A 72,089-nucleotide genomic window follows, 5' to 3' on the forward strand; every position below is an offset into this window, starting at 1 on the left:
AATTATAGAAAAAGATTGTGAAAAATAACTAACCCCCACGATAATCAAAACCCAGGCTTTAATTATCCGAGTGGACTGCCCTACGCTTTTTTGGCACGGTCGTACTGTTGTGAACTTCAGTATTTTAATCATACCTTCATAATTAGTTGCTATTCAGTATAACTGGTACTTATTTTATGACCTTGATACGTTCATTCTCTCCGTCGGAGAGAATGCCCTCTAAATTTTAATGTTTTAACTTTGAGATTTATCTACTTTTGACCAAGATTTCATCTGTACATTAAGTAGAATTAGCTGTAAGAGAGAAAAATTTTATCATGAAGCAGTCAAACGGTAACCAATCCAACGTGAGAGGTAAACCTTCATTTTGGCAAAATCATACGGTGGACCCACCAATTACCTGGGAGGAGTGGAGCGATATGTTCCAACTAGCAGTAATTGCAAAGGAGAAAATTGACATTGATTCCCTTTGGAACCCGATAGAAAGATATCATCCACAACCTCCACTTTTGGAAAATCCATCCGACGGCGAAACGGAAACTCAAAAAACGTCTCGTCTGGACAGAAACATCCGAGAACAAAAGAGATTTGACGACGAAGAGACAGCTTCGATAAAGACGGATTTAAAACGATTCAACGGCATGAGATTCGAAGAAGCGGACAAAAAACTCCGATCAATCATTTACTTAGCTCTCGGAAACGAAGGATAATAGATTTTCTGCCAAAAATCCACGCTAGTAAAAATCCTCCAAGCTCCCTTCAAACAATTCTGGGAAAATTTTCCGGAATTGTTCGTGAGGAAGACAAACGTTACGTTCGCAAGACATTAACTCTTGAACAGGAAACAGAAAGATAGAGAATCGTTAGAGCAATTCTGGGGAGCCTTCGCCGAAATGGCAAAGAAGTTCGACATATCCGCAGGAGAAGACGAATGCATACGAGATATTTTCATCAACAATATGAAACTCTCATTTATCCAACGGAAGCTCCTTACAGAAACTCTTCCACCTCTAGAAGCACTAAACATGGCTTTAATCAACGAAAAAGGAATAACGAACATTTTCGAACCTTTAACGAACCTTAACGAAACTTTAATTGACGAAAATGACGAACAATGTTGAATCCAACGGATCTTCTTTAAACAAAGCTTTTAATCACTTTAATGTATAAAGGGAACCAACTCTAAACAGCGAACGGAGTAACACTTGTATGAAATGCGGTGGAACTTTTTCAAAAGGACGCCTAGTGGTGTGCCCAGCGAAGGACATAACCTGTACATCTTGTAAAAATTGTGGACACTTCACCAAACTATGTAAACACCGCCGTAAAAAGGTAAACACAGTAGATAGTCGAAGTGTACATAATACAGATTGTAATTGTCCTTCGGAACAACCGGATGTAAATAGCGACCGTGCAAATAGAGAACGTTGTAGAGTAATCAACGCATGGTCAGAATCCGGACACAGTGACAACGATGATTACTATATGACAGTTTTTTAGACCAACCAAGGAAAAAAAATCGAGAAATTATTAAACATCAGACTAGGAAACGAAAACCAAGTAATTGTCAAGGTTCAAGTTGACTCAGCCAGTCCCGAGAATTTCCTCAAGCAAAATGTCCTCCAGGAAATAAAATTGCAAAACCCGTACTTGGAAATTTATCCGGTGGACCAATCGACGAAAGATTTTTACTGTGGATTCTCCGACAACGCAATTAACATCACTGGAAAGTTAATTCTACCTATATTCTCGAACGGATGGTCTCACAGTGACTGCCATTTTTTTTCTGACAGAGGGCTACGAGAGGAATATCCTTGGAAACTATAATTTGCCAAAACTGGGAATCGAAGTATCTCAGAAGCACTTCCCACACTACATAAAAAAGAGAGCTTTTAAGTCCGTTAATCTAGTTTTCCATCCGACAAAGAAAAAGAAATAGTTATTATAACCAAGACTTTTAAGCAATTATTCCTTCAGATTGGAAAAATTAAAAATCAGACAAAAATCACCCATTTCCACGAACCTCTAAAACCAATACAACTAAGAGGTAGACGTGTTTCCCTGCATTTACTCAAGACTGTAGAAACAGAACTAAAGTGACTCAAATCTGAAGGATACATCAAAAAACTAGAAAATTGCGACAAGGATAGATTTATTAGTCCAATCGTTGTCACCTGCAAAAAGGGCAAATCGATCAAACTAGCCGTCGATTCGAAATTCATTAATAAACAGATTTACAAGAACAAATACCAAAGCCTAATATACACAAATGATTCCACCGGAGAAGTATTGTTTACCAATTTAGACTTAGAGAACGCCTATAGTCAACTTTCTTTAGATAATTTTACCAGTAGTCAGTGCAATTTTAGCTTGGTAGGCGGAAACATAACCGGCTTAAATCAGTTTTTAACAGGCTTTTACAATTTTGGTGATATGCTAAACGAATTTTTCATAGTCATGGACTCAAAAATCGGAAATCTTATTTTTACAAATTGTTACCTGGGCGACATTTTGGTTGCTTCCAAAGGAGGTTTTACAAAACACAAAAATATCGTTCACAAAATTTTATCGATTTTAGACAATTTATTTTTGCCGTCAAATAATCAAAATGTAAATTCTTCCGAAAAAATAGGCTGTCTCGGATTTAATATATCTAAATCAGGAATCGCCCCTCTAATCGACAAAACCAAGGCCCTTAAAGACATTTCAATTCCAAAAAACTTAAAGGAAATATGTTCATTCTTTGGTTCAACAAACCAATATATTAATTTTGTCCCAAAGTTAGCATCCCTCGGAAGTCCCTTAAGACTTTTAATAAACAAGAAATCAACCTTCTTATGGAACAAGGAACGTACAAAGACCTTCGAGAAGATAAAATGAGAAATAGTAAATCTTACTGAAAACACACATTTCGTTGTTAAGCGAAATACAAAAGTAAAAACAGATGCATCCCATATTGGAGTTGATGCTTCCCTAGAACAACTCCAAGGGAACAACTGGAAAACAGTCTCTTTCGCTTCGAGATTTTTAAGCCAGCACAAATCCAAATTCCACAAATGAATTGGAACTTTTGGGAGCCGTCTGGGCTGTCGAACACTATAAGAATTACCTTTACGGCTCGGATTTTTAAATTATTACGGATCTTAAAGCCCTCTTTCCGGCACTCTCATCTAATCATGGAAATAAAACATATCATAGTCGCCTAACAAGATGGGTTGATTGTCTTTTACTGTTTAACTTTACAAAAAAACACTTAGCAGGGAAATACATAGGTCTTGCTGACTTGGTTTCAAGATCTCCCTCAAGAAAACAAATTCCTTATCGCTTTACCGCGAAGAGTTTGTAGTTGCTGCAATCAAGAAAACTAACAAAACTTTCAACCGATAACGGAAATTTGATATGTAACGCTTTTGGTTCAAATTTGGAAAATACCAATTACCTAAGATTACATATTCATGTTATCACTTCAGTCCTTAAATTCATTAGATCAACTCGTTCAATATGCAATCTAAAGTATTAGAGAACTGAACTTTGTAACTCTAGATGTATTCCTTCGGATTTCTTGAACATTTCTTATCAATTTCTGCATTTTTATACTTTTTAATTGTTAGTCGTAGTTCAATTTTTATTCCACAGCATCTTACAGTGGTAAATATTGTAAATATGTCCAATGATCAAATTGTATTTAATCCATCTACTTCCCGTATTCAAGTCACAGTCGAATTTCCCATCTTATCTGAACACGAAAAACTAGTGACTAAATATCTTGAAAATTTGAAGCCGCCGGAACGCCCTATGGACTTAAACACGTTATTCAATGCTAAATTGGTAGCCTTATTGACAGAAGAAGGCCCAAGGTTAAATTCCATCGTTAAAACGCTTTAAATCAAAGTAGATAAGATTTATGCTAGTTTCCACTACTGGAACCAATTCATTAAAGACCTTTATGAATCCGTCGGATTATTATACATGAATCGAAAATTCGTAATTCCCTTTACCTTAAGAAACTCGGTTATGAAGACCTTACATAAAGCTCATCCAGAAAAATTTGGCATGAGTTATCTCGCACAGTATATATGGTGGCCTCACATAAATAGCCAGATTAACATCCACGGGATAAATTGTTGCCAATGCACACAAACTGGTGAGAATACAAAAAGCATTACCCCTAGTACTTAAATCAGCAAATTACAGCCATTTTTTGAATCTAATGAGGAAATAAATCTCGATTTTGCTGGTCCATTGGATTTCAGTTGGGAAAGAATAAATACCTTTAACTATGCATCGTAAGATTCTCGAAATTTCCATCGGCTAAGAAAACTTCCTCCACCTCTTCAAAGACAGTAATTGAGTTTTTTTCGGGATTACTTTTACCTTCACGGTATTCCAATTACAATCCGCTATGATCATGATTGCTGTTTTACTAGTCAGGATTTTAAATTATTTTGCGATTCCAATAATATTAGATTAATATTTTGTACAGTTGGCGACCATTGCTCTAACGGTCTGGTAGAAAAAAAGTTGTACATACTGTAAAATTTAAGTTATTAGCAATGGCCCTCGAACACTTAAGACCTACTTTAATACAAAATGTCTCAAAACTTATATGGAATCTTCGCTCTTCCTTTCAATCAAAATTCAAATGCTCACCCTTCGAAATACGCTTCAGTAGAAAACCTAATACGATCTGGAACCAACTAGCTTCTAATAGTTTATCGGATGGAATTTTAGACAAAAGGAAATCCATCTTAAGCAAAGGACGGGCACTGGAATGGGAATCAGACGACCAGGTCGAGGAAGGATTTATGGACACCATGATCCAAAAAAAACAGTCTCTATTGGAGAAAGTGTACGAGTCGGACTATCCCTCAAAGCCGTCTTCCTTCCTGTTGCCCCTGCAAAATCCTTTCAAAAAAAACTTCGGAAAACTAAGGGAAGCATAAATGGAAACCCTTTCTACAAAGAACTCAACCATAAAATTATAAACGCATCAAAAACCACGGCAGAACTTTCCGACGTAAAAATCATCAGAAAATCTGGCATCACACTTCCGAAATCAATATTATCCACAAAAACCGTCTTTTAGAGGAATTATCTTTTTCTCATTACTTCGTAACCCTGACTTTGAAGCAGGTTCAAAGCAGACTACCAAAGCGAAACTCCAACCTACGAGGAAAACCGGTCCGAAGACTAGATTATAGACGGAGCTAGCTACATCAGACAACAACACAAGGACGAGAGTGTCTAACCCCTCAACCAAGCCAGCCAAAAGCAGACCAACACGCAACAAAGTATAAAGATCAAACGCAGGTTACTTAGACTGTGATGAATCAATGATTAATCCATCGGACACATCAGATGTTAGCGATTGGGAGTGGATCGCGGGAGGTTTCCTTTGCAGAGATGTGATTAGAGAGCATATTATTTCGGATAATATGAGACAACAATATGAGACAACCTCTATCCCTTCTCTTGTCTCTCAAATAACTCAGAGCAACATAAAAAACGAGCTTTTTAAGGGGCCAAGATTCGTCTTCTGATCCACTGGATTGTTCGATCAGTATTTCCGGAGGACGGAGTCCGAACCAACCCCACACAACCACACAACTCCCACCAGACTCGAAAACCAAACATCCGGAACATCCTTCGGATTTACGGGAGAAAACAGAGAGGGACACATCGATCGACTTCCCCATCTACGAGATTGTTGGTTCCTCGGATGATAAAGCAGCTGCTCAAGAACCTTGTTTGGAAAAAAACACTAATAAAGGTAATGATTTTGTACTCCGACGCTCGAGCCGAAATGTAAGACCTCCCCAATTTTATGGTAAAAGGGTGTAAATAGATATTATAGATAGCAAAGACGACAAAACTGGATCAGCGTTAAACCCAATTCCGCTTGATAGTAACGAACAAACAGGTTCTGAAAAAACAATCCCCACTCCACTTCCTTTGGATAACAAAACCACCATTTTCACAATTGAATCTCCGGAAAACTCAACTAATGCCTCAGACTCCTCATCAACGAACACAATTACTCTTTCCTCAACGGATTAGTCACTAAGGGAGGCCCTGAACAGCTTTAATGAATTAAAGGACTTGGACAGCGAACTTTTCAACGCCGAACTAGAAAAGTTTGTCTCGAAGATAAAAAAAACTAACATGAATAACTTTCCTAAAACTTCATTATTTTCATAGTACTTGTCATTTTCCCACGTTGTATAAAAAATTCTAGTGCATATTCAGTGTTAATTAATTTCATCACTCATTTGCTATTAAATTATGTTTTTGATGGTATATTTCGTCAAATTTAAACGGTTTGAAACTAGTTTTACTGCTTACTTTTACTGAACATTAATCTTGCGTGTAAGAAAAACGTACTGGAGTATCTTGTTACTTAGTATTAAAGTTCTCTTCAGCTTCTTTCAGTGAGAGAAAAGGGCCAGTTACCTTTCCTTTAGTTAAATTTTTTTTCTAATAAAGGGAATGTTGTGAATTGCAGTATTTTAATCATATCTTTATAATTAACTGCTATTTATTATAACTGGTACTTATTTTATGACCTTGGTACATTCATTCTCTCCGTCGGAGAGAATGCTCTCTCCTTTTTTAGTGTTTTAACTTTGAGGTTAATTCACTTTCAACCAACATTTTATCTGTACATTAAGTAGAATTAGTTGTAACAAAGGAACATTTTAACAAGTACAAAAAAGACAAGTTACATTAAACTTATTTTTTTATGCAGCAGTAAGTTTTCTGAAATGAAAACGATTATATGCAAGTTGGATCGAAAGAAAAAACACTAGTAACATAACACAATGCTTGCAAGCTTGTTCGTATAAGTATCCCACGACATTATCAACGGTAGCCAAATAGCCAGTTACTTTGCAATTAGCACAAAATCGTCTGACTTAAATTATGAAAACTTTCAAAAGAGCGTTAGTGAATTAAGCAAAGTCCAGATCAGATTACTTGTCTCCGAACATTGAGAAAAAAAACACAAATTATATTAAGCCTCTTTTTTTATTTCTGTTGAAAACACTAGTTTATTTGATATGTTGAAGAAAATTTTTCTTTCAAAGAAGATCTTCTCGCATACTTAATTTGCTCAAAATTAGACTGAAAAAAAAATGAAAACGTTTCTTTTTGTCGACCCTCGGATTTTTTTTGGAAAATGTTTAAGCCGAATTCACGACTAAAAGTGCTTCAGCGTAATTGATCACTCGATGGTTTGAATCAACTTTCAAATTTTTGAGTTAATTCAAAACGTCTGAATCAATCTTACTGTTTTCCAGTTTCCTGATATTTTCCTTGTAAAGTAAAATCCATTTAGAATTTTTTCAATTCCAACATGCTGATATCATTGAAAATATTTGGCAAAAAAACTTCTGGCCAAAACGTACAATTACATCTTCCCGACTTTCCGATGAAATCATCAGAAAACAACTAGTTTTGAAATATAAGTAGCTTTTTCTACACTGGAGAGACCTTCACGATAAATTTTGAGTCAAATAACATCAGCGTGAAGATCTTGAAAGTTAAGTTGCTTGCATCTGCATATCAACGTTTACTGAATAAATTTCCATTTTTTGCACTATTTTATATCTCAAATGAGTTTTCCTTTGAATATCGCATAATGTGTGGAAAAAACATGGATTGCCACTTTTTTGTTTGTAACAAACCAAAACGTTTGACATCAAATCATACGTAATTTTTTATTAGGCTAGGAATTTTTTAAACCCTTCTTGAAAACTTATTGGAAAAGTATAAGCGAACGCAAGAAAAATTAAAAATTGAACCATTTCAATAAATCGAAAAAATATCCAACCCCAATTGAGAAATTCGAATCAAGGTTTAAAAAATCCGCAGGCAAACTACAAATTAGAATTCACTTTGGGAACTAAAAATCACTCACAATTTTTTTCTTCCGTTAAATCAAAAAACAACGTCCATTCAGATCTATCAACAAGGATAGTTGATTGTTGTCCCCTTAGCACAGAAGGCTATGACAAGATTTATAAAAACAAAAAAATTCTTGAAATTGGTGTCGTGTTTTGCGCATAGTGCGATGAGAAACCTATACGAACACGTAAAACGTTAACCAATTAGACATAAGCGACAATGGTGTTATTCGAAGATTTAAATATGTACACTTTTTGTTTCAGAACTCTCGGAGAAAATGTTCTACATTTTTAAAAAAGATATTTGCAGAACAAATTTAACATATTTTTTATGTTCAATTTTTTTCCGCCAGGAGGGCGCTCAATGCAGTCTCCAAAACTACTTTTGCCGTAGTAAAAACTGCGCTACCAGATTTTCACCACCAAAATAAAAACTTCAGTCTAATTTCGAGCAAGAAAGTTTTTTTTTAATGACAGAACTTCCACTAAAACTCAAAAATTTGAAAGCATTTTTCTCAATAATAAGACTCATTTTCGAAAAAGTAAACAATTGAAATTGCATTAAAATTACATTACTTGACTATTTATTTGTTGTACGTGATCTTGCGTGGCGTACAAAAGAAAACTAAAACACACTCGAATACAAAATTCTTCCCCGTTTTTAACAGTCGGGTTTATTGCAACTTTTTTACGAATGAAAAAGACTGCCTGGACGATTGAAAACGTATTTTGTCAACTACAATTTGAAAAACAGAAGCGAAGACAAAATAAGAAAAAAATAGAAATTAGCCTCGAACTAGTAAAGATTTTCTAAGTATTGGCTTCAAACCTGCATTCTCGAGATTTAGAGTCTCACGCCGTTACCTGTCATCCACGAACGCTACAGAATCGACAAACGCTAGTCACAAAAAAGCAGTTACATATGCTAATAGATTGCCAATTCGATGCAGCGAAAAAGGTACGAAATAAAAATAGGCACAACTTTGCAAGTAGCAATTGGGATTATAAAAAACTGAAGGCATCCACACTAACTTTGCAAGTAATAAATTTAAGAACATTAAAACACATTATGTATAATTACGCATTTCGAAAAACTGCGAGATGTATTGATTAATAATTTTTCTGAAATCAAGTTTTCATGTTCGTTATTTTGTTTGAAAACAAATAGCTTTTTTCGGCTCATTCAATTATTTAAAAATGCATCAACTGAGTTAAATTATTACTATTCGAATTTCAAACCACATTCTATCAAAAATCCGTAAAGTGCCACCAAGAGTGGCAGCATTTTTTGCGACTTAGGTAAAGAAAAAATAGTCACATGTCACTAAAGTTCACATGTTTTAGAACAACGTTAGAGAAGTGAAGTACAGATAAGCAGCATAAAATATAAGCTGCCAAAGCAAAATTTGAAAGATTTACGAGTTTGTCGACAGCCATTGTTTAATTTTTCTTTACCTCTAATGGTGACTTGACTTGTCATATTGTCATTAAAAGTTAGATTTTACCGATTAATGAGGGACAATTTATTAGAAACTGGTTTATGTAAGCAAAACCCGCAGGTATCTTCAAACTTCAATCTACGTGTAGTGCACATTTTGACGCAGAGGCGAAGCGGTGCTTCGCACCACTTGCGATACAACACAAACATTAAGAAACAGTCAGTCGAAAAAAAACTGAGATGTTGAAAAAAAACAAGGTGATTCAAAATTTTCTGACGTTTCGATAAAAAAAACAGCTAGGGACTTTGATGTAGGTACGTAATTGATATTGAATGAATTTTTTATACTGCTGCAGCACGAAAAATGTGATTAAAAAAATTGGACTTTGACCAAATCTTTACTTGTTTCTCTAAAAAACTGAAAGATTATAAATTTTCCTGAAAAGATAATTTTTTATAGGAAAGTTAAGGAGGAGACGCCGCTTCTGCAAGATTAATTATCTCAACCGGTTCAAATGAAATTTCTGTCTCAGATTTGATTGTGTAAATTTTAAGAGAACTCAAAAAGTTTCTAAAAACGGCCAAAAACTCTAGAAAATGGTCAAAACAGTTGCAAAAGTCTATAATGCTTTTCTGAAAAAGACAGGTTATGGGCACATAAGCAGACGAAAATTGTAGTTCTCGCGATTGAACAGAACCTGAGACTTGGCCCAGGAGTTTTCGCCTAAGGCAATAAGTACTGTCAAAGTTTCGAAACTTCGACTTATTTGAACCATTACTTTTTCTTAAATCAACTTGGCATGGCCAATTATGAAGTTGGAATTTCAACAACTTGTGCATTTGAATTTATTCATGAGATCAGAATTGAGAGGATGTTTAGCGAGAAAAGTCCAAAGCAATCAGCAAACTAAAATTTGACATTTCCGAGAATCTTAACTTTTTGTATGAACTCACGGAACCTGCAATTTTTATTGAACCCAAAATTTCAGATTTTTGAAAGAATTCACGGAACCTGCAATTTTTATTGAACCCAAAATTTCAGATTTTTGAGGTATTTTTTGAGAAAAGACAAAAACAAACTCTAAAAAACTTGCAAAACAACAATTTTTCTTACTTTTCCGACTAACGAGCTTCTCATAACCCGTTCTGAGAATTGAACCCAAAATCTCAGGTATGGCAGGATAGTTTTCAAGAACATTTAAAAGTTAAAAAAACTATCAAAAAATTAAAAATTTGACTATTCCGAGTGCAAACTTTTAAGAGTAAAAAAATTTGGGCTGAGCCATTCATGCAGGTTTTTCAAATTAGTTATTCTCGACAAAACCAAAAACTGACAGGGCCAGGGGTGGATCCAGATTTTTCTCGAGGGGGGGGCGGATTACCAAAGCTCTACCAGATACCAGAGCTCTACCAAACCACTATACAGGCCATTTTTTTACCACAATTTATGTGCCGCCGGCAGATTTTTCAAAAATCAGGCCAAAACGTGCCTTTTGAGGCACGTTAGGCGCGCTCCCCCTTCAAAAAATTAGTATATATTGACGTCCAAAAACTGCAACTTTGCGGAATTCGCTACAAATTTTGTGGAATCATCATGAAAACTTGCGGAGTCCGGAACAGATTGTGGAATCCATAAACTATTATAAAATATGTGTTTAGTAAATTTAAGCTGTCATGGAACCCGCGGCTGTAAGTGGAATCCGCAAAATATTTGCGAAATCCGCAAATTGTTAGCGGAGTCCGCATAAATTTGCGAAATCCAATTACTTTTGCGGATTCCGCTTGATTTGCGGAATCCAGAACTACTACCTTTATTTGTTTGTTGCGGAATCCGCAACAAAACTAATGTGTGACAAAACTTACGTTAAAGCTATTTGTACGCAGAATCCACGTAAATTTTGTAAGTGGAATCCTCTTACCTTTTGAAAAATTCTTAAAGATTTGTCACTGGAATCCAGGCAAATACAGACACAAAATTGTGCGCCTATCGAGTGCATAGTTTGGCCTCGTAAGGTTTTTGTTAAAAAAAACTATCTGAACAAGTCATTGTTCCTCAATCAATACTCCACCCCCTATTCTGTTCATTCTCAGCCCCTAAATATCATTATATGCAGAAAATCATTTTCCTCTTACTAAATGCAACACTGTGCGTGCAATTTGTTGCTTTTTAATATTCTGCCTTGTGGTCACTTAGACGACATGCTAGACAATATTCACCCTTTTTGAAACTGTGGTTGAGATTGTCAAATAAACCTGAAAAAATTAAACAAAGAAGATCCCGCTGCAAGAAAATAGGTGACGAATAAGGTGACTAATGATAATAGATCGGTACAAGGATGATAGTTGGTGCCAAAAGTAAAGCCGAAGAATGTTCTAATGTTCTTCAACTTCATTAGCACTTCGTTGGTCGCTTTACTCGCTTTTTGTCGAGATATTGCTATAAACCATTTTTCAACCTTGTTTTTGCAGGCACCCAATTATTATTTTTGAAGGATTAGATCAGCTATCACAGACATTTGACGGGAGTTGAAATAGTTTGCTTAAAATATCATGTTCTGTATACCAGGAGCAAAACTGCGTTGACAAGGTTTATTTTTATTCTTACGTCAATTTTGCTTTAAGCTAGGTCGAGCACCAATTTGTCTTCATGGCAGTAAGCCAACGGCAAATAATGAACTAAAAGTGCTTTGGCTCACGAAACGTCGCATAGCAGTTCTAATATATCAACAACTCTCTTACAGAGCTTGATCTGAATTCAATGTCAAGTAAATTGATTCCCTCTTCCCAAATTACGCTCCACGTGAAAATAAAGAATTGTGAAAACATCACGAACAGAAAGTTCAGTTGGTTGAAAATATATGCCTACCTAGTTCTTTTTTTAAGGTTAATTTCCGGGCAGCGAATCAGTTAAATTCCCGCGAAAAGAATTTAATTTTTCTTATCGCTTTAGCCTATTTTAATTGTACGGTGTTGCATAAGGCGGAGTTGTTAATTACAGTCCGGATTTTCCAAGATAGATTTACACGCAAGGGGAATTTGTGACAAATGACAAGCAAAAAGTTTCGTGCTATTAACGCGTAAGCGGAAATTTAATCCCCGCTAATTGTTCTCAGGCATGCGATTTGGTCTTCTTAATTATTTGCTACAGGCATAAATACCATTTTGTTCCTTACTAGTTTGTGTGGGGATAATTTTTAATATTTAGATTTTTTTGTTCCGACTTTTGGTACGAAAGTAACCGAATATTTATGCTCGGGGTGGGTTTTTTTTCTTCAGACAAATTTCGACTTTTTAACTAGCCATTTTTGACGGAATCTTTTTTATATCATTCAAAAAGTATTGTTGTTTTGAGCTCAAATTTGAAAAGATATTTCACTTGTGATCATTTTTTGTAAAGTTATGACGGTTAAAGATTGCCATTTTGACCAATTTGGGATAATTAATGCGCGATACATTTCGCGCTATTAACGCGTAAGCGGAGAGTAAATCTGTCTGAAAAATTGTTCCAAGTTGGTTGAAAGAAGCATATTTGCCTTAATGGATTTGTTACAGGGAGTGAAATCTGTCCTTTTGTACTTTATATGACAGGTGGGGGGATGATTTTTATTTAAAATTTTTCAAATTTGAAAAAAAAAATAATTTTATTTTATTACATTTAATTTTTTTTAAAGGTTATTACTGCTCCATAAACCTTAAAAGACAGTCGGAACATTCAGGGCTTTGCCTTGATACAATTAGTCTGTTTTGAATTTTAATGTTACAATCACTATCATTTTTAAAGCAAACACTAATGCATTAACTTTAAAAGGCAGTCAGAACATTCAGGGATCTGCACTGATACGTGCATTCTTGTTTTCTGTTTAGATGTCAAAGATCTGTAGAGCATTCTGAACAAATTGTAGCAAATCATACGACAAAAAATAAAACAGTAAATTAATTTTTGACTCCGAAGCGAGGCTACAAATTGCAACAAAGATGCGTAGCTGCACGTCGTAAGCAGAAAAGGAAAAAAACAGAATTAGCGTTTGAAAAGTTTTAAAATAGAAAACAAAAATATATGCAAAATCTTGTGAATTTTGAAATGTTAATACTCTCTGCAGGAAGTAAACCACAGTCCTCGGAAATTTAAATTTTCAATTTGACTGCTCTAAGCAATGGTATCACTGACGCATTCAGAAACCGGCTAAAAGGAGCTGCCAAGAAGACAAAAAACACACATTTTGGATGCAATAATTTGGAATGTAAAAAAAAGAATGCTCGCATCAAGGCAAAAACTTGAATGTTACAACTGTCTTTTAAGGTTTATGGAGCAGTAAAAACCTTAAAAAAATTAAACGTACTAAAATGAAATTAAATTTTTTTTCTAAAGCTTGAATTTTTTAATGAAAATCATCGCCCACACGCCATATAAAGTATAAAAGGATCGATTTTGCTCCTTGTAACACATCAGTTATGGCAAATAAGCTTCTTTCAATCAATTTGGAACAATTTTTAAGACGGATTAAATCTCCGCTTACACGTCAATAGCGCGTAACATATCGCGCGTTAGTTGTCCCAAATTGGCCAAAATGGCAATGTTTAAGACCCTATAACATTACAAAAAATGATAACAGGAGAAATATTTTTCAAATTTAAGCTTAGGACAACAACAGTTTATGAAAGATGTAAAAAAAAGCTCCGTCAAAAATTGCTAGTTAAAAGGTCGAAATTTGTCTGAAGAAAAAAACCGATCCCGAGCACAAATATTCCGTTACTTTCGTATCGAAAGTCGGAACAATAATACAAGTCTGCTCCTATCAGGGCAAAACCCTAATTGTTCCGACTGCCTTTTTAAGGTCTATGGAGCAGTAATAACATGGAAACTTTTAATGTAAAAAAAAAAAAAAATTAAATTTTTTTTTCTAAACAATTTGAGATTTTTTTTAATGAAAACATCCTCCCACACGCCATTTTACGTGCAAAGTGAAAAATTTTGCTTTATTAACAAATCATTTATGGCATATTATCTTCCTTGAACCAATTTTGAACGATTTAAAAGACAGATTAAATCTCCGATTACACGTTAATAGCGCGTAACATATCGCGCGTTAGTTGTCACAAATTGGCCGAAATGGCAATGTTGAAGCCCCCATTACTTTACGAAAAATGATCACAGGAGAAAAATCTTTTAAAATTTAAGCTTAGGGCAACAACGGTTTTTGAATGATGTAAAAAAGTTCCGTCAAAAATTGCTAGTTAAAAGGTCGAAATTTGTCTGAAGAAAAAAACCCACCACGAGCACAAATATTCCGTTACTTTCGTTACAAAAGTCGGAACAAAAAGCAACCAGAATAACCGGAATAGGTAAACTGCCAAGTGTTAAGCCAAATTGTGTGTAAATAATCACCTCAAAATGTTCGCAAAAAAGTTTCTGAAAATAAGTTTTTTATTGTACTGTTGTATGAAACAATTAGCTTTCCCGATATTTGCGACTTAGGCCGGAAAACATATTAGCCTTGTAGTATCACACCTAGCTGTGCATGTGTAAACAAGCGACAAACAGCATAAAAAATTAAGTGATATAGGGAAAAAAGGGGTAAAAATCAGGAAAAATGGAACTTTGACCCAGAAATTAGGATCTAGTCGAAAATCCTTCCTATGCGTTCCTGTAATGGTGCAAATAATTGAGTTTCAAGAAATGTTTTGAACTAAAAAATATATTAAGTACTATGTCGGACTTTCTTTACATCCAAAATTTTACGCCTGAATACTGACTTATGGTTTTATATCGCGAGGAATGCAAACCTGCGTTTCATTTCTTCGTTTATATTCAAATCCATATTTCCTCGAGTTCAACTAAAGAAGTAAGTCTTATTTGGGCCAATATTGGGTCCGAATTTTTAAACTCAATATCCGGTTATTTATACCACCTTCGGGTAACATCGTCATAAAACTGAATGTCTTCATTTGTTTAATTACTAAATTGAAGGTAATAGAAAACTTTAGATCAGTGATTGAAGTTTGTTCCGATATTCTTGGTAGTTTGAGGCATGACTACTAGTAATCACTTGACTGGTTTAGTCATCGTGAGCTGAGGTGGGTTATTATGGCTGGTATTGTTGGGGTGTGGGTGGGGCTGGGAGGGTAACTGTGGAATGGGCACCAAATTGGCCACTGAGTTCAGGTGCAGCTTGAATGAGGGTGGGGGGATGTTGCTACTCCATTCAACCACTTCGATCCATTGTTTCAGTTTGCTCACCGTCCCTCTAAAATTATAAAAGTTTAATTTCATTGAAGTTAATTTTCATCTATTAGGAGTTTTTTTTCAGAATTATTGGATTTCTCCATATATATTTTTCAAATTTGGTGGTTAGAGGCTTTCTTTCAAATTCATTTCCGAAACCAAGCCATAAGTCTTCGAGATCTTCATAAGCCTTCATAAACATAACGGCACCAAATTTTCGTTTTCTCAGAAGTTAGATTTTAATTAATTGTTGGTTCAGGTTCTGTCCAATTGTGCCATTTTTTATTAGGCCATCACATTTTTAATGAGGGCCATTAACTAAAAAACATGAATTTGAACTGAAATTTAAATTTCTTCTGAAGACCTTTGAATATTAAAAAGTTAAGTTTATTTTAAAGCTTTGATTATATTCTTTCGAAAGTGATTATTCAAGAAGCTATAGAGCCAATTGTGGATGAGACCCTGGATGCCGTTGTTAGTGACCAGCAAGGAGGGTATCCGTGATTACAAATGGAATTGATTGGGTTAAAAAAAGATATTTTAAACGAGGTTGTAAAACGAGGAGCAACAAAAAATACCAAAAAAAAACAATTTTACTTCAAAATAATCGTACAATTAGAAAAAACATCGATGAGCTGCAGGTTCAAACTGAACTAATGCATGAATTAAGTTTAGCTATATGTGTAACGGAAACATGATTGAAACCGGAGGATCAAAAATTAATGTTCTAATTAAAAGGTTACAAAAATATCGAGACTAATGATGAGAAGAACAGGGTGGAGAAGTAGGTATCTTTGTGCCTGAGGATACTCGATATCAGATAAAGCAAAAATTTAAGGAAAAAAATGTTCAAATGATAACTTTGGAATTGAACAGTAAAATTGAAATAAGTTTAACCTGCGTGTACATTCCTGCGAAAGCGGCCAACAACCAGAACCTTACCAAATTACAAGAATTCCTTGATATTTTGTGGTTGATCCAGGATCATATCAAATATTATGCGGAGAAACGAACAGTATGAGATGCTCAAAAAAGCGAAATTAATTTAGAAGCTTAATGATGGGGAATGAACTATTCTGCGTGAATACCAAGGATTGATAACCTACAAGGGTAACAACAAAGTCAAAAACATGCATAGATTTATCTTTTCAAGTCGTAAAGGCAGCAGTGCGGTATGAAAAACAGTGATCTCACATCATTTTTCGATTATTTATCGTTTAAACGTGGCAGGTGAAAATGATCAAACTGAAAAAAACTTATCTCTTTAGAAAGTGGCACCTACTCAACAGAAAAGATATAGTAGAACAAATAGAAAACCAGCTTGAAAAATGACTTCAAAATCTTAGAAAAAAATGCGAATAATTCAAGCTGCGAGGAGGGCTTTACTCAAATTCACGCAATGTTTATTGACAACTTGAATAAATTTATCCCTGAGAAACCAAAAAAAGGTAAATGAAGACAAAACGTTTTGGATTGATAACCAAGTTAAAAAAGCACGAAACAAAAATAGGCTTATAAGTTTTTTTTTACAAAAAATTGATGGAAAAAAGAAAAAAGATTTTTATCAGAACAAACTGCAGACGCAGGCCGCAAAAAACAAACAGGATTTTTTTTCAATTGATTAACAATCCTACTGGGAGTGCTAAAAATAAGTGTTTCAGCACAGAGAATATTATCTCAGATAAATATTTATACAGCAATTTTTTTGGCGAATTTAGGCAAAAAAATTACCAAACGCTTTCCATAAACCACACAACAGACAAGTAGAAGAAAATGTCAAAAAGTCAATGTTTTTGAGACCAGTGACAAGATATGAAATTAAACAAATCTTGAAAATTTTGAAGAAAATTAGCCTGGATTGCCGTAACATCAATCATGTTTACATTCTATCAATAAGGGAACTACTGGAGCCTGTCCTAACTCATTTATTTTAAAAAAGTTCTGACAACAACATTTTTCCGAGCTCATTAAAAATAGCCAAATAGATACCTATAAATAAAGAAGGAAATGAACACGAAATTTCTAACTTAGACCAATATCAATCTTGTCTTTTGAAAAACACTAGAACGATTAATATACAACCGAATTTTAGATTTTGTTAATCAACAAAATCTATTACACCATACTCAGTTTGGATTTAGACAAAGAAGAAGTACTGTTGACGCTTTTGCTTCTCTAGCAGAAAAAGTTCGATTAGATTGGATCAACCAAACTATTGAAACAGTTTGTAGGCATCAACAGAATCAAATTGCAAATTCAAAAAATAAAATACGGAGTCCAGCAAGGCTCAATCATAGGACCTCTACTTTTCAATCTGTTTATTAATGATATACCAAAACTCAATGTCTATCTCTATGCCGATGATACAGCTATTCAAACTCAGACTACAAAATCAATACTGATTGAAAACCATGAAAAAGCATTGACAAAACGAAAGTAATGGTTGGAGGAAAGCGAACTGACTTTGAACTTAGATAAAACTAAAAGAGTTAGGTTCACAAATTGGAATGAAAAAAAAAAACAACGCTTCAATTAAAATGAACAACGAAAACATAGAACAAAAATCCGTTTTCAAATATCTGGGTTCGTATCTCGATAAAAAACTGGAATTCATTGATCACATTGATATTGTTAATACTAAGCTAACTACATTCTGTAATGATTTATCAATTGCTAAAGATTTTAAATGAACAGCAACTCAACCAGTTTTCCCAAACTTACGTTGAACCTGTTGTTCAATATGGCGTGCTAATATAAGGTTCGACTTCCAAATCAAACTTTGACAAGATTGATCTCAACATCAACAGATTAACTAGAGTTTTGCAGGAAAAAATGTAAATATATAATGTAAAAGACCTTCATTTATACAAACTCTTAAAACTTCTGTAAAATTATTCGCAGTGAAAGTGAATATGTGACTCTCAACAAATCAATCGCATCTGACGAACTATTAAAATTACATCATAATCATAAACGAATAAATAAATTAGTGATCAACTCTAAAAAACACCATACATTTTCAATTGTTATTAGAACACGAAAACTCTACAACTGTCTCAAAAAGCGTTTTCCGACTTTTTTGAAAAAATTAGCAAAATGACACGGAATGAAATTAACAACTTTCTCCATAAGTTTATAGAGACCACAATAATAGGAAATAAAGAGTTAATAAACTTACAATTTTTCTCATTGTATCGGTTATGTCCAATGTTTAAATTTCACCAAAATTGTCACATTAACTTTATTTTTAATTTCTAACTGAATAATTTTTTATTTCTATAGTCTTAAAAACATTCATTCTATACTATTGTAACAAAAAAACGGTGATATTACACCACCATCCCAATTAAAACCTGTTCTTTTTTTGCGCTCAGAAACGTCTGAAAACAGGCAGAATTTGCCTAATGACGATCTTCTAGATTGGGTTCTTTCAAGTGGTAATTTATATAATTTATATTGATCAATATGAACCTATATTGGAAACAATTTATTATTATTATAAAAATAAGAAAAAACTTTGAGATAAACAAAAAATTCAAAAATCGAAAAAACAGCTTATCTGCTTCTAACATGAGGGCGTAATGTCAAAAAATATCATATATGATAAAGAGTCGCAAAAAATTCTCTATTTAGTAAGAAATTGAGAACTCGAGATTGGTTTGTTCTGTAATAGCTACCAGACTTGAACATGTGTGCTCACTTGGTCATGTTGCGGCAGTAGAGCATGATGAGGACTCTGAGTCTCTTGCACCCCTTGCGGATGAATTTGAGGGACTTGTCTGTGAGGTCCACGATGCCAGACACATCCAGCTGAGTGAGGAAGGGACAAGCCCCACTGATGTACTGCAGAGTCATGTCTCCCACCTGCAAACATACTATGCAAAAAACATCTTGAGTTTTGAAACAGTAAGCATGGCACAAGCTTTTCGAAAGCCACAACTATAAATATCTGAAAATCAAATAATCATTAATGGCATTTTTCTGTAAACAAGCGAACAAGTGAAAAAACAGTACTTTTTTGCCAAGATTTAGGTGATTTTAAAAAATGTCTACATCTATTCGATATCTCAGAATCTCGGTCAGTGGAACTGCAGTGAATGTCATAGGATGAGGGGATTTGGAAGCAATGATGGTGTAGTGCGACTTACGAGCGTGCATCCGGCTAGCCCGAGTACAGTGAGGCGCCTGCAAGAGTAGGCGATGTTCTTGAAGGCGCCGTCTGAGAGTGACACGCAGAAGGAGAGGTTGATGCTCTCTATGTTGGGCACACTGCTCACCAGCTTCTGCACCCCAAGGTCACTCAATTGAGTGTTGGCCACCAGCACCAACTGCGACAGTCGGTGACTACACCCACTCAGATTGTGCAGACCCTGTTGCATGCAACAACTACCATTGGTTGACTACATCAAAATTTAACCTGGCTTTAAATGGTAAATCGTTATTCTTGAAATTGGCATGGACGAAATGGGCAAGGAAAATAGTCACTTTGAGGCTCAGAGGTATATTTGCATGTTATGTTGAGTAGCCACAATAAGCTCTAATTTTCAAAAAATAACAAAGATAGCCGGTGAATGTGCAAGTAGCACAGAATATTCCGACCATAGTATGAAAAAAAACACAATTTTTTTTTAAATTAGTGTCGTTTTTCTGCGTGGTGTGATAAAAAGATCTAAGCAAAAAAATAGAACTTGGGCATAGAACCGGCAGTCATAGTAAGATAGACCAATTGGAAAACAGTTTTTCAAGAAAAATGAATAGAAAAACGAAAAAAATCTTTAAAAAAAAATTCGAAAAAAAAATTTCAAAAAGTTTTCAATTTTCTTTCCAGAAAATTTTTGCATTTGGAAGTTTTTGATTACCGAATTGGCGCTTAAAAAACTTTAAATAAACTAACTTTATCTAGTAAACACGGTTCACGTTAATCTTAAATAGCTTAAGCCTGAACGTTCACATACACATTATTATTTGGTTGAATTAATATCGCATATTAAGCCAGCTGTGCAACAATGGTAGCTGCAGGCTGTCTGCTTGATTGAACTTATTACTTGGCCAAACCCTCATTGACTGGATGGAGAAAAACTGGAAATATATTAATGGACCAGAGGCAAAACTGGACAAACAATTCACCGTCGACTACCAAAAGATGAAAAGAGAGAGGTTTTTTCAAGGGCGATTTTTGACAAAGACATTTCAGATTTGAGCTTAATTTGATAACGAACGTTCGCAGCTATTCAGGTGGCGCATTTTTCATTACATTAAGCTTGTGATCAGTTTTTAGCTACACCAATTTCAGAAAAAATCTTTGAACAAAAAAGACTTTTCAAAGATTCACAAAGGTGAATGTTTTTGAGTTAATACTATACAAATTGGAATTCTTAAGTTAATGAAAAAACCGATTTTACTTCAATTTGTATTGTACTAATCTGAATGTTCATTTCCTGCAATTATGCAATTCAATGATGCAAGAAAAATCCAATCTCTCTTTTCTGAAAAAGACCACCAGTTTTCGGTTTACTGGTAAATTGATTCTCTGACAAAAAGTTTTCGGGATTTTTAAGGACTTATTGCACACTGATTTCAGACTGTTTTTGTTGCATTGGTAGTTTTTAAATAATTTTCACGGTCTAATTATGTGCTGAAACGTTGAATTTTATTTTTCTTAGAACCATTTTGAGTCACTGGTTTTCAAGTGAGATAGTTGGTCAGAGTTAGAGGTGCTGCAACATTTCCTCCACCAAGGCAATGCTGCACTTCGTCAACCAGAGCAAAAAAAAAGAAAAAGGAGAGCAAAATCCAAACTCAAATTAAAAAACGTCGAGAATAAAAAAAGAACTACGATTAAAAAATGGATTAGAAAATAACAGTAGAAATTTGGGCTTGTGTAGAAATCACTTCATTTTTTGTTAGGAGCTTAAAAATTTTTCCGCATTTTATTTTCGACCCCAAAGGCGTGTTTTTTGGCAGAAATTCAAGTATCACAAACCAAAACCTTGAAGCCATTAAGAGATTATATTATTTTGAAACATAACCAAATGAGAAGTGTCGATGAACTAAAGGACGCCGAAAAAAAAACGATTTCTAAGAAAACTATTTGAATTTCAACAATTGACTAACTTTTTTCATAAAACTCCGCTGGAAAATCTTAAATTTGAAAAAACATTACGAAACTTAAATTCATTCATTTTTATTTTCGTCATTCGCACTTTCGTAATTGGAGAAAACAATTTGTCAAACTACGAAAAGTCAAACTGCGAAAAAATCAAATTTCAGAGTGATTAAATTGCGAAATTAAATTTCTGACAAAAAAAAAACAAACCAAACGACCAAAATAAGTGTTTTCACTTCGTTCAATGAAAGTTTAGGTTTTTTACCAGTGTTGAGAAAAGCAATTTGAAGTCTTATAACTTGAAAAATAAGAAAACTCGATCAAATCCGTCATTACTAACCACGTCAATAATATAAAAAATATTTTGTGAAACATTATGGTGAAACAAAAAAAAAACAAGGTTGGTTTACGACTAAATTTAACATTAATTTCGGTTAAAACAGGAATTTGAAGTCCTTATATACTTAAAATGTATCTGTTGACCAGATATGCCTGTTGGTGAAATTAATCAGTGATGTTGTTTAACTGGTTGTTAACCCGAAAAAATTCCAATTTGATTGAACTCGCTAATCGCAAGCATATAAGTACCAACAACCAAGCGCGCCGTATCAAAATTATCGAAAAATTCAGCAATACAATATGACCACTTGTATCAAAGCATCGTTTTGATGTTTCCGACTGATGAAAGTTTTAACATGGACTTACCTTAATCCGGATATTACCTTAAACCACAAAGTTGCTTTTTATAAGGTAAAACCGTTTTATTTAGGCTGTCCGACAATACAATACACAAATATCTATAATAAGCCTTTCAAATTTCAACTTTACTTAGTTTCTTCGAATAATGTAAACACAGAGGCGAAGCGGAGCTTCGCACCACTTGAAATACAATCGGTAACATTTTTAATATAAAAAAACGGAGCTGCCAGAAAAACTAGATTTATCAAAATAAATAAAGCTAGTTTTGAAAAAAAAAAACATTCCAAGACAGGAAATGTGAAACTAGCATTGGAAAAAAACATGCCAAGACAAAAATTGTGAAACAATTATGGGAAGAACCAAGCTTCAAATACCAAGTTTCAGTGGAAAAAAAACATAAAAACTAACAAAAAAAGTTCAAGTCCCTCTCCATCTCAAAACATTCACACACGCACGCGAACCACTTATTTGACCATCAAACGACGCTATATAAGATCACTAAGCTGATGAAATATAGGCCGAAATAATTTAGGCAGAAGAAAGTTTTTAACGAAAAAACCATAAAAAAAAGAAAAAAAATGCGAAGCAAGTTTTGCAAAACAGCGAAAATAAGTTAAAATACTAAAAGCAACTACAATGTTTTTTTTTGCGAAAACAAAACAAACATATCTACAATTTGACAACTAAGCCAATAAAACCTAAGCAGACAAATAATAAGACAACAATTTTTTGCAACGGAATACTTGCAAAAAACAGGTCCTGTCAGATTTGAACTCAGGTTTGCCGTCCTACGCTTATTCTTTAGCTCCAGACCAACTGCGCCGGAGACGCGAAAAAAATGATTTCATTGTGTTTGTAGTAACACACTAAGCTGACGCAAGTGTAAAAAAAAGAAGGTTCATAATAACACACTAAGCTGACGCTAGTGTAAACAATTTTATTTGAGAGTTAGGCTAGAAAAAAATTAGGTTTGTACTAATACACTAACGCTTGCAAATTCGCTAGTGTAACGAGCACAGTAGAGCCAGAGGGGTGGTCAGGTATCAAAACTCTTCCATTTAAATGAGCCGCTGGTTTCAGATTTACGTCAAGAATCAGCAGAGTGATTAATCACAATAACCAAACAATTAAAGACTTTGGAGCTGTAAAGTGTCTTTTTTTTGCACTTCAATGTGGGAGTACTGAATCCACTTGCCCCGTCTTGTACATTGCAGCCTGTGACGTCGAGAGAGTGGAGTGTCTTGATATGGGATATGAAATCCATGCTGGCCTCAGTCAGCAGTTCCAGGTGACACAAACTCAGATAGCGCAGGGAGGTGCATCTGAAAAAAAAATAGCAGCTTAAAATAATCGCAAACTGAAGTTTTGAATGCATATTATATGGTCACAAGTGTTTTTGTAAAACCTCATACATTTAGTAGCATTCGTTTTACCTTTTTCGAAAATGATGTTAAGCATTACATAAAGCTGCACGCTTGAGGAAACATACATGCTCTAGTTGTAGTATAGTTAGGTGTTAAAAATACAATGGGGGCATGAGTGATGTGAACCTCTGCGAGATCCTGAGGATGGACGCGTCTGTGACTCGGATGCAGTTGGTCAGATTCAGTTCACGCACTATCGGTCCACTCGCACCCTCCACTAGTGCACGTACTGCAGTATCACTTATCCTGTTAACATACAATAGAGTTAGGCTGCTATAAAAAGCTAAGCTGCCAAGCTATAATAGAGCTAAGCTGCTAGATAGCTGCTATACAATAGATCTAAGCTGCTATCCCCCATACGATATTAATCATCTTTAAAAACTGTTATATACTGCAAAATAACAAGCCAATCAACTAGGTGGCGTCCCTCATGCTTGAGGGACCGATGGCTTGAAATTAATTTTTAGCTTATTTTCAGCCAATCAGAACTGAGTATTCAAAATCTCAAAGTAAATCCCGAAAATTTCAAAGTAAGAAAATAAATCCAGGCCATTTTAGTGTTAATATTGACCGATTAGATAGATAATAAGCAGATGAATTTTCAAGACTGAAAAATTCTTATGAACTTGAACTCATATATCTTGATGTTTATCTGAATAGTATTGCGGTTGTAACCCGCAATTTGTAAAATTTTTGATCATTTTCTACTGATTTAATACGTTTTCTGTTAATATTGACTTGGATTTTGTGAGAAAGGCATTTAGCCAATAGGAACGCATAGCGATTTTGATTGGTTGAAATTTTTCAAGCAATCGGTCCCTCAAGCATGAGAACCCTCCCCAATCAACTAGCGAAATTTAAAAGCTTCGGGCAAAACTAATTATCAATTAACCAACAACCTCAGTGCAAGTCAGAGGTTGAATAAAATATCAGGGATCGGATCTAAAAAAAAACAGTTTTCATCTAGGGGAACCATTAAATGTCGGACCAATGTCGGCTGATATTTGAGTTTGAGGCTGACCCCACCTGATACAGTCGGCTAAGTTGATCACAACCAGACTCCTGTGCAGGGCAAATGACCTCATCGAAATTTCTGTGATTCTAGCACAGTCTGTCACGTACAGATGGCGAATGGAGCTGCATCTGTCTCCTATGGCCGAGAGGGTTTTGTCCGACACACGACTGTTCTCTGCAAATTTTTTCATTACTCTAACAAAATGTCCGATGAAACAGATTTGGGTAGCATGTCAGAAATATTTCAACCGTAAATGGAAACGCAAAAGAAAAATTCTATAGATGACGAGAAAAGGGTCCAAAAATTTGTTACTCCGAGTGATTAGAAAGGGTATTGCACCACAGCAGTGGAACGCTCCTCCCTGACCAACCAAAAGGTCCCACTTTGGTGTGATTTTATGAAGCTAGTGTCGTTTTTTGTGTGTGGTAGGAAAACTTTTGTCGAAAAATGACTGAAAAAAATCATTAAAAATTTATTTAAATTTTTTTGCTGCATTTTTTTTTGATCTTTTAAAAGCTTTTAATACCAAAATAGCAATAAAAACTGCACAAACTAATTTCATTGCATTAAAATTAAATTTTTAGAGCTGGAATTAAAATTTCACGACTTATCCTTCTATAATAAGCCTGCTCGCTTGAAATTGAACAAAAACTAAAAATTTTATACCAGTTTTTCTCGACAATGGGACAATTTTCGACAACTTTTGAAAATGTCGTTCGAATTACATTTGAAGTTCAAAAAAATGAAATCACAACCAAACACAAAGTTCCTGGTCGGAACAATAACTAACACAGAGGCGGAGCTGCGCTTTGCACCATTTGCGCTACAAAAAAGACTAAGTTGAAAGCGAATAAAAAAATGAAAAAAAAAACGTCAAAAATCTTTTTGTCAAAAAACGGAAAATTTTTTCAAAAAATTAGAAACAGCGGAAATCAACTGGAAGAAAAATACTTGCATCATCAGAAACTTTACGAAAAAAAAAATTAATTTTTTTTCTAGAGTATTAAAAATTGTTCAATATAAAATGATAAAAATTCCTCAGCAAGTCTTATAACTACATTACCTCCAAAAATGGGGCTTTAAAACGGCATCATAAAAAGAGTCGGGCTATGGGAACTAAGTCGACCAAAAACAAATGTTAGTCTGAAAAAGCAGAATTTTCCTATTTTGAAAAAACAGGTACCGCTCAAATTCTAACGACAAGCCGTTGTCGTCTCAAGCAGGTACGTTAACATTATGCAATACGCGCTGGATGATTCATTGAATTTCAATTTATTGTGTAGAAATTTGAAACACTTGGTGTAATATTTTCAAGTGCGAATTCTGAGAACAACGGTATTCATAGGAAAAAAGTCTAGTACGCGGTTGCAACACCCTTTCTTTATGCAAGGGTAATGAACAACTGAATTTCTTTTTGAGAGATCACGCTAATTTGCACTCAAGATGATATAAAATTGAGGCAATCCAATTAGTTATAATATATTGATCTGACAATTTCTCGAAAGACGCTTATTTTCTTAAATTCACCTTTTCTTATTTTCTAGGCCAATTCCTGACTACAAAATAAACAGCAGTCAAGCAAAAATTTTCTAGATAACAAGACTGCTTGTATATCAGGGCGAAGCCCTGAATGTTCCGACTGATCTGTAAGGTAAAAAAAATTTTTGGTTGAAATTCTGACAAAATAAAAACAAAAAAAGTTTTTCATTTTTTCAGTTTTTCCTTCAATGTATTCCGCCAGACGCTAAACTGAGCTACAAAAAGAATGCAGTTAGCGTCTGTCCTCGAAATAAGACCAAACGGTTTGTCTCAATTGAATTTGGAAATCAATAAACGCCGCTTACGCGTGTTATCAGAACGCAATATATCGCGCGTTAATTATCGCAAATTGGCCAAATTACAAATTTTCAAACCCCTTATTACTTAAAAAAATAATTGCAAGGGAAATTTGATTAATATTTGAGCTCCGAATAACAATATATTTCAGATGATAGAGAAAGAACTCCCCTCAAATTTGCAAGCCGAAAATTGACTGAATAAACAAAACCGGCCCAAGAGTAATTATTCCGTTTTCTTCGAAAGTCGGAACAAAAAGAAAATTCGAGATTGTCGTAAAATTTCTGTATTCAAATTTCGACATTCGACTTTGATCTAAAATTTCTCTTCTGATTACTCTTAAATCTGAACTGACCTTCCAATCGGAGCCAAGTGAGGAAAGAGAGCGTAGAAAGCTGGACGAGTGACTCATCACTCAGTGCGGGACACATTCGCAGACTGACAGAGCGCAGCTTACGGCACCCCTTCACCACCAGCTGAAATAATCACGACCGCATTGATTTCTTTTAAGTAACCAGTTTATAGCAAATTTTATTATGCAGCGCATTCCCAAAGCCTAAATACAAACGTTCGTGTGCAAAATAATATTTTGCTTTGTATTTCAAAAGCTCTCAAAATGATTTCATTTGATGATTGAAATTAAAACAAGGCGAGAACCGATATCGGAATAGCGAACTGACTTGCAAAGCTTGGTTGTCGATGTTGCGGTTGTTGTTGCAGTAAAAAGACCTGAGGTTAACAAAAGAAGACCCAACATATTTGTAGGCAGCGGCACTGATCTAAAACCAGGAGCAAGATGTAATTTCAAATCTAATCTAACAAGTAATAATTGTCGAACTGAAAAAGGCATTGAAAATGTAATTGGGTAAGGGTGAGAGAGACTGACGTTGAGGGTAGCAGACAGGTCCAGATGTCTGAACTGGGTGGATAATCTGCCCTTGGAGAGGTGGTAGAGTCCCTTGTCGGTCACCAGGGGACAGTAGCCCACATTCAAGTACTGCAGGTGGGGCATAAAACTACAGAAAAAAGAGTCCCTTATGAAGATTGAGAGACCGCCTGTTGGAAAACTAACTTCAGGGGACCAATCTTCAGGGGACCAAGCATAAATAGTGCCTCTTTTCTACTCCCCCCAAACTTTCCATATTTTAGTAGTCTTATATTATATCATGGCTGAATGCGTGATCTTACAATTTAAGGTATGAAGCAGGAATGTGTTCAAAATAGTCAGTTTGATCACCATCCAAAGTTTCATTACATTAAGGTAACGTAAATATAGCTTTGAAAACTGAAATTCGAATGTGGGAAGGGGGTGGTAGGAGTGAAAAAAGCCTTGCCTTACATAACTTGTTTTTGTTAGCAGATCAGCGTAAAACAACTGAAGCATAATTTATACAGAGTCGAAAAAAGCGCTCAATCAGGAGGGTTAAATTTCCATAAATGAGACAATTATCTCATGGTTTATCAACAAAACTGATCGTTTACAAAAACAGAATAATAAACAAAGCCGAAGTTGCACTTCGCATACACAAGCAAAAGTATGACCGATAACGATACTGGGAAAAACTGCATGAGTAAAACTTTGAGTCTATAAAAACTTCATAAGTGACGCACGCCAATTATGACGCATTAGCAGTACTAGTCAATTTGAAAAAAAAATTATCCAGAACTAACATGCCTCAATTTATAGAGCAGTCTATGGAGCAGTAATAACATGAAAAAATTAAATGTATTAAGAAATGATTTTTTTTTAACTTGAGTTTTTTGTGAAAATCATCATCCCCCACACGCCATATTAAGTACGAAGTGATAAATTTCGCTCCTAGTAACAAATCAGTTATGACAAATAAACTTCCCCAACCAATTTGGAACGATTTCATTGACAATTAAATCTCCGCCTACGCGTTAGTAGCGCGAAATATAGCGCGTTAATTGGGCCAAATTGCAATTTTTAAACCCCCATAACTTTACGAAAAATGACCACAGCTAAAATATCTTTCCAAATTTAAGATCAGGACAACGATACTTTTTGAATGATATACAAAATCCAGTTAAAAAGTCAAAACTTGTCTGAAAACAACCACCCCGAGCACAAATATTCCGTTAGTTTCGTTGCGTAAGTCGAAACAATAACAGCCTGTGTTAAAATCCTTAGCATTGGCTGTACTTAATAATTTGTTATTGATCAAAATGAACTCTTTCAAAATATTTGCGATTTAGGTTGGAAAAAAATAGTTCATACTATAACACAAGCATTGCTCGTGTAAAGAAGCTAGCAGCAAACACTCTCGTGACTTTTTTCAGACAAACTTTGAATTTTAAGCCAGCCACTTATGGCAGAGTTTTTGTTTATACCACGTGAGAGATATTGATGTCCAAAACTAAAACAAAATCACATGTGGTCGTTTGTTTACAGTTATCGCGGATTGAATTTGTTACAGACTTATGGCAGAGTTTTTGTTTATACCACGTGAGAGATATTGATGTCCAAAACTAAAACCAAAATCACATGTGGTCATTTGTTTAAAGTTATCGCGGATTGAATTTGTTACACGCCAAACATTTTGTTCAATAATAGCGTAAGCGGCAAATTAGATGGAGGTAAAGCTCCGCTTGGCAAACTTTAGCAAGAAAACGACAAAAAGTAGCTATATAAAATGAAATTAGAAAAAGTAATCAAACCTCAAATTAGTAAACTTTTGCTCCGCGACGAATTCGAACCAACGACCTTGAGATTGAGAGTCTCACGTCCCAACAACTTGGCCACGGACGCTTAACTCTCCTAAAAACTAAGCCACATATAAGGCAGATACAGATGCTAGGGAATTAGCATTGCTACACATCGTAATTATAGCAAAAGCGCCACCAAATGATCCCTTTTAATTGCGAGTAAGGTGGGGAAAAAGTAAGCTCATGCTAATACACTACGATCGCTAAAGCTCCATAGTGAAATTATTCCTACTTACACAAGCAAAGCGTAGTGTATCAATACGAAGATTTTTTTCATCCTAAGTCCCAAACAAAAGTGCTCATTTGGTGGCACTTCTGATATATTTCATCTTAATCATATTTAAGCTTATATAAGAATAAACAATTTAATGGCATATGTTGCTGCTTTATTTTGGCTAGTGTTAGGTTTTGTTTATGGGGCTTGCTGTTTTCCGTTTTTTTTTGCGACACTGGAAAATGTTTATCTTTTTCGCAGAAATTTCAATTTTTCCTATAACCTACCAAACACATTTTCAAAAATTATAGCAATGGGAAAAACGGCTGCTCCTCTATGTGCTTGCATATTTCGCTGATCTATTTTTCGATGTTACCTCACGTTCTACGGCCTTCGAAAGCTTCAGTAGGAGGATTTTTGGTTTATTTGTTTTGATTGTTTTCATTTTCCCAAACTTGAAATGCAAATTTGATATGAATGTTTCAATCAAACAAAAAAATTATGGAGATCTTTCCTTCTCAAGTGGCTTTTCCCTAAATCCGTTAGAAAAAAGTTATGGCCTTAACACAAGCCCATTGTTGACATGTTGGTAAATTTCATAAACATTTTTTCATTTCTGAAAAAACTACCCTGCCAAATCGGAGATTAAGCCAAAAAGTCAATTATGAGTCAATTACCTGTGCAAGCAGCTATTCCCTGCGTTTGAAAAAAATTATGGCCTTGGAAAACGTCCAATTGTGAAAACTTATTTTTTTATTTTCAAAAATCGACCTGCTTATTCTGAGGTTGATAGCTCATTAAAATCAACATGCTGCTCAAAGTTTCCCCAAGCAATTTTTTTCCCTTTTTTTGTAGAAAAGCTGATTTGGACTTTGGAAAATTTCTTTTTAAATGTTTATCGTTTTTTAATTCGAAATTTCGTCACTATTCTCAGAGAACTACCAGCTAAATCTGATTTAAAGAGTGCAATCTATAAAACCAGGGTGTGGACATTTCAATCCTAAAATCTTCTTTAAATTTCGCTCTGAAATTAATGCCTGAAGATGATAGTTCATATCTTTACTCAATAGAAAAATATTTGGGATAATCCAAGAAATAGAAAAATACAAACAGAGTCAAGTTCTTGAGTGGCCATTAAACCACTTGCAAACGACTTTTTAAGTAGCGCAAATTTGTCTGGTTTTAAATTGCAAAAATTTTTCTGTTTCATTCTTAAATGTTAACGACTTGCCACGTGAGGTACGTTTTCAGATCAATTTGGATTAAAACGGTGTTAAGTGATAGAATTGGCTTTAAAGTGTAGTGGTTTTAAAAAGTGAAATTACACGTCAGGGAGTTAAACTGTACGGTGCTAAATTGTTTGGGAACCTTTTAGACTTTAACGGCTGCCGATTAGTTAAAAATAATTGTCTTCTAAAAATTTCATATAACTAGAATTGGCAATCAAGTGATAAATTTTGAGCAGACACAAGTTGAGCCAAAAAAATTTGATTTAATAGAAAAAAATCAAAATGTCTTCAATTCCCGCCTGAAATTAGAATGAACACACTTCCAATTGCAACTAAAATAAAAATTACTTAAAACAAGCTAAATCCGTGATGTGGCAGCCGACAAAAATTGCGCAGATAAATGAAAATCCGACCATACAAATTTAACCCAAAATTTTTTTCAATTGCATACAAACTGAAAAAAAAAACAACAAGGTCCAACCGAGACTCAAACTAAAAAATTTAGGGTAAGAAAGCTATGGCGTGAGAAGAAACCTGGAAGTTAAAAAAGTTCAATAATACAGAAAGAAAATGTATAGAAGAGATTAAAGAAGAGAAGAATAAGAAAGAAAAGTTTTGTTTACGGGAAAAAGTTTATTTCCTGAGCACAAGACACTTGCTTAAAAACAATTCTATACAAAGATTTGAATCTTTAAGAATCAAAATATGCTGAGGTATTTTATTTTTTTTCTACTAGTTTTTCAAGATGTTTTAAAAGTTTTCAAGTTTTGTTGAAAAATTTGTTTATAGTTTGCTTGGACATTATTTTATGACTTTAAATAGTTTTTTTTCAGCTATTAACTTTGAAATTTAATTATATACAGTAATTTGCGCGTTTAAGTTTTCTTAACGTTTGTTTTTGACCTTGGTTGGATCCTTACAAATCTATTCCTGAAAATAAAAAGAAAAATTATTAGTGAAATATTTCTAAACAAAAATTGCGTAATTTCAAAATTAAAATCCGAGATAAATGTTTTTTTTTCCATGAGTTGTGTGACAAAAAAACTTGGAGAGTAAAAAGCTACCTGCTTATGGATCGGAGTGCCTTATCGCTGATTTTGCTGTTCGCAATGTTCAAATAGAGCATCTGAGAGCCACTGCTAAAGCCTATATCTTCTATTGCCTCGTCCTAAATGAAACCATCTAAATAATAACTGAGCTAAAAACGCAAGTTTAAACACCGTTGTCGTAAATAGCACTGAAACTTACCCAAAAACATCATTTTTGCAACTTTCTTTTCAATATTTTTCATTTCAACAATCAAAACAATCTTACAAAGAGCCGATCAGTCATTATTTTCTGTCATTTCAACAGTCCTCTAACAAAATGTGGTTGTAATGGTGTAATCACCTTACAAGTCAATTTCTTGACCAGTAATAGAGAATTAATTAATGATAGGGTTGCCCAAAATGAAAGTAAAAAACGACAAGTAACTCTATGCGAATCAGTGATTGTTTTCAAACACAAACTGAAACGTTCTGAGCTAAGTTTTTCAAATCAATATTCGTAACATTGCTTCAACTATTGCCTGGCAATCGAATTACTTCGGCTTATTCCAATATTAACCTTCCCCATGCGTACTACCAAAAGTTATATACTACCTAAAATATGAACTTAGACTGGAGAGATATTACAGTGCTGATTTAAATTATCCGGACAAAATGAACAAACCAGAATTGTCAAACAACTTTTTCTCAAATTGGGCTAAGATTGGACAAAAAGCAAAGAGAACAAAAATAGCCTAGAATTTCGTCAGAATTAATATGGTGCAATTTTTTCTCCAAAATTTCCAACCAAATTTTTACTCTGTTGGATGATGAGAAATATATATAACAAGAAGCCTCTTACACAACCAACAAAGAACCCAACAAAGTTTCAGAAAGGTTAAATCTCCAAAAATTTGAGTAAATTGTTTGAAAACTGTTTTTAAGCAAAAATTTTGGGTTTTATATAGTAAAAATCTCATTTCTTGACTATCAAGGAAAAATATTTTCTCTTATACAGGTTTTTGAAGATACAACCCTTCTAGAATTTTGTTGGGGTGTGTAAGAGGATCCTTGTGATATATATTTCATCATTTAACAAAGTAGTTTCAGCGTAAGCCAAAATGACCTATTTTTGGGGTAAAATTTAGGTTGAGAGTTTAGAAAGAGAATGCACTATATTAATTCTGCTGAAATTCTAGTCAACTTTTATTCTCTTCACTTTTTGTCTAATCTTAACCCAATTCGATTTGTTCGTTTTGTCCGGTTAATTTAAATCAGCACTGCATAACAAAAAAAAGAGTCAAATTTTTCTTCAGAACTGTTTTAAATAAATACACTTTGTATATATTTGAGGTTTTAAGCTAAACCTAAATTTCAGTTTTGTATTTGCTCAGCCAATAAAATCTCAAAGTACGCAAATTGACTTTAAATTCTTTTTTCGAAATATTCAAAATAACTTCAATTAACGAATAACTGAAACAGCCGTGAGGCTTTTTTAAATTAACGCTGAAAAATTTTAGTTTAACATACCTCGCCGCCCTTTTTTCCTTGTTAAATACTTGAAACTAATTTGAATAACTTTTTAAAAGGAAAATTAACACAGAGGGGAAGCTGCGCATCGCAAAGATTAGCGAGACCACGACCAAAAAGCTGCGCTATCAAGTTAGAAAAAAAGTAGAAATAAGCCTCCAATTAGCAAAAAACTCGTCTACATGTAGGATTAGAATCTGCGACCTACTGCAATCAAGAGATTTTGAGTCACACGCACTATCTACTCAGCCACTCAAGCTTAACAACTCACAAATAATGGTCACGAATAAAGCAGCTACATATGCTAACAAATTGCCAATGCGATTCAGCACTAAATACAAACAGACTCAATTTTGTAATTAATAATTTGGAATATAACAAAGTGAAGGCATCCACACTAACTTTGCATGCTACAAATTGCCCAGCATAAAACCAGATAATGTATAAATTCTGCATTTCAAAAAACTGCGAGATATATTGAGTTAGAAAATTTCTGAAATCGAGTTTTTAATATTGTGATGTTGCTAGAAACAAATAGTTTTTTTTCGGTTCATTTGATGAAATAAAAATGCATCAACTGTGTTAATTATCACTATTCGAATGTCAAAGCACATGCTATCAAACAACTTTAAAGGTGCCTCACCATTATTGGGGTGCCGCACCAATGTTTGCGACTCAGGTTGGGAAAAACGAAGGTTCGTACTAATACACTAGCTTTGCAAGTGTAGACAAACGTAGTAAAAAAGGCTGATTGGAATACAGTTTTTTTTAGAAAAACAAAAAATCAAATAAAAAAATAAGCTGCATACTTACACATTAAGCATAACTTGTAAGCTTGCACACTCACCTTATTAGCTCGAAATTAGACCAAAAATCAACACAGAGGCGAAGGTGCACTTCGCATACACAAGCAAAAATAAGACCGATAAGGCTTCTGGGAAAACAGAATGAGTGAAGCTTTGAGTCTACAAATTTTTTTAAGGTACCCACGCCCATTATGACGCATTCGAAGTGCCAGCCAATTTGAAAAAAGAAATTTACCAACTAACTTGCCTCAATTTAGAGAGCGGACGCATTTTAACTAGCATACGAAAAAGTTAATTAAAAACATCCGACCCTGCCCAGGTTCGAACCCTTTTATTTTTTGCGAGTGTCCTTCCCTACCTCTACACTACAGATCCATGATACCTTGAAGCTTAAGTTCTATTTGTAATACAAAAGTCTGTGTTAATATCCTCAGCATTGGCTGTACTTAATAGCTGGTGATTGATCAAAATGAACACTTTCAAAATGAACACATTTTGTCGCAACAATATTTGCGTCACGACAATATTTGCCACTTAGTTTGGAAACAAAAGAAAGTTCATAGTATAACACAAGCTTTGCTTGTGTAAAAACATCTAACTGGTTTTTCTTAATATTGAGAATTTTTTAAACAAATTTTTTCATGTCGTTCGAATCACGGCTGCAAGGAATTTATTACGACCTATTCCAATGATTTTTATGGTACCTGATTTTGCATGGAAAACAGAGCATAAAACACACCCGAATACAAATTTTTAAAGCTCAATTTTTAATTTTTTTTGGGCTTAACCAACGTCTACCAAGTATTGTTTTTCTCGATATGCCCACCTCAAATTGAATTCGACTCAAAACAAGCTGTTTTTAGCAGCTGTTTTTTGGTGTTTGTTGATGTAACTATGTCAAACTTTTCATCTATTAGTCTGAAACTTCTGGCAGCTGTATTTTGATGTTTGTTGATGTAACTATGTCAAGCTTTGCATCAATTAGTATGAAAAAAGTTTTTGGGCTCAACGAACGTCTAAGTATTGATTTTCTCGACATGCCTACCTCAAATTGCATTCCACTCAAAACAATCGTATGAAATTTTTGGCAGCTGTTTTTCGCACTGCTTTGTTTACTGTGTCTTTCATTTCATTTTCTTTCAGTAAGCTTGCCGTAATAAATAGCAAAAAAATGTTTGTTGATGTAACTAATGTTAAACTTTGCATCAATTAGTCTGAAAAACAAAAGTTTCTCTCGACCCTGAGACAACATATTAACTTTTTTGGAAGCCAAATAAGGAAAAAGGACTTTAACATGAGACCAAAATTAATCCGCCCAAAAATGTTTGTTGATGTAACTGATATCGGACCGCAAGAGCCCACCCTGCATTGTATTTCCTTTAGACGCTTGGCGGCTGATCGGAAGAAAAACTCACGTCTTCATAGGTGTCATAATTTACGGTGAAAACGTTAATTGCAGACATCATCACTTACAAACGGAACTGACAAGATAAAGAAACAAGCCTAATCTGAACAGTGTATTTGTGTTTTATTTGAAAAGCTGCACTCAAATTTGTTTTTTAAAATCAAAACTAAACTTTTTTATCAATTTTTCTTGGTAATTTGAGTAAGTTCAACGTTAAATGAAAATTTTAAAAATGCAAGGTTTTTACCCGCATTTTAAATTCTCTGTAACCATTTTCTCGGGTTGAACGGTGTAGTCAATTTGAGAATGCAGCAGTTCACAGCAAAAAAAAATCAGTAATTTTTGAATTCCAAGTGGCGTAAAATCTCTCCCCACCACCCGGATAACTAAAAGGAGCAAAATGTTCTAAAAAGATACATACTGTAACGTTTGTGAAGGAAAAGTTCACATCCTGAAGATTACGACATTGTGCTGAAACGAACAGGCGATGTACTATAAGATACATATTTAAAGAAATTTAAGAGTAGGAAACAACTCAATGTTTAGCTTCGGTCTCGTTTGACCTAAGTAGTCAGCTCACCGATGAATCCAAACCCGTCACTGCTCAAACAATTGCAGCCTTGGAGATTCAAGTGCACCACAAAAGGCCTCCCAATAGTGAGCACATTGATGAGTTTCTTGTCACTCAAACTAAAAAGGAAAAGTAAATAGGACGGTAATTTATGAACCTGGTGAAACATTTCTTAATGCAATAATTAAAAACGTTGCGAAACAAAACCACTTCCTTTGAAACCATGAGCCCTGCGATAATAAACCTGCCGTTTGAAAGCAAAAACCATGGTAGTTCCTAATGATAAATTATAGACTACACAAACATTTTGATGATTGAGAAAGTATAATTTAACTGTTAAATTCGTCAGAACAGGTAGGAATGCCTACAATTTTATTGAACGGGTAGGAAAGCCTAATCGGTAGGAAAGCCTAATCGGTAGAAAAGCCTACGATTTTATTGCAATGAAGGAATTCTGAAGCAACGCACCTGGGTCCAAAAGGACTGAGGTCAACCTGAAACAATGAAACTTATTAAAACTTATAAGCTAAGCACTGATTTGCGCGTACTAAAGTGAAGGTTCAAAATTATTTAAACTTCTAATTTTCGGGCAACAAAATGAACACAAATTTCAGAACGTTTTTTGTCGTTTTTTAGAAACCTTATAAGATATTTGGTTGAAACTTTGACACATGGCCGATGAAACTAATTCAAAGGATTTGGCTAAATGAAAACTTGAAGAAAATGGACACAGAGGTGTTCTTGTCGTGGAAAAACTCCTCGAGGTATTTGTGGTCTCAAAAATGTACTTTGGGAAGATATATCTTTTGATGGCGCACAGACAGCTAGGGCAAAGACAATTAGGCCAATTTGAAATTCAGACAATTCAGCAAAAAATACAAACAACTAAGTCGCAAACAATTCAACCAGTTTTTTTGAAAGACTTAGATTTAAAAAATCAGAATTGGAGTTAATTTTCGAATTAAGGTCCCCGGTGGAGTCAATTAGCCCTGCTGATGCATAAAAAAACTATCAACAACGATTATTTATTCGACTGGCATTAGCGACTAGGACATGAAAACTTCATAATCGTCGAAATTAGTCGTCTTCATTTTTGGATACTGGGCTTAGTAACTCGTGCATTTCCTATATCCGTTGCTTTTACGCAATATAAGGACAAAACTAAGTTCGTAGGCTTCCCAAAGAACTTTAAGTCCACAAATTCCAATAAATTTGTTTTTTTTTTCGAGAACTTTTCCCCCAGTTCATCTCTGAAACGAATTATGATTGACTGGTTAACCAACGGCTCCAAAACCGAATTATTCAAGTTTTCGTTCGGCCAGATCCTTTTAATTCCGCCAGTTTCATCATTTCAATGCGGTTAAGCTTTCGTTTGTCCAGATCCTTTCAATTTGGCAAATTTTCATGGTCATGGTTCAAAATATTAACCGGATATTTATATAGTTGCTGAGAAAACGACCAAAACGTGCAAACAACTTCGTTCATTTTGTCGGTCGAAAACTAGAGGTTGCAATAATTTTATGCCTTGATTGTATATTGACATGTCAAGCACAACATAGCTAGCTGAGAAGGTGCAACTATATCCAGACAATAGTAGTTATTGCATAGTAGTTATTTACCTTGTTCCAGAGGGGACTGGATTGAATGATGACCTTCCATGACCTGCAGACGAGAGCACATTGGGCCATGTCTTGGAGGGAGAGGGAGGTGAAGATATGGGCAGCCACCTCAACTGGCAGACGAGAGACTCTGTCCTCGCCCTCTGCATGCAAATCCTCCACCCCAGCCACATCCTCGTCCCGATTAGTTCCCCCCTGCTGTTGCGCCTTGTCTCCGCTTTCTAATCTCTGAACAGACTAAACTGATGAACAGACAAATCAAGCAGATCACACGGCAAGTTAACATATAAATATAGTGCTGATTTTAAATACCTGTACAAATTCTGCAAATGCTGGACCAAAAGTTCTTTCTAGAAAGTTTTTTTGATCAATTTGATGATGATTTGAAAATTCGCAAAAACAAGTCCAATATTTTCAAACTTAACATATCAAATGAGTTTTTTTATTTGACCAACAAAGTTTTATTAAGAATAAAGCTTCAGAAAATTGGCCAAAGTAAATTAAATCACAGAGGAGATACAAAGGTAAGCAAGAGTTCTCCTATCAGGGCGAAGCCCTTTTTATTCCGACTGACGTTTAGCGTCGACAAAAAGGTTTTTGATTAAAATAATTGGTGAAAAATTTGATTCTTGATTTTTAAATTTTGATTTCAGTCTGGTTTTTACACTTTATCCCTACACACGCTATGTGCGTTACAAATGATATATTTTGCGTTTTACAAATGATATGCTTCAATTTTTGCCCAAAATTAACCCTAAATTGTAATAAAAAGGTGGTGCAACTAAAGTCTACTACAAGTAATTAGCTGCTCATGTTTTTAGCTGCACCTATCTACGAAACCCAACGACAATGAAGCGTACACAAATAACCGGCCGGTAAAAAAATCCTAAAAAAATTGCTGGATTACGCCGTTTTCTTCTTGGATTACGCAGTTCAAGCTGGATTACGCAGTTTTCTTCTTGAATTACGCAGTTCAAGCTGGATTACGCAGTTTTTTTCTTGGATTACGCAGTTCAAGCTGGATTACGCAGTTTTCTTCTTGAATTACGCAGTTCAAGCTGGATTACGCAGTTCAAGCTGCATTATGCAGTTTTCTTCTAGAGTTACGCAATTCAAGCTGGATTACGCAGTTTTCTTCTTGAATTACGCAGTTCAAGCTGGATTACGCAGTTTTCTTCTTGGATTACGCAGTTCAAGCTGGATTACGCAGTTTTCTTCTTGGATTACGCAGTTCAAGCTGGATTACGCAGTTTTCTTCTTGAATTATGCAGTTCAAGCTGGATTACGCAGTTTTCTTCTTGGATTACGCAGTTCAAGCTGGATTACGCAGTTTTATTCTTGGATTACGCAGTTCAAGCTGGATTACGCAGTTTTCTTCTTGGATTACGCAGTTCAAGCTGGATTACGCAGTTTTCTTCTTGGATTACGCAGTTCAAGCTGGATTACGCAGTTTTCTTCTTGGATTACGCAGTTCAAGCTTCAAGCTGGATACGCAGTTTTCGTCTAGGAATACGCAGTTCAAGCTGGATTACGCAGTTTTCTTCTTGAACTACGCAATTCAAGCTGGATTACACAGTTCAAGCTGCATTATGCAGTTTTCTTCTAGAGTTACGCAATTCAAGCTGGATTACGCAGTTTTCTTCTTGAATTACGCAGTTCAAGCTGGATTACGCAGTTTTCTTCTTGGATTACGCAGTTCAAGCTGGATTACGCAGTTTTCTTCTTGAATTACGCAGTTCAAGCTGGATTACGCAGTTCAAGCTGCATTATGCAGTTTTCTTCTAGAGTTACGCAATTCAAGCTGGATTACGCAGTTTTCTTCTTGAATTACGCAGTTCAAGCTGGATTACGCAGTTTTCTTCTTGGATTACGCAGTTCAAGCTGGATTACGCAGTTTTCGTCTTGGATTACGCAGTTCAAGCTGGATTACGCAGTTTTCTTCTTGAATTATGCAGTTCAAGCTGGATTACGCAGTTTTCTTCTTGGATTACGCAGTTCAAGCTGGATTACGCAGTTTTTTTCTTGGATTACGCAGTTCAAGCTGGATTACGCAGTTTTCTTCTTGGATTACGCAGTTCAAGCTGGATTACGCAGTTTTCTTCTTGGATTACGCAGTTCAAGCTGGATTACGCAGTTTTCTTCTTGGATTACGCAGTTTAAGCTTCAAGCTGGATACGCAGTTTTCGTCTAGGATTACGCAGTTCAAGCTGGATTACGCAGTTTTCTTCTTGAACTACGCAATTCAAGCTGGATTACACAGTTTTCTTCTTGAATTACGCAGTTCAAGCTGGATTACGCAGTTCAAGCTGCATTATGCAGTTTTCTTCTAGAGTTACGCAATTCAAGCTGGATTACGCAGTTTTCTTATTGAATTACGCAGTTCAAGCTGGATTACGCAGTTTTCTTCTTAGATTACGCAGTTCAAGCTGGACTACGCAGTTTTCTTCTAAAATTACGCAGTTCAAGCTGGATTACGCAGTTTTCTTCTTCTTGTTGTTCCGACCATTTGAAAAATCGGGGGATCTTAGAATTCGGGGGGTGTGTTTTCGTTTTTATTTGGTTTTGCACGCAAAATAAGCTGATACAAACAATCATCAGAATTGGCAGAGTAATATATGGTTTTAAAACCCCTTCAGTCGTGATTCAAACATTTAAAACTGGAAAATAAATGTCCCAGTATTAAAAAAACAGGTTTAAAATTTGTAAAGCAAATAAAGCGATCGCGCAAGTCTACAATAATTAACTTTAATAGCTCAAAACTTAAGCAGTCAAAACGTAAATTCAGTTCAAAAAACCTATTACTTTTTGAGTTTTTTCCCGACTTTTCGGAATCAAAAACTTTGAAAATTCAAAAAACTGCGAAAAAAATAGAAAAACTTTTGATATGTTAATCTAGACATTTTTCTAAAAACAGGGTCGTCCAGTTTGTTTATTTTACTATGACTGTCGAATATGCCTAATTTCTAGTTTTTCGCTCACATGTTTTTATCACACCACGCAGAAAAAAGGACAATAATTTGAAAAAAAACTTGTTTCACTTCTAAATATTTTCAATGGACTGTAATCTAAATTTTTTTTCAAATCAAAAAAATCCATTCTAATCGATTATAATTAATTATTATGGATTAAAATTTTTTTTCGTAAGTTACTCTAAAATATAACAGTACGAACACAGTGCAGCATTGAAAATTTAACTGTTGCTTTTGGGCTGAAACTCGTAACATCAGATAAAACTAGGTTTACTCTGGCTTAGAAAATAGTTGTCTTGTTTTAAATTTTTTGGCAGAATTTTCGGCTCATAAATTTTTTTAATTTCACATAATTTTTTTTTCGTTTTTATTTACTCACTTTCCGTCCCTTGTCGCCCCAGCAAATGACCCCCCTCCCACATGTACATCCACTCGTCATCCCCCAAGGATACACCCCAAATACCCCTTTACCCCTTTACATTTCATCGGTTACATCCCACTTCCGTTCCCTCCGTGTGTTTACCACCAGTGCCTTTACCAACTCCTCTTGCGCGCATTAATGTGAAGAGGGTGTGGCTGGGGCAAACGTGGGGGGGGGGGGGGGGGGGGCGGTAACCTAGCAGTAAATGTGCCTTATATATCAAATTCAGTATGTTTAGATTGCGAGTAGGCTGTGAGTCACGCAGATATGTTGCAAGTTTTGCCAATGAGTTACAATCCATTACAATTAATTTCAAAAAAAGTATAATCCATTTAATGAATTTTATTAGATAGCGTTTTACGGAAATAATAGAATATAGAATATAATGACAATATAATCGATTTCGAGGTCTAAATTTGCAACAATAACGGATTATAATGACAACAATCGAGACAAAATTTTTCCAATATAATCAAATATTATCCATGGAACTCTAGTGCGGGCAACAGACTTTTGGAAAAATTCCAACCAACTCAAAAATACTGAAGAAAACCACTGCTTTTTTTGAAGAAAAAAAATTATTGCTATGAAGTTCTTTGAAATACCACAATCTTTTACAGAGAAGCGAAGCTGAGCTTCGCATCACTTGCAATAAAACAATTACCGGGTTAAAACAGCATGACGCTCAAAAACTAACAAAAAGGACTTAAAACGATGTTACATTTGAAAAAAAAATGATATAGAAAAACGAAGTCCTTTTAGCAGGTCCCAATGGTTTTGAATTTACGTATTCAGAAAATTAGTGCCAGGGTCTTATCTACTTCATAAATAAAATCGGAAACGTTCAGAAACAAGATAAATGGTAACTCAGCCGACAGAATTAAAGCCGGCAGACGATACGCTGAGACTCAACCGAAATGTTTCGGCTAAGCAAAACTGATAAAAAACTATGTACTGCCCATATATTATCAACTAGTGTCATAAACGTACTGAATCCAAGGTGGTATACATATTTCAGAAACTAAACCAAGATCTTAGCCGACAACAATAATGCCGAAAACCATCAGCTAAAAAATAAAAATATGGAAATTCTATAATAAAACATGCAACTCGATCTATCAAAATGTATAGTGATAGAGTAAAAAAAACATGCCGGATCAAAAATATGCAAATTTAGCATCGAATTAAAACTTAACCAGCAGTAACAATGCCAAAGATATCTGAGCAGAAACCCTTCAAGTTGAAAAAAAAGTTTGAAAAAATTTTTAAGCTACAAAAAATTCAAGTTTCCCTCTCCCTCAAAACACACATAAGCGCACACAAAACACTCATACGCACACAGAAAACCCTAAGGCGATAAAAGTAGGCCCAAAATCTATCAAGTCGAAAAAAAAGACAAAAACAAAAATCCGAAAATTTTTTTTTGAAAACGTTTGAAACAAATAGAAAAATCACTCCCTCAAAACACACACGCACACACAAAAGGCATTTTGCCAATTAAACGGCTCAATATGAGGGCACTAAGCCGATATAACATAAACCGAAAACTATTAAGCCGAAAAAAGGACAAAAAATTTTAAACAAATGAGTTGGAAAATTACAACCAACTTAAAAAGCAAATTTCGAAAAGCTGAGATATTTAAAACACTTAGAAACTCAAAATATGCTTATTATTTGCATTAGAGAGAAAGAAGATTCGATTTTAAACGCGGAACAAGAGGTGAAGGAGTCCAGGACCAGGAGTGAGTCATGTGTCTAAAGTTATTTACGGGAAAAAAGTCTAGTATCCGATTGCAATATCCTTGCTTATCGCAAGGGTAATAAATGATACTTTTTATGATTAAACTAACCCAATTCGAGAAAACTGGATCAAATGGTAACTTCTTTTTGTTCCCCTGGAAACCTATGAATTAAAATTCACTTTCGCAACAAATCAATTTTTTTTATCGCGCGACTTTCGTTATCGGAGGAGGTATTTTCCCTCCCTTTTAACAAATGAATTTGAACTGAAATTTAAAAAAATCGAAAGTCACAGCAAAAATAACGACCTAAACAAGTTTCTTCAGCTTCTTCTTCATTGACATTTCAAGAATTGTGACAAGCACTTCTTGTGACGAATCAAATTTCATTGAAAATCCGATCGGTCTTTCAAATGAACACAAAACCTACATACATCTAAATAGTTCCAAATATCAAGAAATGAAGAATGATAGACAGATAAAAATACAAACCAATGCACTAATTGGGTCTCTGGAAACGAAAAGTATTAAACTGTGGAAGAAAACACTTGGTAATGCCATGAATGTTCCAACAGACACTCCACTCAGAACTCTACAGTAATACTCTTCACGCAGAAGGGCACAATTAAACCTACTGATAACTTCATCTCCAGGTAGAAATCACGAGCAGCCTTCAGATCAAATGAAAATATCTGTATTTAGGTACACAGAACCAATTGTTCAGAATTTCGTTTACAAACTGATACGCTATAAAAACAGGCAAGAAAAAGAAACTTCAAAGCTAAAAAGTTGCCTTTGTAAGTAAGAGATGACACTGCCGTTCTTAAACATAACAGATTGTGCTGTACAGTCAGCATGCTTCAGATTGAAAGAGAAGCTATCGTTTTTATATCTAGGTTCCTTTCAATACATAACTCCAGCTTAGATTTAGACGTCAATGGCCGTTTCAGGCCAGATGCGCTTTTACTGTTGCCGCTTCTTCTCTGTCCAACAGCCTTTTTTTTCTTCTGAAATTCTGTCCATTGCATTTTGGCCTCTTCGCCGCACTCGCTGTCACTGGCCTTTGTCAATTCAAATAAATTTATTCCAAGGTTTCAAACGTTTCATCAAAACTTAGTTAATCGAGTTCCAAGCAAAAAAATTAAAGTAGGGTAGGTGCTAAGCGTTATATTGTTATACTGTTGAGCTTCATTTATTGTCGCATTTCAGGCACAAGCTCAAAATCATTGTTTTCTGAACGTTGTTTTGACTCTATGTTGAACTTACAATGAAGGTACAAGAGAGGTCAGAAAATATAAAAAAAAGAGGGCGCAAGAAGGAGGATGGATTGCAATGTGTGATGTACCTGGAAGTACTCTCTGGTCTTCTTGGCGTCCACCGCACTGGAGTACCAGGAGTCGAATATGACTTGCTGCACGTAGTTGGAGAACACCTCCCGCATCCTCTCAGTCGCATCTGGAGCAAAAGGCAAATGATCACAACATCAAAACGTAACTTTTACAATCTATTACGTGATCTATTCAGGAAAAGCCATAAAACTTCACCTTAAGAAGCAAGATAATCTACACAGAATAGTACATTCTCTCAATTTGGACAGCAACTTACCTTTTGTCCTGCCAACTCTATCTTTTGTCCATGTCTAAACACGAGAAAACAATTTATTTACCTGATAATTTAATTTCAAGCACAGATGAATTTTAGAATTCAAAGAAGATACTAGAATAGAAAATTAAAAACAATGACAGCTTTGGTTATTCGATATTGAACTTTCGATTGTTTTAGGTAACACAAAAAGACCCTGCTTTATCATTAATTTATTTGGCACAAAAATGTCAAAGGGTATTTACTGGAGGGTTTCAGACAAAAATTTCAATTTTTGGCCGGTATCTTTTCCTTCAAAATTAGTACAGAGAGGATTCAACATGCCTTTAAAACATCTTAAGGATTGATCGGCCCGATACACATGTCGCAAAATAGCACCAAAAATACTTAAGGTAATTTTCAGGCTGTGAGAGGGACGAACTGGCCCTCGACTCAATCTGCTTCTGACTAAAAACTGACTGTCAGAATATATTAGCTTTTTCCGCAGCTATTAATTATTCGAAACTCAATCCTGTAGAATAATCGTCATAGAAGATTAATGCCTGTTGTTTAAGAAACACGTGAGTAGTTTGGAAAAAAGCCATAATATAACTAGGCCAGCACAAAAATTCATAGTGAAAAGAATATATAAATTATCGAAAAAAATCGTAAGTTTTTCATAATTAGTTTTCATTTTTCGTTTTTTACGGCGAGTGATTTAGGTGACAGTGTGGACGCGAAACAGCAAGATATCATTGAGCATATATAATGCGATGGCAGTAATTCAAAGCAATTTTAAGCAAATGAAGTAGGTAACTTCAATTCGATCGAAAAGAAATTTTTGAAAAGAATAGTCCTATCTAAAACTCGAACTGACTTCTCTTCTTTTTTGTCAAATGCATTACCACTTCAGTTGGCATTTTAAATGAAGTTTAACATTAACTAGAAAACAATTTCATATTCATCATGCTTTTAAAAACATGTTGGAAATCGCCAAGTACAAAAGTAGTATAACCGCAGAGGGTTCTCATTTGAAGTTCATCGTCCCATCAAATTTCGTCAAACTAATTCAGAAACTCAAATTCATTCAGACCATTATTTTTCAACACGTTCACCTTGCTGATGAGTTGAATTTACTTTAGTTTGAACTAAGGCCTGAAATTGACGTTACTGAAAGGGGGAGGACAGGAATCCAAATACTACAATTGAGGCGAAATTATTTTAAAATAATTCCTTCACTCTTTTGAGCAAAAAAGCTATTAGAAAATGGGCAGGTAGAAAAGTAGACTCAAAAATGTTTGATCAAAGCGAGCTCTTTTCTCTGTTAGAATAATGAGTATAAATTGGGAGGGTAGTGGGAAATGGTGTGAGGTGACATGGTGAATGGTGGCGGCGGCGGTTAGTAGCTTACCTTCCAGTTGCGGAATGTGGCAGTGCACATGCGAGCGTGGTTGTAGTTCCTGGCTAACAGCATCTTCCGCTTCTCCTCCTCCTCCAGTCGTCGCGTGATCTCAATGAAACTCTTCACTGCACTGCAGCATTCACACAATTACACTTCTTATGATGTGGACTATGACCACAAAAACGCCAACGGGTTGTTTCTTGATGTATTTTTTTTACCGCAGTGACATTTTAGAAGTGTTTTCCGATACAAATGAATCAAGAACCTACTCGAAAGGGCAATCACGAATCCGCATTTTGGAATCCGTATGTCGATCAAAACAAACATCTACTAACCTAAATGTGAGGCGGAGTATTCTTTGATTGTAGTGTTTACAAGCTCTGTCATACAGTTCTGGCGGTACCTAAAACAAAATCATTCGTATAATGGATTAACCGACTAAATATATCGAAAATATATGTGAGAAAACAGGCGTCAACTTAGCAGAGAAAGTAGACGAAACTTTTTTGATCCCGACTTTTAAAAATGTTTTATTTTTCGTTGTGGACCCTCTCTTTTCCATCGAAAACGCCAACATACAAACATACAGATGAATAGGTGGCATATAACCCAGCCGAAGAGTCAATCAGCTATCATAAAGGCCAGTCGGAAATACGCAATTAATAATTAGAGTTTATGTAAGAAATTTATAGCATATTACAAAAGTATTGCAAGCAAGTATCACCCACATGACATAAGTTTGGCTGCTTAATATAGTTTGTGAAAAAAATTTTTGGCTGGTTACTCACAATCGAAAAAAAAACAAAAGTTACATTGAAATTTTAACGCTAGCAAAACAAAAAAGGGCTGAAAATCTTTCGTATAAAGGAGTCAAGAGACACCCAAATGATTATCCAACACCTTCGCTTGCACCTGTTTTTTTGAATAATGTGAATAGCAATCAGTGGTTTATGTGCAGTAAAACTGCTAGGCGGACATCAACTAGGTAGACGCCCATTGATACGAAAACAAAAAATGCCAGAAGAAATTTTTGTAAAAAAGTTTTTGAGCAATTAGGTTTAAAAACTTTCAACACAAGTTATCTGAATTTTTCAAACCAAAAACTAATCAGTTACTGCCTTTCAGCGACACAAAATGAGGCAACTAAGCCGATAAAACATCAGAAATTACCAGAAAATCTTTAGGCCAAATAAAGCTTTTACGCGAAAAAAAAAAGGAAAACCAAAGAAATCTACAACGTCAGGGCTAATAATTTCACAAATAAAAAAATAAAAACACTTGCATCTACGATACAAATTATTCCTGACAGCACAAAAAAAATTCCCGGTGGGATAACTAAACCGACAAAACATAAGCAGGAAACTGAAACCCGACGACTCAATTTTTCACGGAAAAAATTTCAAGTTCGTACATGCTAAAAATAAAGCAAGGTCCGACCGGTTCTCGAACCCCCGATTTTAGGGTACAAAGGAAACAGCGTTACCTCTAGGCTAAGTGTGAAGGAGCCTCGAAGTTGCTAAGGTTCACCATTAAAGCAACTTAACAAGTTCTTACAGATTTCCAAGAGAAGTTGTTTACGAAAAAAAAGTCTAGTTCCCGATTACACGACACTTGCTCTCGCAAGTGCAAATACAACAAGACTGCTCGTATCAGGGCGAGGCCCTGAATGTTCCGACTGCTTCTTTAGGTCTATGGAGCAGTAATAACATGGAAAGATTAAATGAAGAAAAACAAAATGAAAAGTTTTTTTTCCTGAAATTTTTTTAATGAAAATCTTCCCCCCACATGCCATATAAAGTACAAAAGGATATATCTTGCTCCTTGTAACAAATCAATTATAGCAAGTAAGCTATTTTGAACCAAGTTGGAACAATTTCTAACACGGATTATCTCTCTGCTTACGCGTTAATAGCGCGAAATATATCGCGCGTTAATTGTCCCAAATTGGCCAAAATGCTAGTCTTTAAACTACCGTAACTTTACGAAAAAATCACAGGTGAAATATCTTTGAAATTTGAGCTCAGGACAACAATATCTTTTGAATGATAAAAAAAAATCCGTGAAAAATGGCTAGTTAAATAGTCGAAATTTGTCTGAAGAAAAAAACCCACCCCGAGCACAAATATTCCGTTACTTTCGTATCGAAAGTCGGAACAATAAAACTCTCGGCTACAGCTTAAAATCGAAAGGAATTGGGGTCGATGCAGATACTCGGAAGCGGAACTTACGTCTTTGTCGTCAGTGCTGTTGCGCTGATTGTTTGCAAACACCATGTCCCAAACATTGGGCACTGCTATTCTTTGTTTTGGTCTCAGTTCCTCCGGAATCAACATGTCCCTGAAAGCAACTCGGATCAAAATAACATCCCATGTATTTTCGAATTGGCTGGAAAAAAAAACACTTAGAACCAGGTTAACATTCACTCCAAAATACTGCTTTGTGGGGATGTTAACTTGGTCCAGCAATTCCGAAAAAGAGGACTAAAATCACTGAAAAACAGGCCAATCAACGGAATATTATACAAAAGTGCAATTAATGAGTAATTTCAGTTTCAAACATTAGGCGCGCATTGGGGAAGTATATCGATCTATTCTTGCTTATTTTTTTGCTTAACTTTCTGCTAAAACTTTTATTTCAAATGACAGGAAAATATAAGTAAATGACAGGAAACTGTCTTGAAAAACTTTATACATACTGAGCAGGCGCGGATCTAGGAATTTCTCGAGGGCGCGGATTTTCAAAAAAAGTTTGAAAATTTGGTCGACCTTTTTTTAAAGCCGACCAAATTGATTTTCTGAGCTCTCCCCAGTGGCGGTTTTAGATGGGGGGCTGGGGGGGCTCGAGCCCCCCCCCCCCCCTTACGGATTTTAACAGTGAAAACGAGCAAAGGGGAGACCCTTTGAGGTTTTTAATAAAAATTATACCAAAAATAAAAAACATATGACTGCGAAGCGGGGAAACTGGCGTTTCCGACTACTTATTCCAGCAAGCGTAAATGACGTAATGCGCGTTTCGTTCAACATAGCGTGCAGGTTAAACGTGAATCATTCGCTGTTCGCTATCGCGCGCAATCGCGTACATGTAATTGCGTGGCTTTTCAGCTGCAGCGGTTTTGCTGCTGCTCGGTTTTCTTTCCCAATTTTCATGTTTTCATGCCCTGTTGTCTTTTCAGATTTGCATGATGTCCAAACGGAAGAACACCTCAATAACCAGTTTTTTCACGTGCGCGTCGAAACGAACGGCATCTTCGGACAACAATGCGGTGCCAGCAACTGAGGAGCCGCAAATAGCAGAATCTACACCTCCGAGACCCGAATTTATTGCAGATATCGGTATTGTTTCGTCACATTCTCTTACCAAGGAGTAGAAATACTTTCTTTTAACTGACAGTTTTTGCCGCATTCGCTTTTAGCTAACAACGTTTGTTTCGAAGACGTCAAAGAGACAGTACAACTGTATGAGGAGTTGCTGCCTGGTGATACAGACCTGCAAGCAGTCGAAGAAGAGTTCGAACGTTGGTTAAACCAATGGAAAAACGTGGAACTTTCAAGTCTGCCAACTAGTATAGTGGAAGCAATCGACTGTTGCTCTGCCAGTTTTCTGCCCTCAATACATGCTTTGCTCCGCATCTTTGCGACTATACCAGTGTCAACGGCTACTGCGGAGCGAAGTTTCTCTGCCCTGAAGTTACTCAAAAGCTACCTTCGTGCAACGATGTCAGAGCAGCGAATAAGTGCGCTAGCACTTTGCTATATACATAGTGACTTGGATGTGAAAACTGAATCTATAATTGATCGTTTTGCTGTTAAAAATCGAAGATTGAAATTCAATTTATAATTGATCTTTTTGCTAGAAAGTGAGCCCCCTCTTTGAAAAAATCCTAAAACCGCCACTGGCTCTCCCAAACCACTATAAAGACCCTCATTTTACCAAACTTTGTGCGCCGCAGGCAAACTTTTGAAAAAAAACAGGCTGAAATGAAGTATTGAGAAATTAAATAAAAAATTGAACAAAAATTGCGTTTTTTTTCTGCGCGCGCTTCCCCTTAAAATAAGGCCCCTTTAGAAAATTTTTAAGGTCAGTCAGCCAAAAATGGATATCTCAAAACAGTATAAAGGGAGGACCCTTTGGGCCGGCAGAGGGTCGAATTCCTGAGGGGGCGTGGGGCGTCCCCCCTAAATCCGCTACTGGTACTGAGTACGAAGATTCTAGACTGATTATGGTTCTGACCAAAGAAGAGTGTTTTTTTTTCGCATAAATAAGGGCGGCAAAAAACAACGGCGTACTAAGTTGAGTCGAGTGGCGTGCGCAGAAAACTTTCTAAGGGGGATTTCATTTTTTTCGGCGCGCGCTTCCCCTTAAAAATAAGTTATACCGGCGCCAAAGGCACCTTTAGAAAATTTTTAATGTTGGCCACCCAATAATGGATCTCGTAAAAATATACCAAAAGGGGGAATCCTTTGGGAAAATTTGGCAACCAGAATTAAGGGGGGGGGGGAGGAGGGGCGGTCGCTCTCCCCCTAGGCACGCTACTGGTTGAGTGATATATCATTTTGGATTCTTTTCAGCCATGATTTAAGCTGTAATGAAAAACTTCCAAAAGTTTTGTACTGCCAACAAAAATTGGTTAAAAAAACTGGCTCTTGAACAAAAATGAGCGAATTAAAAACAATCAACTTTTGATATTGAGCTACTGCTCACTCGGGTGACTATAAACTCTAAACTTGCTATTGCTTTATTACAAACAACTATTTTAATTGAAAGCTTCAAACTCGAAATCGAAACAACGATAGCCAGTAGCCGTGCACAGAATGCTCGGACCATATTCTTGAAAAAAAAATTCTTTCAATTTTTTTTTCAATTGAGTGGCGTTTTTTTTCTGCGTGGTTAGATAAAAAAAATTGCCATAAACCAAAAATTTCAGCGACACTCTTGCTTAAAAAATAGCAGCATACACAGCAGTTTTCGTCAAAATGACGAGAAAAAATTGTTTTCACAATTATGTAAATTTTTTTAGCAGATCTTTCGAATTTTTTGGAAAACCAATTATAAGGCCTCTCGCTCGCTTTATTTGCTCAAAATTAGAAAAGACAAACAAAATTTTCAAATCGATCTTTCTCGAAACTGAAAACTTTTAATGTCGTTCGAATCCCGACTAAAAGGTCTTTATTAGGATATATCACTCGACCCTATTCGATGATTATTTGTGGCACCTGACTTTGCGTGGAAAACAAAAACATGACAAAAAACTGAAACACCAAAATAATACCAAGTTTCCCGCCATTTTTAATTATCGAAACAAAAAAATAGGAAACTTTTGAAAACGATATTTTTGAACTTTTCTTGACAAATTGTGAGTAATTCAAATTGAATCAAAGGACCGAAACTTACTTTTTTTGCAAAAAGCCACAAAACACGAAAAAAGAAAACAAAACAAGATTTTAAAAAAGAAAAAACAAGAAAACAAAAGAAACAGAAACTTTTTTAACCACGTGGTCGGAACACTGGTCCGAAACAATATGCAATACTGCACATCAATTTGTCACTCTTTTTTACCATTTGATTTGATTGTAAGGTAGGTTCTTCAGGTCTGCCAAGTTGCCCTCAATGTACTCTATGCTATTCGGCGGTCTCGTCACTACCAATCCTGACAACACAGCCTGAAACAAAGATATGTAACAAAATGTATATGCACGATCTAATAAATCTTTCAATTTTCTATTATGGTACACATAGAATCTAATTATAGAACAATCAAACGAACGCAAAACATCACAGTATGAAAGATCAAAGGTCAAATCAAAGAAAATAAATTCGGACATTTTTGTCAGGGACACAAATGTCTGGGACGCAAATGTCTATGCACCATTATTGTTTCGACTTTCAATACGAAAGTAACGGAATAATTCTGCTCGGGGTGATTTTTTTCCTCAGACAAATTTCGACTTTTTAACTAACCATTTTTGACGGAATTTTCTTGTATCATTCGAAAGGTATTGTTGTCTTGAGCTCAAAATTGAAAAAAATATTTCATTTGTGATCATTTTTCGTAAAGTTACGGGGGTTTAAAGATTGCCATTTTGGGACAATTAACGCGCGATATACTTCGCGCTCTTAACGCGTAAGCGGAGACTTAATCCGTCTTAGAAATCGTTCCAAATTGGTTGAAGGAAGCTTATTTGCCTTAGTTGATTTGTTACAAGGAGCGAAATCTATCCTTTCGTACTTTATATAGCGGGTGGGGGATGATTCTCATAACAAAATTCAAATTAAAAAAAAATTTCAACCTGTTTTTTTTTCATTAAATTTTTTATTGTTATTACAGCTCCATAAATCTTAAAAGGCTTTCGGCTCATTCAGGACTTCGCCCTGATACGAGCAGTCTTGTTTATATGATGTTCATTTGATTAGCTTTCAGACCAGCAAAGATAATGCAATCGCGCATTAAAATTTTGCCGTAGGATTTTTGTTCACAGTCTATTCGGTTGTTAATTGCTTCTTTGCCGTATTGCATATACGGGGGCTCATTTAAAATTTCAATGCTAAGAAACGCAACGAGATAAACATGCTTCGAATATACGCAATAGCCCCGGGTTGACCTCCATACACCGAAAATGCTTATCATACAATTCCATACATCAAGTGTGTCGGAAAATGCTTGTCATACAATTTTCATACAATTTCTAAAAATGGTTGAAAACAGGTATAAACTCATTTCTGTGGCTGTTTGATTCTTATAAAACAATCTGGTGATAAAAATCTGGTGATAAAATTCCTCTTTTTTTTGTATGGAGTGTTAATGTACGCCTTGATCAATGTCTGATAATTTGAAAATTCAAAAATTTAATATAATCATCATTAAAAAATTTTGCCAAAAAATATAAGTTTGTTACTTTTGTTATATTAATTGTGAAAGACAGCGAATTTCAGGTGGTTTTCTACGCATTGTAAATGCAAGACCGTCCAACCTTTGGTGTTTTGAGTAACCAAGGTCTTTGTCACTTGTGTTCGGTTGCAAACACAACCGAAAATTTTTCGGAAACTAAATTTAGAAAGAAAAAATCAAAATTTTTGGTTTATGGGAAAACACCTATCATACAATTTTCATATATGGAAAAATGCTTATCATAGAGTTTTCATACAATTTTCTGTACGTATGGAATTGTATGAAATTGTATGACAAGAAGTTTCTCATATATGGAAATTGTATGATAAGAAGTTTTGGTCAACCCGGGGCCGTAGCAATAAAATGCAAAATAAAACTTGTTACAACAAGTGTTGTTTTGAATTAGATTGATATAACTATCCAAAATTAGCCGGTCAAGTGGCCTAGCGGTTAAGACAACCGCCAAAAACTCGAAGGTCGTGAGATCGAGCGCCAGCCGGAGACATTTTTTTGCAAGAAATAGCCTAGATTTAGCTAGTTTCTGATCAGAAAGAAGATAAGAAATAAAGAATTCTAAGAAAATCCCTGCATTATCAAAACATTTCACAAAGAATTTCTGACCACAAAATTAGATTAGATAGAAAGAATTCCAAGTCGGAAATCATAAAAAAAAATCTCGGTACGGGAAGGATTATATCATGAATATGAAAATCGAGAACATTTTCTTGAACATAAAGCAGACCATTTGCAACGACATAGTTAGTCTTGCGATTAGCAAGCGTTTTGTAATCAGTTACTCAATAGTCTGCCGTAAACAACGTTGCTATTATAAATTGCAGGTGAGACCTTAAGTATTTTATTATAAATTAAAATACAATTAACTTCTCTGCCTAGAGGTAACGCCCATTGTTGGAACCACAAAGGTGCGGGTTCGACTTTTGGAAATTTCTACCCAATTTTTCATACAGTCGGCCTATCGTTTGTCTGCTTGATTTTATCCATAGTATGGAATTTTTTGATGAAATTACAACTTTAAGTACAATTATCTTCGCAGTAAATGAAATTCATTTTAATTTGTCTGAAAATTTGTAAATTTACCAAATCGAATTTTGTAAAAAAAAAATCTTTTCAAACTCTTTCAGTTTTGTCTTAAATGATTTTGTTTTATGTTATGTCCGTTTATTTGCCTCAAAAAACCTCATTTGTAAGGCGAAATTACATTTTATGTGATTGTGTTTCGAGGAGCGTAACATCTTTGATCTTAAATTTTTTTTAAATCTAAATTTTGAACACACTTTTTTGAGGCTTCATATTTTTGAGGCCACTCTTTTTGGGGCCTTATAACCTTATGAAGCCTACCGTGAATACATCTTTGGACTCCGTTACAAATGGAAATACCACGGAAGATGCATCAAACAGTGGAGCACTGTGCTTGAAAATCTTGACGACTACAATTACTTGAAACTCATGACATTCCGTTGGTTGTTGTTGTAGTTGCCTCTCGCCGGGGCCCTACATTGTGGGGTGTACCCCGGCCAGGTCAATGAAACGGGCGGCTTCCTCCGGGTTTGTCCAAAGGGCAGTGAGGGGGAGGTCAGTGGGGTTTGTGGGGCACTGGAACAGGTGGGCAGTCGTTTGGGGGGCTGTATGGCAGAGGGGACAGGAGGACCCTTGGTCTGGTTCGAGCCTGGCCCGGTACGACAACAGGTGTTGACTGTAGCCGGACCGAAGTTGGCTGAGGGTCCTCCGAGTACGTCTGGGTAGGGTCTTCTCCTCTCGGACGTTGACAGGAGGGGGTCTTGTACCGAGGACTCCAGACGGTGGATACGACTGGGTTGTCGTCGCCACCGTCTCTGTGTGCACAGTTTTCAGGAGCCGTCGGTACTCCTTCGTTGGTAGCGGCAGGTCAACGCCTTCGAGGAGGTGTTCCAGACGGGGGGCATGGGCAGAGACTAGTGTGGGTTTCATTTTGCGGGGGGGAGGAGGTTTCTCGAGGAGTCTCTGACCAGGGTGTTCGGGGAGGTGGCAAGCCAAGAGATGTTGTGTTGCAAGCATTGCCGTGTGGGCTTTCACCGGGAGCACCTGCGTCTCTTCGTGTAGGTGGCTTTGGAGGGCCATTAGATGGTTCCCGGTGGCGACCCGCAGAGCCGTGTTTTGGATGGTCTGCGGGCGCTTGACACTGGTCTCGGATGCGACTGTAGACCAAACTGGGGCCGCGTATTCGAGACGAGGCCTGACCAGGGCTTTGAAAGTCACGAGTAGCGTTTCCGTGTCCTGACCCCAGTCCGTGCCTGCCAAGGCCTTCATGACGTTGACCGCCCTGGAGGCGTTGGAGGCAGCGACCCTGCAATGTTCCCCGAACTTGAACATCGGGTCAAACCTGACACCAAGTACTTTGGGGTGTTTTTCCAACTTGAGCGGGATATCTGCCACCGTCAAGTGTGGTTGTACGTTGCATTCCTTGGTGTCAGGCGTGAGTAATGTTACAGCGCATTTTAGGGAGTCGAGGTATGGCTGCAACTTAGCGGTGATGATATTGATCTTCGGCCCGCTGGCCCAGGGCGTCACGTCGTCTGCGTAGCTCACCACGTTGACACCCTCGGGAGGGGAGGGGAGGGAGCCAACGTAGGAGTTAAACAGAGTCGGTGATATGACTGAGCCTTGCGGAACACCTGTTCGGACAATTCTGGCGGGAGATGTCTCACCGCGGAACAGGGTGCGTGCTTGGCGGCCGGTCAGGTACCCTGAGAGCCAGCGGGTCAGCGAAGGGGGTAGTGAAGTTCTGCTCAATTTCTCCAGCAGGATGCGGTGACATACCATATCAAAGGCCTTGGAAAGGTCTAATGTCACCAGTACCGTGCGGTCTGCCGGTTTCTTTTGGTTGAAACCGTCGGCGACCGCGCTGGAGATTTCGAGCAGGGCAGTTGTGGTTGAGTGGAGGGGGCGGAAGCCGTGTTGGTGTGGTTCTGGGGTCAGGTGGGATTGAAGTATTGGGAGGATGCAGGCTTCCAAAATTTTGACAGCGGGGCAGAGTAACGAGACGGGGCGGTAGGAGGACCAGTCCTGTGGGGGTTTTCCGGGCTTGAGTAGTGGTATGACAATTGATTTTTTCCAGATGGCGGGGATTTGGGACTTTGCGAGGGAGCCATTGAAAACTTTGGTCAGCCAGGCGACGCCGTGCTGTCCGAGGTTTTTCAAATGCAGTGCGTTTAGCCCATCGGGGCCGCACGCCTTCGAACTCTTGCACTTGCGGATCGCCTTGCTGACTTGGGACGGGGTCGTCTGTATGGGGGTTTCGAGGGAAAGTGACTTCAATTTGCGTTTGATGACTCGGTTCTCTTTTGAGCTTTCGTGTTTGATTGGGGCCGTCAAATGCTTGTTGAAAAGTCTGGCTTGGTCCTTAGGTCGGGTGTATGTGCGTCCGTCAAACCTGATGGACGGGTTTGGCGGGACGCGTTTTTTGCCGTCAATGGTACGAATGGTCCTCCAGAGTTTCTCTGGTTTTGTTTTGTGATCAAATGTCTGGAGGTATTCATGCCATCGGGCAGTTTGGGACTTCCTGAGGATCATCTCGATTTTGTTGTTGAGGAGTGGCAAGTCTGGGGATGTGGGGTTGTTTGTCCTCAGGGCATCGCGTTGGCTGATGAGCTTGGCCGCTTCTGGCGGTAGGCCTGGAGTGCTCGTTGGGCGACGGCCAGACGGGATGTGGTGCTTGGCTACCTTGTTTACGATCTCGCGGAACAACCTTAAAAATGTTGCCACATTCCGTTGGTCGAAGCAATCGCTGATCAATCTCTCAATCTGCCCAATAATACTCTAAGATCCCAAATGACAGCCTGTCGAGAAATCAAAGAGTTGAAACGAATCAAATTCGATGAAAGTCCGCAACAATATTAAGCGTGACGTAATCTCGAGTCTCAAGCGATGTCTCAAGTTGAAATGAGAAGGGAAGTTCCGGCTGGTTAAGTACGCTTCCCAGTGAGGATGAAAATCTCTGAAACAATTGCGAGATCAGAGATGCAATTGCAACCCACTACAATCTGCCTGTTTGCCATCTTACCCCGAACTGCGTAGCAATTTTTTTCCATCGATCATGCGATGTATTGGTTATGCAGAAAACTTCAAAGTCATTGCAAAGAACAAAGAAGAAGCCGAAGTCCTGGCAACCCAAATAGAAAAATGGAGCACCGACAACCAAATAGTACTGAATATAGGAAAAAAGCAAAGTGCTATGTATAAAAGGAGAAATAGAAACTGACAGAACGACTGATACCAAACTTGGTACAGCAAACTCCCAGAAAGATCTAGGCGTGATAATGGCGAAAAGCCTCTCGCGGAGCGACAACAGTACACGAAGGGTCAGCAAATCATGGCGGGCATTCTTTAACCTCAAACGAAGCATCTCGTCACACGCAAATCTTGAAACAAAACTGAATGTTTATATCGGTTATGTTGTCCCATTCACTTCATATGCATCACAGGTATGGTACCCTTCAAAATTTGAAATGAAAAAAGTAATTGGTACAACAAAAAGCAAAATCACGGATACTAAATGAGACAATTGGATACACAGAAAGACTACGAGCCTTAAAAATGTTGCCACTCTCGATATACATTGAATTCCATGACATACTATTCTTGCAGTCAGTGATGGACGGTAAATACAACGTCAAAGACGAATCAATCCCAGTATCTCTGAGGAACAGCAACACGAGAGAGAGCAGCAATTTCGAACTCAGCAAAAATCGCCAGCTTAAAACAGATGAAAACTGTTGGACGCGAGCCCCCGAACTGTTCAACATACTCCACTATCAATTCCACGACAACCCGACAAAAACAACTGACAGAACGTTACTTCAACTACAACTACTACTAAATAAGTGGATACATTGCGCAGACACGAAAGTATTAGGAATCTGCTTGCGGCAAAAACTCCAAAGGCATGCCACGATGTGTGCATTGAACCAGACCTACAGCCTTTTACTGGTAAACCTTTGGAACTTGCAACATCATACAGATCAGATTATGCAGGTCTCGATATCACGGCAAGAAATTTCTGGGATGAAGGCGTAGTTACTTTTTTTATGTTAGAATAGTCCACAGCTCCTGTCCATCGTATGTTAATAAGAGGCTCAATGAGGTATACGCTCAACATGAAGCGGAAAAACGCAAAAACTACAATGAAGGGTTATAGATATATAACGCGGTACTCTGACTCTCCTAGTATTTTCTTCAGCAGGAGGAGCCAAGAATTTAAAAAAGCGACTAGCGTCTCTGGAATCCAAGAAAACTGTCGTTTCGTATGCTAAAGCAATTTGCAACCTCAAAACTGAGATTAAATTGTTACTCTTGAAAGCAGCAGAGACGACTCTCAGTGGTTCGCAAAAACCACGCGAAATGACAGACTTGAACTAATTATAAAAAATTATCTACTCTTCAGTCACTTTTCACATTTTGCTGTAGATTTTTTTCTTTAAGGTATACAAAATATAGTTAATTTGGCTGCTTTCACTGTCCTCTTTCTATCATCAATGGAGCTATTTCTGGTTTCGCTGTGTGCTATTGTAGTTTGTTCTTTATGAGTTAACTTTTTTTGAGCCTCAAAGGTTGACTGTCCAACTATGACTGCTTCAAAGCCGCCAGACACATTTTCTTTTCTTTTTTGCCTGATTAATTGAGCGAAAATTGATTTAAAACTAATCAATTCTCTATTGCGCGAAGATTCTCAATAAAATTTAAAACAGCAATTTAATCCGGTTACATTAGTATCATCTGCGAAAAGGTAATATAACGTCAGTTGCAATTCTCGTTTATATGGTACTTTATTGATATTTTGGTTATTTTCGAGAACCTGCATTGGATTATTAGTACCATAAATTGAAATAAATTTATGAGGTTCGAGCCATGCAGTTTATTTTTGAAAATACAGAGACAAAAATTTTATATAGACACTCCGAAGTAACCAAAAGTAACCAAAAACTACGACGCTGATAACAAAAAGGTCAAAATATATGTGCCTTGATGATTCGGTTACTTTGCATGGGAAAATTTGTTTGAGTGATAAAAAAATATCTAAGATCAGACAAGTTTTTCTATCTCACCTCTAATGCTTCTGTGAGGTTGTGGGTCCTTATATACCTGTACACATCTTCTTTCTCCTCCTCAGAGATTTCTGGAACTGGCAGCATAACCGACACTAAAAAGTTTGCTAACATGTTCCAATATATCTCATGAACCTTCTGAACACCGTGTAGTCGGTGGCAGATTTTGAGCTTCTTGTGGGAGTACGAAACATTCAAGATTAAACTTACTGTAACCAAAACACAATTCTTATACGATTTTTCTGATGTTTCACTATAAAAACAGAAAGACTCACATGCTATACCAGCAATACCGATACAAGAAATAATGATGCTCAAGTCCAGTCTTATGTAATTTTTGTCGTCAATCAAGTAATAGTTTTTTTACACTTGAGATTAGCAATAGTTATCGAATCGGAATATAATTTTTTTTTTCAGGTTAACAACTAGTTTGGAAAATTCACCGAATCTTTTTGTAAACCAATACAACTCGCCAGCAAGTGTATGTTCCTTCATTTTGGTTGTAAGCCAGCAATAAATAACGCAGGCGCGGATCTAGGAATTTCTCGAGGGAGTGGGGGGGGGTTTGATTTTCAAAAAAAAATGAACATTTTGTCGAAATTTTTTTAGGTCGACCAAATTGATTTTCTGAGCTCTCCCAAACCACTATAAACACCCTAATTTGATCAAATGTTCTGCGCCGTAGGCAAATTTTTGAAAAAAAGGCCAAAAAAGGCGTTTTTAGGCACTTTTTGGAAAATTTCGACCAAAAAATTGCGTTTTTTCGGCGCGCGCTCTACCCTAAAAAAAATAGTATAGACTGGCGCAGAAGTCGCCTTTAGAAAAACTTTAAGGTCAATCAGCCAAAAATGGATATCTCAAAATATTACAAAGGGGGGACCCTTTGGGTCGGCAGGGGGTCGAATCCCTGAGAAAGGGCGTCTATCCTCCCACCCCCCCCCCCCCCGCCCGACTCCCATCTAAATCCGCTACTGAAATAACGTAAGCAGATTTGCACTCGAGTGTGTGCTGGAGGTATCTGAAACAAGAAAACTGATTTTTTGAAGCTTAAAATTCCTTGAAAAAAAATATCGTTTGAGTGCTAAATTACTGCTGAAGATGGTCTTTTGACACGTATTAACGGAAACTAAGTTCATTTAAGCCTAACTTATGAAAACTTTGGTAGACCTTAGCCAGTTTTCCGTAACAATTGCTCTAAAGACTTTCGTTTAGCTTTTCTTATCAAACCCTAGATTTGTACAAATTAATTAAATTTCTGACTAACGACTAGAGGGGAAAGTATAAATCATCATGTTTGTTCCCATTTTAGACGGAAGCGACGGAATATGTTGTGCGCATCGGTATTGATGGTGCCCAGCAATCATATGATTGCGGGCTCAAATCGCACATGCGCTGCAATTTACAAGGTGAGCTTTTGTAAGAACCCTTAGCTTAGTTAAACTTAAATAGTTAACCTTCGGGCTAGGCCTCTGGCTGGTTAACTAGAAAAAATATATAGTTGTGCAGCCTTTTTGTTGTATTTTTTTGGTTTCACCTTTAAGATATCGATGCATTCATTCAAAAAAAATTTCAAAAAACTAATTAGTATAAGATGATTCATAAACTTGAGAAGTTCAAATTTCCCAATTTGGACTAATTATTTTCCTTTTTGAAAGTTTTCCCCACTTTCGAAGAATGTAACGTAACACATATGCTCTGTGTAGTTTTATTCCTTCTCATCAAAATCAGATATTGAAACAAAAGCTCTCAACGGTCAATTTTCACAGAGGTAAAACAGAATTTCGCAACAATTGTGTTGCAAAAAGAATGAATATGATTAACAGCAAATGAAAAAGCAATGGAAAAAAAAACTAAAAAAACAATACAATTAGCAAAAAAAATTTAAAAAAACTACCTGCATCATAAAAAACTTTGCAAAGAGCTTTCGAATGCTAGATTAAAAAAATCTTTGAAAAATCCTTTCTGCGGGAACTAAGCCGACAAAAAACAACAAAAAAAATGCGCAGAAGTTTAAAACATCCTAGAACAAAATTACCTGCAAGGTAAGAAACTTTGCAAAGAGCTTTCGGAATGCTAGATCCTAAAAGCAGAACCTTCAAAAATTCCTTTCTGAGGAAACTAAGCCGACGAAAATAAGCAGACAAGCGAAAGATAAAAACAGAAAGCATTTAAATTGCAAAATAGATGCCGACAGGAATTCAAGTGCCGACAGGAATTGAAGTGCCAAAATTGAAGTCCGTTTTTTATGGGAAAAGCAACTAGTATCCCATTACAACACCCCCGCTGATCTAAAAGGCAAATAAAATGGAAAAGACTAATTGAATGAGTTCAAAAGTCAGAAGACCGCTCGTATTAGGGCAAACTGCAATCAGAGTGTAGTGCTTCTAAAAATTAAGGTTAAGTTAAAAAAATTTAGTTTTTGAAACATTTCATGAAAGTGATCAAATAAAACTGCTTGTATCAGGTCGACGCAGTGCTTGTTCCGACTATCTTTTAAGGTATAAGGAGTAGTGTTCGCTTCAAAAATGACACAAGTTTCAAACAAAAAATTGATTTTTTATAACCATCATTCCACACGCTGTGTAATGTACGAAGTAATAAATTTCGCATTAAAAAAAAAACAAGCATCGAATATTTTTTTGGTCTAGAATGTGGATCAATTTGAGGAAAAATGCTGATAAACACCTTTGACAGTATCAAATAATTTTTAAAAACCATATTTATCAAGCGGTAATTAAAGCGACAATGCTTGGAAAAAGGTCGTTGCGTCAAAAAATGCGATACAATCACCCAAGTAAAAATCACTTGGGCTAAAAAAAAGAACAAAAAAATATGATAGCTAGACTAAGCAAAATCGCACAAAAACAATTGCCTCTAACAAAAATTTAAAAATCTAAAAACATCATTTTTTCCATTTGTATCGATGCCAAGAAACGCAATGTCCAAAAAAAAATAGCATGAAAAAATTTATCAACCGTTAAATAAGCAGGAATGACTTGTGAAGACGACCGTTGAGCCAAAAAAAGTGAAAATTCATCAAGTTTTGGTAGGTATAAAATCGAAAAACCTAAATCACATTAGCATGCCTAAACTTAAATTGAAAATGAAAAAAAAAACATTATAGAGAAGGAGGAAAAACGTTGGGTGTACTAAAAACAAATAGCGCTAACAAACCAAATTTGTTATTTTGAAAAAAAAATTCTGAAAGTTACGAGCAAAGTATGAAGAGAAAAAATAGGTTTGAAGGTAGTTTGTGACCAAATCTCTTGCTTAGAATTTATCATTTTATAAGAATGAGATACAAAAAAAAACATTGCGCTACACAATAGTGAATAGAAAAAAAGACAGAAGTCAAAAAAAACTTCTGAAAAAGTAAGTTGAAAAAATAACTTAAAAAGGTCGAAAAAACAACAGCTACAAAAGCAACATGTTTTTATCGGATGATGTTCATGAACAGCCTTAAAAAGCGGGGGAATATTTAACCGAGCAGCAACTAAGGCGACTAAATTTAGTACGGCCCATGCTGAGCGCCGAAAACAAAACTGTTGTCATAACTTTTCATTAAGTTTTCAAAGTTTCTACGACGATAGTACTGAAACACATGATCGCATTTTTGCCCTCATAATTCGGCAATATAAGTTGACTAAAAATATAACGTAAATTGAAACTCTTAAATCGAAAAAAAAAAAACGAAAAATACATAGAAAATTATTAAAAATCAGACTTGGTAAATTGACAAATTACTGAACTTTCAATTCTAATAAAAGCCGTTAAAATCGACATAAAACTATGCTTTAGAAAGCAAGCCGATAATTAAAATCGTACCAGATAACAAAAACTGCTTTTAAAAAACGAAAAATGAACCGACAACAAGCACGAATCCGGAAAAAAATCAATATTTTTTCAGATAATTTTTAGAAAAATTTACTACCTGAAACGAACTTTTGTCGACCTTTTTATGAGGTTGACCAATTTGATTTCGATTGCAAAAATCGATTGCAAAAACAGTTCGATTGCAAAAAAGATTTTTTGGTTGAGAGAGAAAAGCCACACAATTCTCAAGCATTTCAACTTACACAAGAGTATCATTTCATCTGCAGGTAAGACGCTTTTTTCAATTGCAATGTTTGTGGCAGCAACTGTTTGAAGAATGGTGGTTTAAGGAAAAAACGAAAAGAATTAAAATTCTAATAGAAGAACTTTGAAAACTTGCTGAATAACACATCCCTGAATGAAATGGAGTCGGAGCTCTAAAGAAAAACTATACACGTAACATTTCTCAAAAGTTTTATCATTTAACTGATATTTTGAAGACTTCAGCTTTATATATAGCAGACATTTATCGATTTTTATTCGCTTGCGCAACTTGTGTCAAAAAACCATTCAGTAAATCAAATTAGAAAAAAATCTGGATAATTATGCGCCATTTAAAACAAATCTGGATAATTATGCGGAGTATGAAACAAGAACGCGCAAAAAACTGAATGAAACAAAAACTTCAGTAGCGATATAGATGTTACCAGAGAAGTGTGGACCTTTTTATCACTTGCGATTCAAAAAGAAATGCCTGTGGTGTCAGACGTAAAGACATTTGACAAAAAAACACAGCCATTTTGTTGAACAACTTTAGAAGATTTCATGATTATACACAGTGAGTAGCGCAACGATTTTTCATAAAAGCACATATGACAAACTCAAGTCAGTTTGACATACTCAAGTCAGTTTGACAAACTCAAGCCGAAGAACCACTTAGAAAAACGGGAAAATTCTGAATTTTTCAAATAAAAAGAATATAATCAGATAAAATAATCTGTTCGATGATGGCGAATGTATAAACTTAAAACAAATATCAGTACATTGCTTTCAAATTACTGAGAGGAGAATTGAAAAACAAACTGTAAATTCAACAAAAAATTGTACTAAAATGGCATATCAAAAGTTTCTTCAATACTGAAAGGATCAAGGACGGCTCGTGTCAAGGCAACGTCCCGAATGCCTCTAAGTTTTACCAGTTCAAAAAGTTTTAGTCTGAAAATTAAAAAAAAAACAGGAAACTTTGTAATAGTTTGGAAATCACCCTCAAGCTAAAAAAGTATTCCATTCGCAACTTAAGTTACAGGATAACTTACAACATTGCTTTCAATTCTAGAAGTCAAGTAAAATCTTCTTCGTGGTTCCTTTCTTTATTTACAATTACTGATGATGCATGGCTGAAACTTCAACAGATGCAAAAAAAATGAAAAAAAAATCTATAGAGTTGAAGCAGAGCTTCGTACCAGTTGCGAAGCAGAAATTGAATGAGAAGAAAATTGAGAAAATTTTCAAAATTGCATCGCAAAAATGTTTAATCATCAGCAAACAAAATCAAACAATATTACAAGCAACAAAAAATTAAGTTGGCGTTTTAAGTTCGGTTGGTTGCATTAAATTGCTAGAAAGACAAACGATGAAACCACGGCCACAATCCAAATACCACTACATTCTGATGTATTTTGTGAATAAGTCAAATGGTTAAAAATACTGAAAAACTTTAATTATTCTTACAGGAGGCCAGATAAAAATTGTGTTCAAACTAAAAAAACTCAAATTCAAAAAAGTTCCAGAACCAAAAAAAAAACGTTCGAAAAAACTAAGAGTTAAAACATTTCAGATGTGATACAACTTCATAGTTACTTAAGCTCGAGCACATCGAACGATACAGGCTATTTTATCGAACAATGTAGAATAGGAAGCAAGGAAAACAAAATTTAAGAACAAATAAGCTCCGAAAGAGGACCTTCCGCTTAGTTACGGTCAATGCACAAGTTGGATAGGGCCGTATCAGCGTTAAAAAATCCATGTATATCAGCAAACTGCATCATTGTATAAATGAAGTCATATATCAGCATTAAATGCATCGTCGTATGGTTTACTTATCTTAGCCGTCCTTCCTCTACAATGGCGCTTGTAGAGCTGTCGATAAATTGAAGTTTGCGCAACGATCTGCACGTCCCTATAAAAGTTCAAAACTCGGAAACTAGTATCTGAAATCCCAAAAAAAAACGTTCGAAAAGTGGAAACTAGTATTTGACTGGCTCAAACGGAAAATGTTCAAAAATAACGAGCTAAACATAACAAAACGACGCTGGACAAAGAAAAACGTTTTATTTTGAAAAGTTATGAAGCCGAAAACAACAAGTTGGATAGGGCCGTATCAGCGTTATAAAAATCCATGTATATCAACAAACTGCATCATTATATAAATGAAGTCATATATCAGCATTAAATGCATCGTCGTACGGTTTACTTATCTTAGCGTTCCTTCCTCTACAATGGCGCTTGTAGAGTTGTCGATAAATTGAAGTTTGCGCAACAATCTGCACGCCCCTATAAAAGTTCAAAATGCGGAAACTAGTATCTGAAATCCCAAAAAAAAACGTTCGAAAAAGTTCAAAATGTGGAAACTAGTATTTGACTGGCTCAAACGGAAAATGTTCAAAAACAACGAGCTAAACATAACAAAACGACGCTGGACAAAGAAAAACGTTTTATTTTGAAAAGTTATGAAGCCGAAAACAACAAGTTGGATAGGGCCGTATCAGCGTTATAAAAACCCATGTAGATCAGCAAACTGCATCATTGTATAAATGAAGTCATATATCAGCATTAAATGCATCGTCGTACGGTTTACTTATCTTAGCGGTCCTTCCTCTACAATGGCGCTTGTAGAGTTGTCGATAAATTGAAGTTTGCGCAACGATCTGGACGCCCCTATATATGGTATAGAGCTACTTAGGAGCGCTAAGCTTTTTTAGTTCTTATGTAATTATCGATTCCGGGTTGATTTCTTGTCTTTTTCGCTAAATTTTTTTGAGGCTAATCGCTGCATCGTCCGCGTGGCTGTCGGAGCAACGCCACCGTTTCATCCAAAAATCAGCGGGCAAAAATTAGTCTGCTTGACGTTTAAAATTATTTGCTGATTTAGGATTTCTTCAGTGTTTCGTGATATTTGTATTCGTCTTTCATCAGTTTTTGCGATGTTTTGGCATAGATGTTAAAAATCTTCACGTCGAAGAAAGCACGGCTACATCGTAAACACCAAAGTCCGTTCGTTTTAATGTCAAGTCAATCCTCGTCTTCAGTTGTAGTTGAAATATTGACATAGCTTTCTCCTTGCAACGGCTGAAGTTTCTGCTCTGTCTCGACGTTAATGCAAACCTCGTTCATGAGGTTAACAATTGTGTCTCTAATTTCATTGTGTCTTATGTATGTAACCACCTTTTGCATGAGTCATGTTACTGGTTAAAATTTTCACCAAAGGTACAGATGAGTGGGGTTTTGGTCGGTTCCCATCTGTATCTTAATGAAATACCGTCTCTGAGTTCTGATTTAATGGGGTTGAAGTTGCATCTGCTTAGTGGCAGAGCATTGAGCCAGTTGTATGCTCCCTTTTCAGAGGCCAAGTCGATTGCATATTTATCAGCTTCATTTTGGGAGTTTATGAGGAGTGATTTCTTCTGACTTAATCTATCAATTTTTTTATTATTATTTTCAAACAAACTTTTTCTTGCTGTGTTGTTGCTGTAACAGCATCTTGAGATTCCAGTATTAGTGATGTTTCTTTAGACCGTTCTAAGATAGTTTTCACGGTCGGATGGCAGCTGGATGTTAAGGCCGCCTATTTGAAGGGGTAAGGAAAAATTGTCACGGAACTGAGATTTTAATGTGTCTGTACCGACTAGGTTGAGTATTAGTTGTTAATTGATAATCTTTTCACATCTTTCTAACATTTCCATAGTATTAGGCGTTGTCCTGGTTAAAAATCCAAGCTTTTCTTGAACACTTTTAGCATAGCAGGCAAAAACGTTTTGGGGTAAAGTTTTAGCAATTTTGTTTAGTTCAGTCTAATATTTGTTTTGCTTATTCTGTCGAAACTCGAGGATTTTTTCATTCAGAATCTGTTCTTATAACAAAACCAAGCACTCGGGCGCCTGACTTTATAGAGATTCCTGTATTTTCGAAGATTCTCTCGGCATCACCGAGCTTTTCATCTTCGACTATGAGCTGGCATTTGGATGCTTTAAAATGGTAGCCAGAGTTTATCTTGGATACAATTTTATCCAAGACGGTTTTTAGTTTGCTTTAACTACCGACTGTGTTACCATCGTCTGTGCACCACTTCTGGGTTACGTTGCTTACTGATAGAAGTTTTATGAAAGCATTATGGCCAGACCGTACATGGTATTGCTGGCAGTTCCCCTTGGGTTGTTCTTTCTGGAGAGTGGATGTTTTGTTTTGTTAACGAGCATTTAAGATGGTTTGAGTACAAGTTCTTAATTGCTGTTAAAAAGTATGGGCAGGTATTTTCGATATTTTTCAATACCAGCTTTCAATTTGGTGAATTGAAAGCATTTTTGGCATCTATCGGTAAAACCGCATCGGCGGAGTTTTTGCTGTATTGGCCTCTTAGCGCGTGAATCGCAGATTCAATGCCAAAATTTTGTCCTAGACAGAGTTGGTAGTTTGAGCCTAACGACATGAGTTCGTTTTTTAGACATTTGGTTATTGTTCCTCCTATTATCTTACGATTAAGTTCTTGTTTTGTGAGGTTTTCAACGATTTTGAAAACTCAACTGATTTTTGTCCGAAGTGTGTCAAAATAAGTCTCCATTCATTTGCATTAATGCCAGATGGTCTTTGATATCCGTGCTTTCTCATGGCTGCCTTCACGAACTAGTAAGCGTTTATTTGGTCAAATCTAGATGGATTGAAAAGGAATGATTTCGTTTGAGACTTCTGTAATATAGTTATCATCAGTTGTTTCAGATGGTGGGTGCTTCTCAATAAATGTACGTTCTTTAGTTTTAATTTTGCTGATCTCGTTGAGCGAAAAAACGCCTTTGGAAATGTCCGTTAGTTTTGCTATTTCGCTTGATACTTTTCCTGTATTCATTAGTTTGTTGAACTGCTGTGGTTCAGTTTCAGTTTTTCGTCTATTTCCTTTTGTCAAGCGCATTTGCAGCGCCTTTCCTTCGTTATATAGATCATTCCAGTCTCCGTTCTGCCATTGCTTAAGTCGCATTGATATTGTTTTGGACATGGATCCATCGTTGTCAGACTTTGTATCGCACAGTAATAAGTGCGGGAAGATCATTGCTGCATGCATCGCAAAGGTATTTTCTGCGTTTTTTATTAGGCTGTTCAGAGTTCTACTGAGGGTTTCAAGGAAGCTTCAAAGAACAAATTTTGAACCAATTCGTCAAAAAACTAAGAGCTAAAAAATTTCAGATTTGATAGCGCTTGAGACTTGCTTAAACTCGAGCACATCGACTATAACGGGTTACTTAATCGAACAAAATAGAATAGGGAGGAATGAAAACAATGTTTTAAAAAAAGTTCAATTCAAACCTAAAACAGAAAAATTACACCAAAAAATCAAAAATAAAAAAAAACGCTCATGAAGTCTTTTACCTTAACCAGCAAGGAAAAAAAGATACAGTGGGTTTAATTGCAAAAAAAATAACAAAAATTAAAATATTGAGCAAACTAAAAGGCCGTAAAAGATAAACAGAGGATTATTCTTCATAAGAAGATTGATTTTCTTGTCGAAAATTTCTAGTAAGAACTTAATCAATGTCATATAATACCAACAGAAACAAAAAATAAAAATATTGAGAAAATAAGCCAATAGAATCAAAAGTGAATCAAAAGTGATTGACATGCAAGCGCCAAAAATTGACCGAAAACTTTCAGTGGCAATTTTTTTGGCAAGAACTCCTAATTCACTCCTAAGATTCACCAAAGACACGTATGCAACTAATACACTTAACAAGCCATTTCTTTAGCAGTTGATATAAAAAATAAAGCGGAGCATTTGCGATAAAACACAAACAAACTAGCATTGTAAATGAGCAGGCAGAAAATGAGACGGAAGGAACAAAGTCAAATTTTTTTCTTTTAGAAAATCGAACAAATACCTCTAAACAAATCTCCAAAGTTCGTCTCAAATGATCATCATTTTGTGGGAAACATGTAAAAAAACGCAATCACATCCGTTAAAAAGCATTCCAAATCATTTGCCGAGTGTTAACTAAGTATAAAATTTTTGGGTAGACGGCAGTTGATTCGAAAACGAAAAGTTTAAGAAAATTTTGAGCTAAAAATTTAAAACACTGAGGTCTTTATGTCCCATTCTTTCTTGAACAAAAATCTACGTCGGCATTTTAAACGATACAAAGTGAGGTACCTGAATCGATTAAGATTTAGCCGAATCCGATTAAGCAAAAAAAAATAGAAAAACAAAATTATAATCAGACAAAGCAGAAGTGCTAAACTCACAAAAGATAAACAACGAAGAAAAAGGTCTCGCGGGGACTGAAACTTTAGACTTTATGTTGCGAAGGAGCGTGCTTTACCTCTAGACTAAGTGAGAGGGGGCTTGATGAGGTCGAGGTTCCATGATGAAGTGAGGTATGTTGTTGTTGTTTTGGATTCCCAGTATTACTGGAGGGCATTTTCATCCCTTTTCACGGTGTTAGAAGATTGTCAATACGTTTCGACACCTTACACCATCGCAGCATAGCTGCCACGTGCACATATTGTTGCTTGATAATCGCTCGTTCGCGTGTTTCCACATGAGGGCTAAAATTCGTTTTTTTTAGGGTTTTTAGATTTCGAAAATGCACGTGTGCATCAATTCGGTTCGCGATTTTAGCTGTACCGAAAAAAGTCGTTTCTCGTCTTTTCGATTCTTGTTTTCTTGACCGCAAAAATTTATGTTCATCGGTTTGATGCTCGTCGATTAAAAGGAATTACAATATTGTGTTCATCGGCTTTTTCGCAGTTTCGAGAGAAGAAGAAGATCATTTATACATTAACACAAGGGAAAAAGAATACAAGGTCTGGTTGGAACTGGAAGCCAGACCTGTCGACGGTAAGAAAATTGCTTACAGGAAAAAAGTCCAAAGTCCACACTCGCGCAAAAGAAATTATAAAATACACTGCTTATTACTTCGTCCATTCTATGAACATAGTTCTTTACCGTAAAAAGTCTAATATTCGGTTGTAACACCCTTGCTTATGGCAACAGTAAACATATTTAACAATTGGTTCGAAACTAGATCAATCTCCGCAATTAGCTCAAAGAGTAATTCAACATTTTTTAAGATCGACTCAATCTGCGTCGTGCTAAACTCAATTTTATTCGAAACTATCGGCTATTGTAATCAAAATACTCAATTACTTAGTAAACGAGGCAGGAGCTTATTTTGACAAGTCGAAATAAAGTCCAGTTCTCCTTTATTTCTCAAATTTCCTATCACGCAAACTCAGCTTACACCCCGAAAGAATATTTTTATCAATTTGAGCAATACTAAAAACGGATAGATATGTGAATTTAAAATTATATGTCGATTCTCGTGATCTTTTTTATAGTATTACATATATTTTTACAAGGGCTCAGATCAAAAGAATTTATACATAGGAATGATCCACCATTGAAACTGTTAATTTCTGTTCGTTGAATGTGATTAAATGGCCAGTCCAAATACAGTAACAATACAATACATGGTTTTGTTCTCCCAGCGAATAGTACAGCTGCCATCCGTATTTGCATCCCAGAAACATGAGCTGGCAGTATGCAAACCGGCTCCATTCTTCTGCATTATGATGCATGTAACAATGTATTTGAAGGGTTTATTAAGCTTCGTGAGCTGATTGAGACATTGCTCAACAACATTTGAATTCCACTGATTCACTTTGTTGTGTTGATATGAGCTACCCCCAATTGTATTTTCAATCGACTCCTTAACTATGTTTGATACGTCATCAACGACAAAAGTAAGCTCTTCGGCACTTTGAAAATCATCCATGTCTTTGTCTGAAAAAAAATACGGATGCGAGGTGATTAGAAGAATCGAAGATTAATCAGAACAGAAAACTCCGATTATTTAAACTCTTTTCAATCGCAGATTGGAAGTCAAAATGGAATCGGCAGCAAATGACCGTCTGCAGATACATATAAAAAAAATAATTTTTGAAATTTAAGATTACGAAATTATTCACAAAAACCAACATATCATGAGTTAAATACGTATTCATGTCACATAAATCGATTGAAATACCTGCTAAGAAGTGTTCCTATTTTTTAATCAGTGCATTAAATCAGTGCAAAAAAAAAGAAGTTGCAGCAATTAATATCAAAAGTATCATAGTAACCGAGGATACAGTCAGGAGTCCTTTCATCGCATATTGCAGTCAAAATCCTTGGAACTTTCTAAATATCGAATTGATAACAAACCCCTTGGTCCAAATCCCTTGTGCGAACCACAGAATTCATATTACTACTACTACTAATAGTAAAAAGGAGATGATTAGTGTTGATGTGATTTAAATTAAACTCAACGGGGGTTACGTTTCTTCAATAAGAACAAGCAACTCGAGACGAGAATATATATTTACAAATATGTATAACAAATAAAAATTTTCTGTTCAAATGCAAGGACTATTGTGCATAGCATTTGAAGTGTTTCTTCTTCTACTTTCACAATCATGAAAATTTTTTGAAATATTCATCCCCTTTTTTGTCTAAAGAATCGAGAGGATCGGACTGTTAGTATCGCTCAATTTTTTTGATTACGTTGAGAGGATTGGAACGAAAGTCTAGAATTGAAGCATATTCGATATTAAAAGACACTTTGGCATATTCGTGAAAAGGTTTCTGAACGATTACTTAAAAAAATCTATTACTTTTTCGAGTTTTAAAAATATATTTTTACAGCAGGCGCAAAAAGAAAATTCAAAAAGTAATGTTAGCTGTGAACAAAAGAAGCGACAATAAATCCGGGACAACGGTTTTGCCGATTTCAGTTCTCGAAACACAAACCAGAGATAATTATCTGCGGATAATTATATGTATCAAATCTGTTTTTAACTCTAATACTTGCTTTAGGTTATTGAAACCGTTCACTATTGCTATCTCATTGAATGAATGAACATTCAATTAACTTCTAAATTAAGGCAACGATAAATTTCATTTACATCTGTAAAAATGCATCAAAATAGAGATAAAGGAATCTTTATCGGAATATTGAAATGTAATGTTTGAATTCCATTGTCTCTTTAAAAAAACTTCATGAATCTCAATAGCCTCAAACTCAATACGAATTTCTTATTAAAAATATTATTGGTGAATTTTTCTTTAAAATCGAAGAAGGAAAATTTTTGACTAACAGTAATTTTACGA

General features: G+C 35.8%; 1 protein-coding gene across 1 annotated transcript; it reads right to left on the reverse strand.

Annotated features, from left to right (window-relative positions):
• Positions 1-15,293: 15,293 nt before the first annotated feature.
• LOC134845200 (F-box and leucine-rich repeat protein 13-like) lies at positions 15,294-58,959 on the reverse strand. Its single transcript, XM_063862096.1, has 21 exons — positions 58,868-58,959; positions 51,437-51,540; positions 48,109-48,217; positions 46,216-46,283; positions 45,890-46,010; positions 44,503-44,536; positions 44,243-44,352; positions 37,769-37,996; positions 36,618-36,643; positions 36,159-36,268; positions 36,000-36,049; positions 31,877-31,980; positions 27,529-27,658; positions 27,323-27,421; positions 26,998-27,118; positions 24,818-24,980; positions 23,918-24,037; positions 23,563-23,689; positions 19,711-19,932; positions 19,263-19,426; positions 15,294-15,584 (listed from the first exon to the last, which is right to left on the reverse strand). The coding sequence occupies exons 1-21, from the start codon at positions 58,952-58,954 to the stop codon at positions 15,383-15,385; spliced, it is 2,499 nt and encodes an 832-aa protein (XP_063718166.1). The 5' UTR covers positions 58,955-58,959; the 3' UTR covers positions 15,294-15,382.
• Between the last annotated feature and the right edge of the window lie 13,130 nt (positions 58,960-72,089).

The sequence above is a fragment of the Symsagittifera roscoffensis genome, chromosome 4, assembly GCF_963678635.1.
Source record: "Symsagittifera roscoffensis chromosome 4, txSymRosc1.1, whole genome shotgun sequence".
NCBI lineage: Eukaryota > Metazoa > Xenacoelomorpha > Acoela > Convolutidae > Symsagittifera > Symsagittifera roscoffensis.

What these genes read in the sequence shown, in the direction of transcription:
- LOC134845200 (XM_063862096.1), bottom strand. Translation starts at nt 58,954, where the DNA reads ATGCTGCCAGTTCCAGAAATCTCTGAGGAGGAGAAAGAAGATGTGTAC. An exon ending in ACAGCACTGACGACAAAGAC is followed by an intron (nt 46,284 to 48,108) that starts GTAAGTTCCGCT and finishes ATTTTGTTTTAG; the next exon opens with GTACCGCCAGAACTGTATGA. An exon ending in ATCCTCAGGATCTCGCAGAG is followed by an intron (nt 23,690 to 23,917) that starts GTTCACATCACT and finishes TTTTTTTTTCAG; the next exon opens with ATGCACCTCCCTGCGCTATC.